Source organism: Panicum hallii, chromosome 4, assembly GCF_002211085.1.
Source record: "Panicum hallii strain FIL2 chromosome 4, PHallii_v3.1, whole genome shotgun sequence".
Lineage (NCBI taxonomy): Eukaryota > Viridiplantae > Streptophyta > Magnoliopsida > Poales > Poaceae > Panicum > Panicum hallii.
This window is the reverse complement of record NC_038045.1, coordinates 49,689,659-49,757,294: the sequence shown is the minus strand read 5'-3', so window position 1 is coordinate 49,757,294 and position 67,636 is coordinate 49,689,659. Positions and strand designations below refer to the sequence as shown.

Genomic DNA, 67,636 nt, shown 5'->3' with positions numbered 1-67,636 from the left:
CCCCACCCCAACGGTTTGCACCGCACGGCACGCAGCGGCGTGTGGCTGGCCGCCGGCGTGGGACGTGCCGAGCCCCAACAACGGCGTCGTCGTCGGCGCGTGGGTGGGGTGGGAATCGGGAGGAGAAAAGGCAACGGACAGGCCACACCGAAAGCGCAGCTGCGAGGCTGGTCTCCGCTGTTACGTCTCGGCTCGGCTCTCCCTCTCCTTTAGTCCAAGCCCCCCACCCCACCCCACCGGCCACCACCACTCCTTCCGTTCTTCCGCTTCCGAGTCGTCGAGAGCGGGGAGGGGAAGGCCGATGCACCCGAAGCTGTCGCGGGCCGCCCGCAGGCTCCTCTGCTGCGGTGGGCCTGCCTCCGGGGAGGACCTGTAAGTCACAAAGCTTCTTTCTTGGTTCCCGAGCGTTGCTCTTCCGTCCCTTCTCTGCGCTATTGAGCGTGCGTGGGTTCGCGGAATTCCGGAATCCGGCCCGCCGTGTGAGCAGCGCGGCGATTGGTGTGGTATGCGCGCGCGCGCAATAGATAGGTGTTTGGGTTTCTGGCGGCGGTGAATTCGGCGCGCCTCTTTTGCTCGGTTCGCGGTGGGTTTTTTGCTTGGTGCGGGTTTCAGCGATGCTAAATCGTTTCTGGTTCAGGTGTAAGCGAATTTTTCCGAATACTCAGGGTGGTGCAAGAGCTGACTTGTTGGCGCTCAATTTGGTGGGAAAGGAGACCGTCTTGGATTGGTTTCAGAACCGGTTCTTAGAAGCGATTTTGTTGGAGGTGGAACTAGTGGGGATTTGGGTGCTCCTGTTTTTGTTATCTGTTGGTAGAGGATGTCAGCTTTATTCTGTTCCTCCTTTTCATATCACTTTTTTTCCAGCTTTAGGAAATTATGTGGAGAATTGACATATTTGTCTGCTCACGATAGCACAAATGATGCCTGATAGATTTTCTATGCTCTGATTAGGCAAATTTGTTCATGGGGCATAAGGGATTTCTATCAGTGGAATTGGATGAGTTGATCACCTATGTTATAATTGGAAGATTAATTGATTGGTAGTAGCTTATCCTGTGTTTCATGGCTTTGGTTTGCCAGGTCTGACGAAGGGAGTGGATCCTTGAGGTGGGTGTTCTCGTTGAGGGAGCTTCGATCAGCAACAAACAGCTTCAATTACGATAACAAGATTGGAGAAGGGCCATTTGGGAGTGTGTATTGGGGACAAGTTTGGGATGGCTCTCAGGTCTCTGCTCTGTACATCTTGTTCCTTGCTGTGAATTAATTTTTTTTCTTTACTGTTTTTAAATTCTCGCTTTTTCTGTTGGCCCCGTCACAATTATTCTGCACGGTTGGGCAATTTTTATTCGTACCTCTCTCACTGAATTGCCGAGCAACCACTATCGGTAAACTTTTCTTGATTAGTTTTGGAACATTGATCTTTGATTGTGTTATTATTAGGTAGGTGGGATATGTTGTCATAGGGAAGTAAACAAATAAAAAACATGTCAGATGAACTGGCTACAGGTTTGCAAATCTCTATCTTGTAAACAAAGGAGAAAAAAAGGCTGAATTTGCCTGTCGTGGTTGCAACTATGTGACATGTCTTTTTAAAAAAAATTATGATTGAGTCCTCATGTTTTTGCAGAATAACCTTATTTTTAAGCATTATGGAGACAATTAGTATAGTATGTTCTGTTTCTACCTTTGTCCTTTTTATGTGTACTTGCGTCCATTGATGCAAATTGAGTGGCTGGGGAAAATTGCGATGGTGTGCCGCTCCATACATTAATGTTGATATCCAGTTATAATATATAAAACTACGATGAATTCAATGCAACCTACTGATTGACTTTGCCAATCTTTTATTATGCAGATTGCTGTCAAGAGGTTAAAGAATTCAAAGAATGGCACAGAAGTGGAATTTGCTTCAGAAGTTGAGATCTTGGGAAGAATAAGACATAAAAACCTCCTGAGTTTCCGTGGATACTGTGCGGATGGACCTGAACGTATTCTGGTGTATGACTATATGGCAAACTCAAGTCTCTATGCACATCTTCATGGACCACTTTCTGCGGAGTGTCTCCTTGACTGGCGAAGGAGAGCATCTATTGCCATTGGTGCTGCTCGGGCTCTCTTGTCAGTAAACTTCCTCTTTGCTCATAACAGAATAGCGCTGATAATTCATACTTTGCCGCTTTTGATACACGCTGTGTCAGACATAACTCACAAGTGCTTTCTCACAGGTATCTTCATCATCATGCAACACCTCAGATAATCCATGGGAGCATCAAGGCCACCAACGTGTTACTGGATTCGGATTTTCAGGCTCATGTTGGTGATTTTGGTCTGATAAAGCTTATTCCTGATGGAATGGACCATGAAAAGATAACCAGTGAAAATCAACGAGGCTATCTTGCTCCTGAGTACATTATGTTTGGCAAACCAACAGCAGGTTGTGATGTATACAGCTTTGGAATAATATTATTGGAGCTCGCGAGCGGCAAAAGGCCAATAGAAAAGTCGGGCTCTGTTAAGACGTATGGAATTCGCAACTGGGTGCTCCCGTTGGCGAAGGAGGGTAGATACGATGAAATCGCGGACTCAAAGCTCAGTGACAAGTTTTCAGAATCTGAGCTGAAAAGAATGGTGTTGGTCGGGCTTGCATGCACACATTCAGAACCCGAAAAGAGGCCAACAATCCTTGAAGTTGTGCCGTTGCTGAAAGGCGTATCGAAAGAGACGCTTCTGAAGCTGGAAAGAGATGAGCTGTTCAGGCCAGACTCGACCATGAGTTCCCAGGGAACATCGACTCCGGAAGGGAGCACAGACTCTGCGCCAAGGAAGGATCAAGAACTGGGTGGGGCGTGAATTGTGATAGATTGCTGCCGTAGGCGGTGTTAGAGTGCATATTTGTGGTATTGATGGTTGGTTTGTGTGGTTTGACATGGATGGAAATTGTACAGGCATTGTTACTTGTGAGGAGTTGTTTTTTCCTCTTTTTTTCCCCCTTTTCCTGCTGAGAGAGTGTAAAAGAAAGAGTGAGGGGTTTGGAGAATGGAGATAGGTTGTTATGCGAAGTGCTTTTTGCATGCACCGCATAGAAAGATGCATATGTTCCCCAAATGTTTGTATATTTCTCTGATCATGTTGTCCGCATATTAACTCTCCTTTAATCTGCATACACATCAATATACAGTGGGACGATTGAATCATCTTGGTAGGTACAGTATTTTGAGACTGACATTCCCCTTTGGTTTGGCCTTCTTTTCTTCTCCCACGGTGGCAGTTTCCCTAATCCATGCCATCCCACCCATGGACGCGTACAGACCTTGTCTGGCACACCATGGCCAGTTCACAAGAAACTATGGGTGTGACTGGTTACCTGGCCTGAAAATTCACTGACGAGGCATGGCATGCGGCTTACAATGTGAAAAATGTGCTAGCAGAACAGTAACCGGCTCAGGCAAAGCACATCAACAAACCAAAGGCGATCTTAATTTTAGTTGAGACGTGAGGCACGGCTGGTAGTTGGTAGTGCGTGCGAACTACTCAATCACACAGTAGCGCCCAAGCTTCTGACAGTTTTCTATATCGATAAGGCGCAAGACCAGAACAGTTCACAAACGAAAACGCTTTTGCCATTTTCGCAAAAAATAAAAGAAAAGAAAACGCTTTCGCCATGTCGACGTCGACACCCACCAGGACGTACGATCGCCGCCGACGTGGGCAGACCTCCAGCCGGAGCTCCTGGGCCTCGTCCACCGGCTGCTCTCCTCCCTAGCCGACCGCGTCGCCTGCGCGCGGTGTGCCGGGCGTGGCGCCGCGAGCCGCTTCCCTCCCCGTTCCCGTGGCTGGCGCTCCTCGACGGGACATTCCTCAGCATCCCGAACGGCGAGATCCACCGCTTCCCTGCTCTCCTGACGGACGGAGGCGGCGGCCGTAAGACCTGCCACGGCTCCGTGGGCAGCTGGTTCTTCCTCAGCCGCTACGAGCTTAGCAAGGGCGGGTGCTCGCTGTCGCTGGCGCACCCTTTCACCGGGGCCGTCGTGCGGCTCCCCGACGTGGCCACCATCTGCCGGGAGGCCGCCCCCGTGCGCCTTCAAGCTGGTGCAGCTCGCGCCGTCGCCCCTCGACGCGCCGCCCGCGGGCTCCTTCTTCGCGGTGCTGACGACGACGCCGGCGACCGCGTCTACAACGATCTCGTACAGGCAGCTCTACACCTTCGACGTCGACGCGATCGCCAGCTGGGGGGTGTTGGGGGGGGGGGGGGGGGGGGGCGCAAGCCCAGGGCCCCGCCCATGAAGGGCGTCGCAACTTCGTGGACAGTTGGACACTCGATGGACACCGTGCCACGCCACGGTTGGGGACGAGACGTACTCGTGTGGGCACTGGAGCTACCTCGTCGAGTCCGATCCGGCGGCAGGCTGCTGCATGTCCGGCGACTGATCGGGTACCTGCTCGCCGCGCCGCCGGGCGATACGAGATGGCGCATGCGCGGACGCTCTCGTTTGAGGTGGAGATCATCATCTTCTCGAGTACAAGGCTTCAGTCTATATATATTGGAATGCGCATTGCTTCACATAGCTTCAGTTTGGAAGAACCATGCCGGACGTACGCCCAGACTCTCACCGCCGCCACCGTCTCCGGCAACAATAGCGTACGTGATCCTCCCATCTCTCATGTCGAACACGCCGCTGTCTCCCAGTGGGTCCCAAACAGAATCTGAATCCTCCCCGCAGTACTCACGCACGAAGGAGATGCAATATCCTCCCGGGCTCACACTCCGAAGCCGTGACGGACTTTGAGTGCTTGCCAACGAAGAGCGCCTGGTGGCCGCCTCCCAGCCTCCCAGGGTAGTCATGCCTGGTGCAGGCGTGGAGTCCTGCCTCCTGGTCGATCTGTAACCAGACGTTCAGCTTTCATCCGTTTTTGCCGTGTTCTTCATCCATTCGCACGTTGCTAAAAAATGTGAAAAATACGAGCCTCTCTTTGTGGAAAAATCACATCAATAAACTGAACAGGATGATCTACTCTCATAACTCTAATTGTTCAAGTTAGGTGTGATGCGCGTTGCGCAACTCTAGTTGTTCAACTAGACAGGATGATTTAGGATCTCTTTGGATCCAAGTGTTAATAGGTGAGAGTGCTAAACTTTAGCACTAGCTAATTCAAACGGAAGTGCTATACACTTTGGCTAAGACTTAAAAACTTTAGCATGTATATGAGTGCTAATATATGCTAAAGTTTAGCACTCAACTTTAGCTTGTCCAAACAGGCCCTTAAGTGAAGCCTGAAAAATTCATGTAACCCTTGTGAGTGACCACTTTTTTTTTTTGGCGTTGGTACTTGCATGACTCAGTTTTGACAAAAGAAAAAACTCTGTTGATTATCTGAAAATACTGAAGAACATGTGATGCCTTTTTGGAACCAGAATAATAAGAGGTGTTTTCTTAATGTCTTCGTGGTATCGGCATTTTAAAAAATACTAGCATGGCAGCATCGGACTTGGATTCTGGCAGCGTGGAACGCACGCACGTCGAGTCCGATGCTACCGTGCCTCTCCAGTCCATATATATATGGCGCCTCTGCGTCGCAAACCAACGTTGCCCGTTGCATCCACTCCTCCCCCTCGCCTGCTGCAAACTCGCTTCGTCGCCGGCCGGCGCAAGATCCATGGTCAGAGCTTCGGCGCTACCACCGGCCATGGGGAAGAGGAAGTCGAGGAGCTCCAAGTCGATAGCGGCGCCCAAGAAGCCGCCGAAGCTGGACGAAGAGTTCACCTGCCCGTTCGCATCGACCTGAAGACAGGGTCGCCGAGGCGTCATGCCGCATCTGCCAGGTGAGCTACGGCACCGGCGCCAACGCCCTGACGGAGCCCGTCGACGTCTACAGCGAGTGGATCGACGCCTGCGTGGACGCCAACGAGGGCGTCGCCGGCCGCCGCTGCCGGCCGCGCCTGGGCGACGCCGGAGTCCACGAAGACGATGTGTGATCGTGCTGTAGTTACTAGTTTCAAGTGGTTTCAGGCATAGCTTGGTGGTAGTTTCTGCCGTTCTTTAATTTTGGAGCCCGGAATTGCAGTTGCAGGGCAGGAAGGAACAGAGATGTAACTGTTTTGACAGGTCATATCAAGTTGTGGGCATGATTAGATGGTTAACCTGCTTAGATTGCAGAGCAAGAGCACACGAGTGTGTCATGAACTCGTGAAAAGCTACTCCTTGTTTCATGTCTCTTTTCTTCCTCATCCAAACTCGGTTGGTATGCGCAGAGCAAATACGGTAGCCTAGCGATGAGGTCAAAACTCGGTTGGTATGCGCAGAGCAAATACGGTAGCCTAGCGATGAGGTCAAAACACATACTCGGTTGGTATGTGTGCAGGCAAAAACTTGGAAACGAAACCTGAAACTGAACGAAGCAACATGACAACTCTAATGCAGCACGAAGGCGGCAGCAACTACGATTGCTGAAAAGTTCTCCAAAAATCTACTGTACAGTTGCTGAAAATTATTGAGACATGGCAAACTGTTGAAGTTACCAGCAGAGCTTCAGCACACAAACAATGGATAACCAACAGAGATGCAGATGCAGATGGTTCTGAAACTAAATTGCTGAAAGCAAACTGCATTCTTGGTGCTGGTTCATTGAGTGTTAGCTTGGCACACCTGAAGTATCTTCACATTTGTTACTGCAGGAGCTCTGCTTGCTTCCTTATCAGTTGGCCATCTAGCGTCCCCTGAATCACTACCAATTTGTGGTACCCAGGACCTGTGATTAGTTTCTTGAAGGGCTGTGTTCCCTGCAACTTGTCGACGTGCTGCTGCCAGCGAGGCCCCTGCCGGGCACTGGCATGCAAGACCCTGTTCTCAAGTCTCCATGTCCGTCGCGCGTTCTTCCGCACCAAAGCCTCACGGCCGGCGCCCGGCGGCTCGCCGCCGGAGCTCCGCGCAGCTAGTGGTGGCGCGGTAGAGCGTCCGGAGGACTAGGGGAGCGTGGAAAGGGAGGACTCGCTGCGTTGCAACCGCGCTTGATCGTGGCCGCGAGGAAGGGAGGAAGGCGGCAGGGCCTCGTTACCTTGAAGCCCATCCTGTCCATACAGTACCGATCCAACGGACAACACAGGCCCATGGGGCGGACGGTATTTCATTCACCCCCGGACGGTAGATGAAACACATTACACCCCATGCCATGGCGCGGTCGGTCGTGGCCATCCAGGGCTGTAGCACCGTCATCTTCTCCGACAGGAACGGAAACATAAGACCCTAGATGGGGTCTACTACATCTCGAAGCTGTGCAACTCCATAATCTCAGTCGGGCAACTTGACAAGATCGGATCCAAGATTCATATCCAGGATGGTGTCTTGCGGATCTTTGATCATGAGAGCCGGCTGCTGGCAAGGGTTCCCCGCAGCGGGAACATGCTGTATGTGATGCGGCTGGAGGTCGCGAGGTCGGTTTGCCTCACCGCACGTCGTGGCGACGATGCCTGCAGTAGCATGATCGGTTCGGGCACGTCAACTTCAGCACTCTGCAACGGATGGGGCGGAAGAGCATGGTGCGCGGGCTGCCCCAGATGGCTCACGTTGAGCAGTTGTGCGACGTCTGCGTCATCACCAAGCACCGCCACGCCCCATTCCCCAAGCGGGCCAATTACAGGGTGGACAAGCCGCTCGAGCTTGTACACGGCGACTTGTGCGGCCCCATCACACCGGCGACTCCAGGAGGTCGGCTCTACATCCTGCTGCTGGTAGATGACACCACAAGGTACATGTGGGCGGCTTTCCTCGCAGAGAAGAGCGGTGCGTCGGAGTCCATGAAGATGATCCAGGCGGCTGCGGAGAACAAGTGTGGGAGGAAGCTGAGGGTGTTCCGCACTGACAACGGCGGCAAATTTACTTCGACGTCCTTCATCGAGTACTTTGTTGACCAACGTGTGGAGTGGCACCACTCTGCGCCCCACACGCCCCAGTAGAACGGCGTGGTGGAACGGTGCAACCAGACGGTGGTGGCTATGGCGCGTGCCCTGCTGAAGCAGAGGGGCATGCCGGCCATCTACTGGATGGAGGCGGTGAGCACGACGGTGTTCCTCCTCAACCGCTCATCCACTCAGGCTCTCTCCGACTAGACACCATATGAGGCGTGGCATGGAAGCAAGCCAGCAGTCCAGTTACTGTGCACCTTTGGGTACCTGGCGTACGTGAAGAAACTCGGGCACCGTGGCAAGCTTAAAGATCGGTTGACTCCAGGCGTTTTCATCTGCTACGAGGAAGGAGTCAAGGCCGACCGGGTGTTGGATCCGGCGACACAACGTGTGCGCACAGCACGCAACGTTATGTTTGATGAAGATCTTGGCTGGAGCTGATTGTAGGAGGAAGATGGCAACATCGGGTGGAACTCCGACTTCACCATCGAGTACCTGGTGGAAGCTGCGGTGGCTGCGGAGGAGTCTGCGACAAGTTTGGGGGGAGATCCGACCCCCTCGAGTACTTCTCCGACCCCCACGACCCCTCTTGGTATGTCTCCGAGTATTTCGAGCTCTATTTCGAGTATTTCTAGGGGTAAGGTGATCCCTCGACTGCTTTCCCGACTCCCTCTACTCCGGCTGGTGCGATTCCGAGTACTTTGTAGGGCGTTTCGAATATTTTTGAGGCTGCTCCGAGTGCTGATTCGCCTCCAAGCGCTGCTCCGAGTTCTTCCCCGACCTACGGCAGTGACGACCCCCACCTCGACAACGACCATGATGATGCTGAAAGAACCTCAAGATGCCTAGAGGGGGGGTGAATAGGCTAATCTGAAACTTAAAATATTTTGAACACTGTCAGTAACACAGAAATCCGGATACTACGGATATATGTCTGGATACTCCAGACACAAAGTCCGGAGTTTCCGGAGATAATGTCCGGACTATCCGGTATAAAACAATGTAAAAGAAATCAAGATACTGATGCTGTAATTTTGATCGAGTAAATTTAGAAGAGCTAGTGGTACCTTTAGAGTATTTCTTACCAGTTGTCTTGCTCTAAAGACTTGTATAATAGTAGATCGACCTCAAACCTATAATTATGAAAGTTAGTCTCACAAGCAAATAACCAATAAAACAAGTAAGGAGCACAACAAAGAGATAGAATTTATTTCCTGAAATTCACTACCAAAGAAGCTACGTCTCTGTTGAGGAAGGATTTAAGAGACGGTGCTCAAGAACCCCTATGCTCCTCTCCTAAGGGTCAGACCACGCTTAAACCCAACATCACTTACTATGTGTTCCTCCGAGAGAAATGACGATTACAAATTTTTCGTGGTGCTCACAACTTGCTTAAGCACTCACGAGCGACGCCTAGCCGTCTAGAAGGTTGAAGCTCCAAGAGTAACAAACTTGAATTCACCGCCAAGAAAAGGATGATGTGCTTAAAAGATGGAATGGAAACTCACTAGCATAAATATTTGCTTTTGCAATAATCTTACTTGAATTCCTAAAGAAAATCACTCAAGAATGAAAAAAGAGGAAGCGAGAGAGTTCTTCTTTAGCTTGTGGGCGTTTCTGGTCGAGCTGAGAAAGAGAGAGTATGAGTGAAGGGGTATGGGGGGTATTTATTCCCCCTCTCACAGAAAACTAGCCGTTGGTGAAAGGGTACCCGGATACTCTGGGTATATATCTGGATACTCCAGACATTTTTGTTCGGACATTCCAGACATAGAGCAATTATGGACGAGGAACAGTTACCCGGAGACTCCGGGTATATATCCGGATACTCCGGATATCTTTATTCGGATATTCCGGACTAGGATCCGGACACTCCAGGTTGAGTAGGAGATTTTACAAGAAGGCTGTTTATAGTGGTAGGTTTGATTCTTATAATTTTTGTAGGTTCTCTTGAGCATAACTACCACGTCAATACCTGTAGCTCAAAGTCCCTCTTGATAGTACGGCGTTCCTATACTCAATTTCAAAATAAAATCTAATCTTCAAATAAATTTGAAACACCGCTTTTCTTTTTCTTTTGAGGGGTCGTACTTCATCATAGTTTTGCTTTCTCAACTTTAGCACCTGCACACATGCTAGAAAAATACGATTAAACGTACATGTGTTTTGTCGTCTAAAGCCAAAACCCACTAAAGGGCCTAGATATCTTTCAGATGCCCCATTGCGATATCGCACTGTGGATGACTTGCTCAGTGAGTCGTACCCAGGCCTTGAGCAAGGAGAGTTCGAGGAGGCGGAGTTGATACTCACCAGCACGGGGGAGCCATGCTCCTTTGCTGAGGCAGAGCGAGAGGAAGCTTGGCAGGCGGCAATGAGCGATGAAATCAACTCGGTTGAGCGCAACAAGACTTGGGAGCTGGTCAATCTCCCAGCTGGGCACCAGGCCATTCGGCTGAAGTGGGTGTTCAAGCTGAAGCGCGACGAGGTGGGCCTCGCCATGCACCAGGGGGCCGGCGCCCATGGCCTGGCCGCCCACTCCATCCTACAGTTCCCCTCCCCCTCCTGTTCTGTCTCGAGGAAGCAGAAAGGCAGACTTGTGCATAACTCCCTCCACTTTTTCTTCTTATGCAGTCCGCAGCTCTCCACCTCCCTCTCTCAAATTTTGAATCAGAGCTCCTTCTATCTCTTTATTTCATTACAAATAGGTCCTCGTCCTTTTAAACTACTCTCTGAATGACCTTTAACTCATCAGTTCATGCGATATTTTGTTCTGAATCGATTCCAAACTCCACCATGCATCATCTCTAAATATTTTCTTCAAGTCTCAGGATCCACATCCGACAAATATAATAGTCTTCTCTATTTTTTTTAATCGAAGCTCCCTATTTCCCTCTCTTTTTTTAAGCTCGTCGGCGTACTTTGTTTTTATTGTGTGATTGTTTTTATTTTTATTATATGATTGTTTGTGTGTCGTAGCCGATGGTGTGACCGAGGAGTAGTAGTACCGCGAGCCGGAGCCCGAAGACCCGTACCTCGAGGAGGAGCTTCCGGAAGGCTTTGAGGACGGCAAGTCCAATCCCATCCTTCGATGCATATTTATCCCAGTTTTATAAACACAAACTATTGGCCTGTTTTATAAAATGCATTATTTTATTGCAAGATATGGTTGGATAACCACCCCTTGATTGCTATGACTATTCCTTGATGACCTAGGTTAATGTCTATATAGGATTTGTTCTGTTGGACGTTAACTACTGCTAGAAATGCTTAGAACCTTTTATTCCCTTTATTATATTTTAGTCATGACCACAACGCGCTTTATCGAAAATAAAGGTGTGAGTGTTTTAAAAGATATAATGAGATTTCGGGAAAATAAAAGAAAGATATAACCTGATGAGATGGGCGGTGTTTTCTGTGGAAATGCCACTGGTGAGCTTGTACCTTTGTGGTTGAGCATGGTTGGGAGATGTCCGTCTTGTCAATGTAAGGATGAATTAAGGTGTCATCTTGCCTAACCCACTTATCGTACAACCACTCGACCGTTGTGTGGGCAACGGCTTAGCATAAACCTCACTAATTGTTCTGCTAGCCAAAAGGAGAGCTGGTGAGCGACGGGAGATCATGGAGAAGGAATACGATCTGTGTGAGTTATGTCCCGGTTATGACTTTGTTGATAGGTCATTAACCCATGGTTGCTTCCGTGTTGGGTAGTTAGATTCAGCTAAGGTGGGTAATAGCTTTGTTAGCATCCGCAGCTATACTAAGGTGTTCGTAGTGCGGTACCCTACTTGTGGGTAAAGTGTACAACCTCTGCAGAGTGTAAAATCTATTCGAATAGCCGTGTCCACGGTATTAGACGAGTTACGGCATGGTCACTTCAATAGATATTTTAGGATGGTTGATTTTGTGGCGTGAGTTGTTTTCAAAGTGTCCGGCAGTTGTGTCGTGAGCTACTGTGGATGTGGAGTCCGGTAGCATTAAAATTTGGATCCTTTGTGTAGGATCGACCCCACTTATTGTTCAATTACTACAGAAATATTTTGAGAAAACTCTTTTATTAAATGAATCCTTGCATGTGTAAAACCTTATTTTATCTCAAACAAACCCTAGCCTTATCCTTGATATATCCTGTGCATGATCTTTATTATCCCCCTCCGTGGGTGTGGTTGGACTTGTTGAGTACGTATGTACTCACTCTTGCTTAGTTTTTACAGAGGAGGATCTGAACTTCGTTCCTGAAGATGTCGAGTAGGTCGCCGTACTGCACCCAACCTTGCATGTGGTTCAGGATCTCCACAGGAAGCTTACCATGGCCCAAGACTCTGATATTATCTTAGATTTTGTTGGTACTTTAGTTTAACTTTTAGTCCTTATGTTGTCCCTCTTGATAGTGGCGCTTCAGTGCCCGCTACCTCGATGGTTTGTACGGTAATGAACCATCTGATGTAATAAATATGTTATTAGGCTCTTAGGACTGATATTTGTATCATATTTAGTCACCCTTGATGAGGGGACGCTTCATAAGATAATCAAGCACAAGGCGCGACTGGTGGCACGCGGCTTTGTTCAGCAGGCCAGCGTCGATTTTGATGAGGTCTATGCGCTTGTGGCTCGTATGGAGTCGGTGCGAGTGCTTCTGACCCTTGCAGCTCAGGAGGGCCGGACTGTCCACCACATGGATGTCAAGTCGGCCTTCCTGAATGGAGATCTAAAGAAGGAGGTCTACATCAAGCTGCCCCCGGGTTCGTCGTTCTAGGGGAGGAAGGAAAGATGTTGCGGCTGCGTAAGGCCCTCTATGGCTTATGGCAGGCGCCGCGGGTCTGGAACACGAAGCTTGACTCGACGCTCAAAACACTCAACTTCAAGCAGAGCGCGCATGAGCACGCTATCTACAGGCGGGGCGGTGGCAAGCACGGGGAGTCACTGCTGGTCGGTGTCTACGTCGATGATCTGTTGATCACCGAGTCATCTAAATAGGCCATCGATATGTTTAAGGAGAAGATGAAGGGCGAATTCCAGATGAGTGATCTTGGGCTTCTCTCCTTCTACTTTGACATTGAGGTGCATCAGGAGGGCGGGCACATCACCGTGAGCCAAGCACAGTACGCCGCCCAAGTTGTGAAGATTGGTAGGGTGGAGGGTTGCCACCCTTTCCAAACGTTCGTGGAGGAAAGGCTGCACCTGAGCCGTGACAGCACCGCTCCAGAAGTCGATTCCATCGAGTACCGGCGACTAGTCGGAAATCTCCGGTATCTCCTACATATGCGACCAGATCTAACCTTTACGATTGGGTTTGTGAGTCGGTTCATGGAGTCACCGACTAAAAAGCACATGAAGACGGTGAAGCGCATCCTTCGACTACGGTCTACGCTATGAGAAGTCGACCGAAATAACTCGGTTGGCTGGCTATAGCGACAGCAACCACAGCGGCGACATCGACAACCACAAAAGCACCAGCGGCAACCTCTTCTACCTTGAGAAGTGCCCGATGAGTTGGCAATCGCTTAAGCAACGTGTGGTGGCTCTGCCATCATATGAAGCAGAGTAGGTTGCAGCTACCACGGCAGCAACTCAAGCGGTTTGGCTCGCGAGACTACTCGGTGAGCTCATGGGGAAGAATGCTGAATGCGTGGAGCTCATGATGGACAGCAAGTTGGCACTGCGCTCAGCAAGAATCCCATCTTTCACGAGTGAAGCAAGCATATCGAGTTGAGATACCACTTCATTCGAGTCTGCATTGAGAATTCATTCGAGTCTGCATTGAGAAGGGATTCATTGACGCCGACTACATCAAACCAAGAATCAGCTCGCTGACATTCTGACGAAGTCACTCGGGCGAGTGAAGTTTCAGGAGCTGCGATCTAGGATCGGGATGATCCAAGTTCCTTCAAGCAAGGCACATAAGGCTTACGAGAAGAATTGTTGGGGCATTAACTCTTATATGTAGGCAGCATCTAGGCTGAGTCACACCTGTTGTAGATTTTGACCACATTATTATTTTTGCCTGCGCGCAGCCCGTGGATCAAGATCCACTCTCCTTGTAACTTGCGTCTGGTCTTGTGCCCGGCGCCACTTCATTATACCCTATCATCTTAGCACATCTATTTAAATCAAAACTTACAGCAACAACAGACATCCAGTTAGAGCCCTAGTGAAAATAAACTCAAAGGTGTACGTAGGTTCATCCCCTCCCAATTCAGAGATTGTGCCTGAGAAATAACTCGGCGGAGGATGGATTTCCAACAACTTCAGCTAGTGAGGCCTGCCCGGTGCCGGCCACTAGCGTGGAAGACCATGTTCTCCAGTCTCTGTGTCCCGTCGCTTATCATACCCAGACGGTGTTCATCCGCACAAACGCCTCACGCCCGGCGCCCGGCAGTCGCCTGAGCTCCGCGGCGCCGTAGAGCGTCCAGAGGAGTGTGGAAAGGGACTCGCTGCGTTGCAACCGCGCTTGATCATGGCCGTGAAGGACTGAAGGTCGACGATCCCCTGAGCTCCGGCTGCCCCGCGGCATCGATGGCAACCACGCCGTCAGAACCTCAGCGTACAGCGAGCGAGCTCAAGATGGAGGTCCATGGGGCGGGACACATAGCACTGGGCGTGGAGCGGCGCGGCTCACCGTCCGCGTCGTGCTCATGCATGGTGCGGTTCAGCGCCTCGGCGGCGTCCGTTGGTCCGGCGAGCGTCCACAGCCGGAGAACCGCCCGTGTGCCTGGTGTGCGGCGCCGGGAAGGTTGGCAGTGGCGGAGCCACCAGTATGGCGAGCCATGGCGGCCGCCATACCTGCCGCCGATAACCTGTTCGTCTGGTCTAGAGGAAGAAGAACATCAGGTTTAGACTTTTGGGCTTCTGGAGAATTGGGCCGTCAGGTACTCAGGTAGTCAGGTATCAGCCCATCACAGACCGCACAAGCCCATCACGAATCGTCAAAACCAACTACCTTCTGCCTCCGCGGTTTCGTCGTGTCCGTTCGTCGCCTCGTCGGCTTGTCACCAGACGTGCGATGGCAGCGGACGGGGAGCAGGGCTAGCGCAGCCTTGGCCTCGATGGCGTGGAAACGGAGCCGGCTAATCCTCCTCAAGGTCCTGATGTTTCTATTAGTTTATCGTCTAATTGAGCTAGCACTGCTCCTTCCTGTCGCTAGAGTCTTTTCGGTTATGAAAATTATAAAAACTGACCGACGTAATAAGATGGACGATGACTGGCTTAATGATTTAATGATATGCTACAATAAGAAGGAGATATTTAAAGGAATTGATAATGAAGCAATCATGAAGCGCTTTCAAGCCTTGAAATATTGGAGGATGAATCTTCCTCGGCCAGCTCGCCACACTTAGTGCTTGTACAGTATGTTTATCTAATCGTCTACTTATCAATGCCTACTATTTTTATACAATTAACACTGATGAGCTGATATATAGTAAATTTATGCATATTTAATGGTTATTTTTTTTATACAAATAACTAGTGGTAGGTTGGCCATAGGTAGATTTTAATTCTGGCTCCGCCACTAAAGGTTGGTCGGCGCCGGAGTGCCCGAGGAGCCGAGCGCGTGAGCCAGCGGGAGGGCCTCGCTACCTTGAAGTCGATCTCGTGACCGTACAAGACTGACCCGACGGTTTCGACAGGCTCAGGGTGGACGGTATTTCATTTACCGTCCACCCCATGCCCCGCGCCACCGATGGCGACCACGCCGTGCTCACCTCCGCCGCGGGCGTTCACGGCTTCCACGCAGGAGACAGGGGTCCGAGGGCCCGTAAAGCGCAGCTTGCCGGTCGTTGCGCACCAACGCCGGTGTCCGGTGAGGCGGAATGCGCGTCCTCGTGCTCCTGTGTTGTACGGGCATGCCCGGCCGGCGGCTCCTCATCACACACCGGCGGCATATCATTAAAGTTTCTTCAATTCGACAGCACATAGTAAACCCATGACCGATGTCTTGACGTACAATTCTCATGCTCTAGCTTTAGAGATCAAGTACATACAAGCCGGCGCGCGCGCACAGCGTGAAGTGGCAGACGTTCAGGTTGTTCTCCCGGAACGCCGCCGGGGTGGAAACGGAATCGGCGGCACTCACATTCTGGCAGCGTGGAACGCACGCACGTCGAGTCCGGTTGCAAAGGGCGGGCATTAATTAGCACCTGCCGCGCCGCTCCATATAGCCACCACCGCGCCCAGGCTTCTCTGCCAGCACAAACCAACGTTGCTCGCCCGCCGCATCCGCTCCTCCCCTCCCATCCCCCGCCTGCCGAGTTCCGGCGAGTCTCTCTCTCGCGGCTGCAAACTCGCTTCGTCGTCGGCGCAAGACCCGTCGTCAGCTTCAGCGCTACCACCGGCCATGGGGAAGAGGAAGTCGAGGACCTCCAAGTCGATGGCGGCGCCAAAGCTGGGCACGGAGTTCACCTGCCCGTTCTGCGGCCACCCCGACGCCGTCGAGTGCCGCATCCACCGCAAGGACAGGTTCGCCGAGGCGCGCGTGCTGCCGCATCTGCCAGGACAGCTACGGCACCAGCGCCAACGCCCTGACGGAGCCCGTCGACGTCTACAGCGAGTGGATCGACGCCTGCGTGGACGCCAACGAGGGCGTCGCCGGCCGCCGCTGCCGGCCGCGCCTGCGCGACGCCGGAGTCCACGAAGGCGACGTGTGATCGTGCTCTAGTTGGTTTCAGATGGTTTCATGCATCGTTAGACATTGGAGCAGTAGGAAGGGGCATGTAATGCTTTCTGTCATAACATGTGAAGTTGTGTGGAGATGATATGGATCGTACTTCTTGTCCCATGATCTCAGGAGAGTTGACGTCTTTCAGAATTTACTTCACTCACTCATTGATAATAAATAATCCGTCCATCAGTGAAGACGAAGCCAACAACTAATTCAGGTAGCCCTAAAAAAAAGCTAACGCAGATGTCCTCTTTTTGGTAAAGAGAACGAAGTTATAAAAAAAAGTGAAGGCAGGAGGTTGTAACTCTGATAGAAAAATCCGAGAACAGAACACGTGTTTAGGAGTAGAGCGCTTTGTCTGTACCATGGTGTCACACCTCTTAAAATCTTGATCATGTTGGGTACCTGATCACCTGATGACCCAGCTGAACAGAGGTCTGGCAAACACTGAATGGGATGAAAAGCACATTGTGTGACGCACAGCAAACGCAGCATGGCAGCAGAGCAGCAAGGATCGTTCTGGTCTGAAATGGAGCAACCTTTTCAACACGAAGTTCGACTCACTTTGCTGAAAATATCAAGAAACAAAGGAAGTTCTGTGCATAGCTTCAGCACGCAAATGCGTAACCATGATTTTCTTTTGGAATGAACATTCGTTCGAACGAACCATGATTCTCAGTTCGCGCCCGAGATAAATTCAACACAAACGGAAGAAATTATCAGTATGCGTGTTAAGTTCTGAACTATCAGCATAGCTACGAACCAAAATCTTTACTGTTACCATGGCGTGCACTAGCACTTGTACAATTCTACCCCATCTCTCAAGGGCTGTCTTACAACAAAAAGGTATAATACAGGCTATAGCAACAGGTAAATAACAGATAATACCCGTCGCGTCAAGTTACAGCCTTACAGGTTCACACATCGCTCTTCAAAACAAAGCTAAGTGCGTTTCAGATACAGAGCTAAACATTGGGGGGTGGGGGGGATCGGCCTGGCGACTAGGAGAAGGTGTCCTCCCTATCCCCTTCCGCGACCTCACCCTCCTCGATGTTGCTGAACTCCAGGAAGTGTGTTGGCCGGTGATCCTCATGGTAGAAGTCCCGGGGCATTCCCAGCTTCATATTGTACTTCATCTGCGGGTCATGCTTCACACCCATGAAGTTGAAGTTCCAAGGGGCATTATCTGGAACCTGATTGGAACAAAAACATCAGAGTAAGTGTCGGAGCAATGTCACTAAAGACGCAAAATAGAGGTTTTGGAGAGTGTTAAAACCAATACATACCATATAGAAGCCAAGGAAGCGGTCACTCAGAAGCATCTGGACCTTCTCGTAATGGGTTGGGAGGTATCCATGTGGGTTGCTCCCATTGTCCTTGTTGCTGCGTCCCCACTCGTAACCGCTTGGTGTCAGCTTGTATGCAGTCAACGAGCAAGATCCTGGCGTGAAGCTGCATGTCAGAATGATGCACTTCTCACCATCCCACTGTTTGTTGCCCTCCAGAATCTTTGCGTGTGATGTCAGATCCTGCAAGTACAATGCAGTTAGTCCCATGAATTAGGTCAGAAAATGTAAAAAGGTTAAGTATCATAAGCTTCTGACAACAGCTAAAAAATGCTAGATAGAGTCAAACCTGTGGTGATAGCTGTGGAGCTTCATTTGGCTGTGTATGCATCCATCCCAAGGGTTCCAAGTCATTAAGGAACTCATGCTCAGGAAGATTTGCTGGCAGAGTCACCATCTGGTGAGTTCCATGCTGTGGAGGAATGGCTATACACCTGATCTCTTTAACTTGAGGATTGTCCTGTGGACTCAGCCCATACAAGAATCCAGCGATCTGTGTCCGCAGATCTGCTATGCATATGAACTTCTTCAATATGTTCTTCGGCATAATGTAAGTGTAGCCAGTCTCCTGCAATCAGAATGAATGCATTCAGTAACCATTCAACAATTCTTTTTGTAACGAGATGCAATTACTGTACTCACCTTTATATCATCAGAATTGACATAAATGTGATTGACACGAAGATACAAGTTTGTGGCAGAGATTGCTCTGACACGCCAATCAGTCTTTGATGCAAATGCTTGTTGCTCGTATGGACTTGTTGTCGTGATAATGAGCTCATCTCCATGTACATTCGTCGTCCTTGTGGTAACAGCGGTTAACTGAGTCGTCTCTCTAGACTGCAAAAACCAGGTAAAACCAAGAGTAAGCAAACTGACAAGATTATCTCCGGAAAAAAAAGAAGACAAGTGCAACTATTTATGTTTTACCTGTTTCTCAATCTCAGCAATCTGTTGCCTCTGCTGTGATGGTGGAGCAATTTCCGCACCAAGTATGATATCTCGGATTTCAGATTGTGTCAGTGCAGAAGTGTTAACATTGTTTTTCTTGGCATAATCAGAAAGAATGAGGTCCCTTAGTGCACATTCAACCTTCAACCACTGTTCATCATTCAAAGTTGGCCATATATGATGTGGTTCGGTAACAATTGTTTTGTCAGGTTTGAGCAACATCTTTGCCTTCTCGTTATTCACATGTAGAGCCCGTAAAATAAGTACGATACGAGAGAATGCTGTGTATGAAGAGATACTTTTCAACCAATCATCATATATATTATAAAGGACCATCTGTGGTTCAGTTGCCTTCAGAATAAGGTCACCAAACTTCTCAATCTTTAAGCAAGCCTGGAAAGGAAGCTGCAGTTCGCTGCCCTTGATAACAATGTTAGGGAAGTCAAGTAAATGGACCTCCAAGGGATCCAACATACCCTTCCTTGTCACAATAATTTGCTTTGGCTGCTCTTCTACAGGAAGAGATCGAACTAATGCAGCAACTTCCTCAGCTGTTTTCCACTTGGCCAGCTGTCCAAGACGCTTTTGCCCCGCCCATACACTTGTGTGGATAACCTGCACGTTATGATCCATACTCAGTTCAAATCATCCATGTTTAAGCCTTTTAAGGCAGTACACCAATACCAAAACTACATGAAAACTAGAATAGAAATTGGAAAATAACAAACCTTAAGAAAGAGTTGACCAGTTCTTGGATTGAAAATGAAAATAGCACCGTTGATTGGTTTTGTGGTCAGGTTACCCTCAAATGTTTTGTGAATGGTGACTCGATACACATTTGTATCATCCACAAACCATATGATTTGATTGCTGAAGATCTCTCCGTAGTTCTGTGAAGACAGATACGGTTCAGTGGGTTCAGATGAGTACAACTGCAGACCCTTCCTTATTCTCTCCCTCAGCACATACAGAGCAGGATTTGACTGAAAAGAAAAGTCAAGAAGGTTACTCAAATTGGACATTTATTACAGTTGGGTGATCATCAATCAAATCAAATGGACCTAAATGTTAATATGGTTATACCTTCATGATCTTGTTCATTGCTTGCTGAAGTAGGGGCTTTGACCCAGGGAACCAGTTGCCAAAAGCAGAGTGCAGATTATACGCTAGATCAATTCCAATCATCACCCCTGCAACAGATGTCAATGAACATTAGCTATATTCAATTCAAGCAAGTGGAGAAGATAGGAAATTTGCATATACTCAGAAGCATACCAGTTGGTGACGGGTAGATGGACATATTGTCTGTTGTGTAATCCATGAACTTGGCTCTTGTATAACGTTCTATGTCATGCGAATCATAATCTCCCCAACGCAGTTGCACATCAATCCAATACTTGTTACTTGCTTTCTGATCAAAGAGATCCTTCGACTCAGAAACTAAGCTAGGTTTTGACATTTGCCATCTGTGTGCAGCAAAAAGGAGGATATCTGCACAGGAACTGTTCATCTTGTAACTCTTCCTGGGATGTATCGTCTCTTTCTGTACAGTCTCTATCTCCAGGGCATCCAACTCTTGATCCAAAACTTGGCAAAGATCCATAACAACACTTTCATGGATCTTCTGCCACAGATGTGCACGGAAGATCTGGATCAGAGAAATCTTTAATGTTGGGATTTTCCCATGCATGAATATCCCTGTAAGATCTAGCTGCACCTGGAAACCAACATACACGTTTGCACGATTGATGGTTGGTGACCACCACAGGGTAAATCTTCTATTGGGGATTTGGTTGAGCCCAGAACGCTGTGCATTTGTAAGTTTCTTGTATTTCATAGACTCTTCGAAACCTGATGCCTTCTCCCAAAAGAGACCCTCCCAAGTAGGGAAATAAGTTCCTTTAAATAATGTATGTTCCAGAATACCTTCTACACCACCAAGTGCTTGAATGACATCAGTTCTGTAGTTATTTAGGTTCCAAAGCTTCCCATCATGCCGCTGATGTGTCCACCAGAATGGATTCTGTTTTAGCACTTGATATTGCTTAAAATCTGTTCTCACTCTCCATCCTTTGTCATACGCTAGTGTATGGCGGTCCTTTTGGAAAAGAGTGTTGATACGAGGTATACCTCTATCCCACGAGTCTTCAAGATCCTCGAGAGTTAACCGTCTATTCTGTGACTGTGCTTCCTGCCTCTTCAAAGCATATTCAGCCCAAACACGCTGTGAATCAATAAACTCACTCTCCCATGGCTGGATGTAGCGATACAAGTTAGGAATAAGCTGGTCTTCTTCATGGCTCATACCACTTCGGAAATGTGTTACACCAACATCTGTCTGCTTACTGTACCTAAGATCGCTTTGTGGTATAAGAATATGACCCATCGACAACATACCAAGACCTCCAATTTCTTTAGGTGTATAGAAGATAACAGGAGGAAACCTACTAGGCATCTTTGAATTCAGACCAATCTTGATACGAGTCTGGATCTTGTTTTCACATTTGACAAGTAAATCTAAAAGCTCTTGCGTATGGACTGTTGCTTCACGAAAATATGTCATAAGGCCAATGAGAGCAGTATTCCACTTGTTGACTATCTTGGTGAATGTTGTTGACCCTGATGACATTAGAATCTGCCGGACACGGTTCTCGAACACTTTCATATGCTCATCATCGACTCTCAGGAAGGCAATTGCTGTCCTTTCTTTTGTCTGTTCATTCTGCAAATTCCACACTCCATCCTTTGTGTTGCTGAATGCCTCCTGAGTCATCCGTATCTTTGGCAGTATACGGACTTCAAACCCACACATACTAAAAAGTAGGTTTGGATTGTCCTTGCTGTAAACAGAGACAAAGCTATTCTCCCATTCTAAGGTTGTAATGCTCCTTGGAAGGCGGTTCTTCATGTCCCAGAACACACTTCTTCCAAGATTTACATCATGTTTCATCAGCCTCATCCTTGCATCTCTAGGCCAACATTTCTTGTTATTGTAACCAACCATGTTCTCATTGTTAGGATCAGGATGTTCTGTCAAGTAACGCTGAATTAAATCCCGTGCTTCCTCGTGGGTGAAGCGGAACAATATGTGCACCTTGTCAATATATCGAGAATACAATCTGATGGGGTGCCTTGTCTCAATTTTTGTGTCGGCATATGTAAGGAACTCATTTGGCATTTGAGGTGGCCCAGCAATCTCACTTGCACGTGTCAGACCGAGAATCAAGAGATCCAGCACAAGGCCATAATACTGAACAACAAAAGATGCAAACTGAAGCCCTCGAATGAGACCATAAGAATTTGTGTGGCTCATGTCCTTGTAAGACAACACAACATTGTTCTTTGCAGTAACATAGTCAGCTATATTATGATCTAAGACCAACCGAAGAAGCCTGTTCAACAGAGTCAGATCAATTTTTTCAAAGAACTTCTCAAATTTTGTCTGGAGCATCACAACACACTGTCCATCACTTGTGTCCCATATATCCTGTAAATTATTTATGCCCTGGCACCATTTATAAACAAGCAGAGGTGGTGGTTCTGAATCAGCAGGCTTGACCCAATTTGGGAAGAGATGGCGTTTGTCCCCCTCGTACCACAAGTACTGGTCAAGGTATGCATCAGTGATTTTTTCCAGAGGTTCGATTTCATATACTGGAATCAAGTAGCTGTACAGGTCCATGAATTCTATGCCAACTTCTTTGAAAGCACGCTGAGTAAGAAGATGCCTTTTTATCCTTGACAGTGCTTCATGTGGATTATCATACGCTTGTTCAATCAACCCAAGCTCCTCTCGTTGCAGTTGGTTCAACCTAACTGCTACACTGTATGACTCCTTCAGCCTTTCCAGTGCAAGTATAAGAAGTTTGGTGTCATGCTTGTATGATAGTGGCGGAAAAGGAATTGGCGAGAACTTTCTCGATTCCAGCCAGTGAACTGTTGTTGTATAAATAGCAACAGCTTCCTCAGGAGTTACATATGGCCCATCTTTCAAGTAATTGTGTTGTCTCTCTTGTTCTGCCTTCAGCCACAGACGAGTTAACCTTCCAAGATTTTTCCGGCAAACAGTCTTGTCAACTGTAGCACCACGCCTGATACGCTCACGGTTGTAGTGAGCAACATTTGTCCACCAATCTGCCTTTGACTTCACGTAGCGAAGAATCATGTTCTCAATAGGCACAGGCAGGCCAGGGACTTTCCATGGAATATTTGCCTTCCAACATCGCCATGCCTCACTAAGATGCTGTAGTATAGTTCGGGCCTTGTTTTGCTTGATGCCCTCTGGCATAGCATCTAGAACATCGTGCATAACTGCAGCACGAAGCTCTAAATCAAAATGAGACTCAACACGTTGCTTTGTTACTGTTTTGGCTACTCCCTTCGAATGTCTACCCTCAAACTGCCTTGCCAACAGATTACCTAACCAGCGCTCCAATAATGGGACAATACCCCGAAGGAAGAAGAGCCACACTCTCCACATTGGAGCCCAAAACCCACAGCCAGGTCCTTTTCCAACAGGGCCAGTGTTGAAACGGTAATATATCAAGTGCTTCAGATCTTTGCACATCCTAATCTGCCTCATCAATCGATACTTGTACCTATACATACCAGTTAACTGGCCAACATGAGAGAATATGTATTGCAGACCATCTGCCAACTGGAAAGCATCAACATTTCCCAGACGGAACTGGATGTTAGCATCAACAACCAACTTAGTAAGTCGTAAAATCTCACGACACAGATGGAATGCATTTCCAAAACGAGATTTCTTCCTTTCCTTTGTTGTAAGAGTCTTGACGGGTTTCAAATTGAAATTGTAGTCTAAATGAAGATAGTTAAGATTCTTCCTGTGAATCAACAAGTTCAGCATGTTGTACCCCTGCTTGCAAACTTGCAAGCCTGCCTCTGCCCAGTCAAGCTCAGTAGTTTGGAAAAACTTTGTGGCTTGGAGTGAACGGAACAGGTGCTTCTTTTTCTGAGCCTTGGGAGGCCTATGATGTAGCTCATTGAGTACATAGCACTTCAACAGCTTCTGGTAACTCACACGAACTTTCACAGGATAAGCTGGTGGGCTGAAAACAAGTATTGAGAAAAATGCAGTCAGTTGAGCAGTAATTGAGTATAAATACATAATAAAAACAAAACAAGGAATGTACTAGCAAGGTATCAAGCTAGCACTCACCAATGCTCCTTGTACCACTCCGATACAAGAGGAATGTCCTCGGCACGACGTGTTCTGCCAGATCTCATGTTAAAAGGCTTTGGAGCAAAAAGTAATGATATACCAGCGGCTGTTGTATCAGTGTAGAGTTCAGTGCTTTTCAAGAGAGGCTCCACATCTTCTGGGAGACAAAAATCTTCATCATCGTCCTCTTCAGTTGCTTTCCTCTCCCGACGATCAACCTTGTTAGTTGAAGTGATGGGATTTATGAGAGGATCGTAGTAGAACGCTGGCAAATCTGGATCCTCTGTCTTGATATACATTATCATGGGGGTATGATAGACCCCAAGTTTCACTTTCCTTGGCCTGTTATTGTACAGATGAGGGAAAGCAATCCTGTACTCAGTCCGAAGTGGCTGACGTATGATGAGTTTATTTATGTCATTAAACTCATTCCAGTCCTCATCACCCTTCTCCATATCACGATACAGCGGCTCGAACTTCGGACCCCCTGACAGAATATAGATCTGTTAGTGCTTGATAGGAAAAAAATAGCACAGAAGGAACAAAAATAACAGTAGGCAGAGTGTCCCTCTTTTAGCGAAGTATATGACAATATATGAAAGAGAACGAGATGCTATTACACGTATTATCCAAAGACCACCTTGCCAATAGGAACACAGATACGCAACACTACACTTGGTGGGCTGAATTTTGGTGTACCCATTAACACGAAAGCTGCAAGCCCACAAAAGCCTACCCTGTGCTATGCCTACTAAAGGAAAGGTGGCAGAAAATCATGACACTGACCATAACTTACGAAACTTAAAGCAGTCATACATACCTGGAATGCACATATTAAGTGCCTTGGCAGTAAAGAAAGACTCCATGTCAAACAAGTAGAAATAATTCCTATCAATCAGGTCTGACAACAGCTGGCCAGCAAGGCGATATAATGTTGCCATTATGGGAAGAGATAGATGCCATTTCCTGTAGCTGGGGCCATTTATAAGCTTGGTCTTCATAAGAGGCTTGTGATCATAGAACCATTCATAGACAGCTGCATCTTCTTCTCTGTCCAACTCCAATTGTATGGCCTCGAGGGGTTCAACATCCAACAGATTATCAGCATAGTCCAGTGGAGGTTCCTCATCATCAAATGGAGGAAAGCGCATTCGTTTAAAATGTCGCCTATCCCTCTTCTCTCTCCGCATCATGATCCACATTGTACCCCACTGAGAAAGCACATTAAAAGGAGAGGTTTAAGCATACAAGAAGAAAGTACATGTAACGACTTGGTTACAGCTCACTATGTAGCAATAAAAGGGTGCGAGAAGTCTATGGATTGTTACCTGTGCAAGGTATATGGGTTCCACAACCCATGGGATTTCATTTACAAAAGTGATAGCCCCAGTAATGTGATACAAGACTTTCACATGCCGAACCTGAAAATAAGTATATATTAATCAAATGACATGCCACGAGACCACAGGTAATCACACAGAAATACAATTAGTATTTAACTATACATCTAAAAGGACATGACAAAATACCTGCTCCCAAGGCATCGGCATGTTCTCCAGTAGTTTGTAGACAGCATGGGGCACAAATTTGAGTGCTCCAAGATAAACACGTTTGTCATGCCTGTACTTCTTGGAGGACATGTCTCCGTGGTCTCTGTTAAACGAAATAAGGAAGCATAAATAGAGTGCATCTTAAACAGGATATACACGCTACAAAGAAAGGTTATCATCAGAACCTTGAAGTCCACTGGATGGATAACAAATGTATTTACAGATGGAAGGTATGACCAGCTTGCACCTGAAAGCTAAAAGTTCCCAAGCAAGACAAGCTAGGGATGCCACCTTTACAGTAGGAACCAGAAACTCAAATCCAAGAACAGTGTGAAAACAGCCATGAGCACCCTAAGCACGCAGACAATAAGCAAGGAGACCCAAAGAATCCCACACAAGACAAGAGCTTAACTTTTCAACTGCCTACATAGAATCTTCATTCTTAAATCCATAGAACTCGCACTTAAGAGTTTGTCCTCGGATCAATTGGGTCAAAATTGAAAAATCAAAATTACTAGAGATCATTTAGCTCCCAGAAGATTGACCACAACATGTAACAGAATATAAATGGCTAAAAAGAATACTTTAGAATTTTCATGATAGAAGATACAAATAAACAAGAAACAGAAACTGATACAACAAAAGAAGCAGTAAATTGGCTAGCACAACTAGAAGCAATTGTGCATCTACAATGTTGACTAAAGGGAAACAATGATCCTCGTATGACTTGACTTGTGTTGACTAAAAGGCACACCAGATTCTCTACTCGCACAACATGTAGCACTAAATGAGAGGCCCACCACAACCCAATCAGTTCAGAGCTACACACAACTGAAATAACCCAACCACGAACCAAAAAGCACTAAAACCCAGCCATTTAGCACAAAGTAAAGCCTTAAAATCCCTAAAGAGAGGCGGATCTGGATGTTTACCTGATGATTTTGCGGACGTGCTCAGGAGGCATGTCCTCCTTCTGCGCCTCGACGAACCCAAACTTGCGCTTGTCTCCATAGCGCTTGGAGTTGAGCTGGTGCCACTTGCGGGCCTTCTCCACCAGCTGCGCCTCCAGCTCCGCCGGCGTCAGCGGCTTGGCGCCCTGCGGCGCCCCGGCCGGCGGCGGCGGGGGCGGGGGCTGGCCCGCCCCGGCCCCCGTCGTGCCCGGGGGAGGCGGGGCCGCCGCCATGTGCGGCGGCGGCGGAGGCGGCGCGCCGCTCCACATCGGCGACGGGTAGGGCGCGGCGGCCTCCCGCAGCTGCCTAGGGTTTTAGCGTCGTCGAGCCGGGTGGGGTGTGTGTTCGAGAGGGGTCGAGGGAAAGGAGAAGAGGGGAAAAAATGAAGGGGGAGAGAAACCGATGGGATCGGGCCCGGCTTGGGGATATTTGTATCAGGGGGGCCTTGCGGCCATGGCGGTGCAGTGCAGTCGAGCCGACTTCCGGTGGTTTGGGCCGTGCTGTGAGCGGCTTGATGGGCCTTGGTTTCTGAGTCGGTTTTGTGGGATAGCGGCGATGGCTCTTGCAACTTCTCCAATTTTCCAGTTTTTTTGAGTGACGTGGACACGTGGTGCAATAAGATTGGGCAAACTGGATACGCAGCATCAAATGGTTAACAAAACTTTTATAAATTTTGTTAGAAAAATATTAATTTTAAAATAAGCTTCAGTATTTTTATAGCTGTAGCATGCACAATTTGAATTGTAATAATGACGTTGAGAAGTTGAGCTTACTTTTCACTCTTGCTTTGTGCAACTCGTGGATTTGGAAATCAGAATTCTGAATGATTCGGATGTAATTAGTGAATCAGTGAGCACATAAGTATGGTAGTAAGATTAAGTTTCCCTTCCACGAGTATAATAATTCATCAAAGGGATCCCTTCATCAAAATAAAAACCAACTTCATTACTAGGGCTGGAAAAATTGCTCGTGGCTCGTTAGCTCACTCGACTTGTAGCAGGCTTGGCTCGGCTCGGTCTAATTCCTAACGAGCCGAGCACAACTTTGCGCTCGTTAATATAACGAGTGAGTACGCATACAATATGATTTTTCACCTACGTTATAGGCCATCTAGAAGGCAAGACTCAGTATTTTCTTTGTACTTTTGTGCTTATCCAATATCCATTGAATGAACCATCAATATATGTATCTGAGAGACCAAGACTTAGTGTTTTGTAACCTCTTTGATTATGATAGGCTAGCTTATGGGCATATATTATTGATGAACATGTATCGTTGATGAATCATATACGTATCGCCAATGGAATTATATATGATCTTGAAAGTATGGAAATAGATTCATATTCTATTCTAATATTTTTTTATCTATATAGATATATATCACATGAGAGAGTACGCCAGCGAGCTCGCGAGCTGGACCGAGCCGACATGGCTCGTTATCCGCGCTATTCATTACTCCAACAGAATCTGCCCAAAATCCATTGAAAAGTTTTAAAATAGTAAATTCAGAGCAGTTTGATTAGGCTCACATCTTCGCTTCATCATCCACCTAATAGAAAAGACATGCTATCAACAGTGTGTGTTTAGACTCGGAGCATGATCCCTCGACGACTCACGCTTTTCGACCTGTCGTGCTCGTGCCCCTGCTTTGCTCTGCACCCGCGCTCATTCCCCAGGTGGCTCCCATGTCCTAACACGTGAATGAACTTTGAGTATCGTTTGGCACTAACACGCGGATGAATTTTGAGCATTGTCCACGTAAAATCCTACAGAGTTTACAGCGTTCTGGACTCGATCAGCTAGACCGACACCTGACTCAAACTCTGAACTTCGATTCCGATTCGTGTACCGAAGCTCGGCACGTCGGTTCCCGGCGTAACCTATGTAAGAGCCTTGGCCATGCCAGTTTTTTTTTCCTCACCGCCTCAATCGAAGCCATCAGTCGATCGAGCCCAGCCAGGCCACGGCGTGCTCCATCTGCAGTTCCAGGACACCGGACATGGACACGACTCCGTCGAGCCACGGCGGCGTCCGCGCGCCCTACCTCGCCTTGAAGCACGCGGCGGGTTCAGATGACCCCGTCTTCTTCAACGTCTCGGCAAAGAAGGCCATCATCACCGACATCACCGGCGAGCCGGAGAACAGCAACTACTGTGCAACCCCGCAGGGCTGGGTTCTGGTCCGCGACACCGCCGCCCCGTCCACCTACCTGCTCGACCTTCACGACCATCGCAGGAGGATCCACCTGCCGCACCTATCGGAGGATGACCTCCCTCCCGTCTGCACCTGCCTGCTCTCCGACCACCCCGATCTCCGCCGATCCAAGGAAAGGAAATTACCGTGTCCTCCTGATCAAGCCTGACAACCCAGTCATCCATTACTGCCACATCGGCAGCGGCGCTGGCGGCGGCGAGTGGGTGAAACACGAGTACGACATCGAGACTCTAGATTTACCTGACTTGGGCGAAGGTTGCAAGGAGAAACTAGTCATCTGCTCAATCACAGTGTGCGATGGCAGGTTTTACTTCAACGGCAGCTTCGACGAGCTCAGCCCCATAACGTTGTTAAGCTTCGTCGCCATCCATGACGCCATCAGTGGCGAATCCAGCGGTAAAGAGGGGCTCATGTCCCTTCTTTTTTTCTTCTTCTTCACCTCTTCTTTTTCATTCTTTGTTCCAAAAATAAAAAAAAACTTAAAAAGATATCCATTAATTTTGGGAGGTTGGGGGGCTCGATCCCCTTAGGCCCCCTTAATATCCGCCCCTGGACGCCATCGAGCAGCCTTTCGGGTGCCAGAAGGAGTTCCTGGTCGAGTCCGGGCGGGAGCTCTTCATGGTCTCCCTGCTATCGCCTAGCGACCCAGCGTGGTCCTCCGGGTCCACGTACACCGGATGAACTTCGCGAGGCAGGAGTGGCGCGAGGTTGAGGACATCGGCGGTAGGGCGTTCCTGCTGTCACCGTGGTACTTCGGCGCCTCGCGCCCGGCGACGAAGTGCGGGCTGGAGGCGGACTGCGTCTACGTGCCGTACGCGGGGACGAAGCGCCTGATGGTGTTCAACAGCGCCTGATGGTGTTCAACGTGAAGGACAGGACAATGACGATGCAGGACCTCGATGAAGCTCCGGTATCCAAGCAAGCCTTGTGGATGCTGCCGACCTACCCGTAGTCCCTAGAAAACTAAAAATCGCATAAGCTTTGACTTGTGCTTCACCTTGATCATCAATTTTGGAGCACAATATTTTGTCTATCTATTACATAGCCAGTTTTACGAAGAAGAGCCCTAACAGCAACTCCAACAATATTTCCTAAATCAGGCCCTTCAAATACTAAATGGGGTCTGGCTCTATTTTGTAGGTATTTCTAAATTTGTTTCAACTCCAATAAAAACCCTCAATTCTAACTTATAAAAGAGAGCTCTCCTTAGAAACCCCTAAGAATAGAGAGTGGACGAGAGGATTTGAAGGTCTCCTCAAAATAGAGGGCCTACCAGAGGGTCTGCTAGAGTGTATTTTTTTATTTCACCCTTTAAGTTATAGGGGTCTATTTAAAGGATCTTCTGGAATTACTCTAATAATTATAATTATAATCATGTAACCACAACTGTTGTTCTGCAGCAATTAAATTGTTTCGTTGCAAGCAAATACTTGTCAATGATTCTTGAAGCTCCTCTTCCATCTGGTTCCTGAAATTCAAACCATGGCAGTTACAGATCTAAAGACCAAGCAAGCTTAATTCTGGTTACATTATGCGTGATTTGTTAGCGACTTGTTTCTTTGATTACCTGTGAGTTTTGTGCTTTCAAGTTGGTTTAGACTTCAGATATTCAGGAATACCAACATGCTGGGCTCAAGATGAAGGCTGGCTGTTTCACTCAAGGTGAGATCGTAAAAAGCTTACTGTAAAAGTTCCCGGTTACCTTTTTTAAAACTTCGTGGAGCCGGCATGCTCAATTTTAATGATAAATATACTCATATGATGAATGCATTTAACATTTATAGTGTAATAATATCATGTGAAATTTTATGCTCCCAAATCCACATTCCAGAGCCCAAACTGAATAAAAAAAAAGAGAGAGAAAGCCCTTGCCCCATCTTGTGCATTCGCCGAACCGGCACCAGTAAGGTCAGCATTCAGCACGGCCAGATCAGATCCCAAATGACCCCACTGATCCCCATGGACTCAACTAAACAAAACCGAAACGCAAAGCAGGGGCCTCTTCGCAATTCCCACCACCACCACCAGCGCCCGCCCCCAGATCCGCCCGGCCGTCGCCGCCCCCCTCCGCCGCCCCCGCGGCGGTGAGATCCCCCCGCCGCCCCCCCCTGGATTCCGTCGATAAGATCGTCGAGGACTTCGCCATGGACCTCGCCATCAACCCCTTCTCCTCCGGCACCCGCCTCCGGTGAGTCATCGTCCTTTCCCACACCTCGCCCTCCCTCCTCCGTCGGATCTGCTCGTGGCGTGACCGGGCCGGCGTGGGCGTCGCTTCCGCAGGGACATGATACGCGCGATACGCGCGTGCAAGACGGCCGCGGAGGAGCGCGCGGTGGTGCGGCGGGAGTGCGCCGCGATACGGGCCGCCATCAGCGAGGGCGACCAGGACTACCGGCACCGGAACATGGCCAAGCTCATGTTCATCCACATGCTCGGCTACCCCACCCACTTCGGCCAGATGGAGTGCCTCAAGCTCATCGCCGCCGCGGGCTTCCCCGAGAAGCGCATCGGCTACCTCGGCCTCATGCTGCTGCTCGACGAGCGGCAGGAGGTCCTTATGCTCGTCACCAACTCCCTCAAGCAGTATCCGCCAAGCCTGCGCCTACCATTTTTGTGTTTGCTGATGCTGTTTTGCGTCATTTCTGATTTATATGCTGATACTAGAGTATTTGGTACTACTTAACGTGGGCAGAGATCTTAACCACTCGAACCAGTTCATCGTGGGGCTTGCACTCTGCGCCCTTGGCAACATATGTTCTGCTGAAATGGCGCGTGATCTGGCACCCGAAGTGGAGAGGCTGTTGCAAAATAGGGACCCTAATACGAAGAAGAAGGTACTCAATTTTTACATGATAGTTTAACCCCTAGTGCAGTCTGTTTGAGCACTTTAACAATATTCCCAATCCAAGTGTATTTCTTCTTATAATTCTACACATGAAAGAGTTAGCTATTAAGATACTTCAAGGACCAGAATAATTGTTTGCCATTTCACTATTTAGCTGATAACACTACTGAAACTGTGCTTTAGAGGTAAGCGATGAAGTGATAGTGTGCAAATCATACTCATTTAGATAATAGATATTGGCACCAATAAATTTGTCATTGAACAGCCCTTATTTTCTTTTAGGGTATTCTTGTGCTGTCATCTCATAGCTTACTCCTGAGCATTTTCCCAACTTGGCATTTCATCCTTCACCACTATTTATCCTTTTTGGTTAGCTTGTGAAATGTATACTGTAGAGAAATCTTGTTGATTGTCTAGCTCTTGCTATTTTGTAGGCCGCCTTATGCTCTATAAGGATTGTACGAAAAGTTCCAGACTTGGCAGAAAATTTTATGAGTGCTGCTGCATCATTACTAAAGGAAAAACATCACGGAGTTCTGATATCTGCTGTTCAGCTTTGCACTGAACTCTGTAAAGCCAGCACTGAAGCATTGGAGTACTTGAGGAAGGTACAATGCATTCCCCTGGAGAGTTATCTACACACATAATGCTTGTAGTCTTGAAGTTAGATAGCAAGAGCTATTCATTTTCTGTTACTCATTCGCATATACTGTTTATCATTGCATGTTTTCCATATTAAGAGGCCTGAGAAACTCAACCATTCTTGTTTTCACTCACACCAGTGAAAGGGACAGTGTTCAAAGAATTTCAAGTTGTATCCTTAGTCTAAAATCTAAATTGACCCATCATTTTACTTTTAGAAACCTGGCATGATCTTTTATGCTATGAGACGTGTCACATGTACGCTACCTTTACACACACTTAAACTGTAAATAAGCTCGACGTTTTATGTATTTCTCCTTTTACCATCTATGAAATGTAAGATGTTGTTGATTAGCCATTCCTCCTATTTACTTGCCTCAATAGATTACATATTCTGATCCCTGACACTGATTTCTAGGCAAACACTGTAGCATTTTGATCAATGTTGTCTGTTAGTTTCCCGTTATCTATCTCAAAAGGCCTGTGAGCAATAACATCATTAGTAATATTAGTTAGAGAAAGATGCAGTGCAATCGTAGTAGTTCTTTGTTATGCAATGGCACGCCTGAGCTATGTTTGATGTGGGCTTTGCCCAGTAAGGTGACTTGTGTATGTTTGTGTTGATAGCGTGTGTACAGATGTAATAGACCGGCCTTCTAGTTGGTAACTGTTCGCAAAGAAACATTGTCGCTGTAGAGAGTAGTAATGTAGCATAGAATTTCCAAATTCATCAGATGACTTGATTCTTGATAGATTGGGTGCTGTGGGTATAGACATGCATCACCCAGGTGTGATTCCTCTTCGACTCGGAATCTAGGTGCTTATTTCTTCTTATTTACAATGGGATCTAGTTCCTCCTAGGTTGGTCACTCTTTTAATCGGATGACTTGATAGTCAACACTAATAACCTATCGTTCTCACATATGTATGTTCCACATCGGGATGCATAGATCTCAGACCTGGTCCTTGCTGATTTGGATCATTCATGTCCTGATACCTTAACACAGATTCCACCATGAACATTGCTATAATAATGTGACCAATTTTTTTTATGCAACCATTCCCTATGCTGGATCTGCACCAAAAGTGATTTTTTCCTTCTTTTTTTGCCTCATAGATGATTTTTGACATTGTTGTTGGATGATACCATGAAGATCATTGTGAACTTGCATGTTCATTTGTGGCTATAAATGTACTGACAGAGCCTTCTTGTTGCAGAACTGCCTTGAAGGTTTGGTGCGGATATTGAGAGACGTCTCCAACAGTTCATATGCTCCTGAATACGATGTTGCAGGCATTACAGATCCGTTCTTACATATCCGAGTGCTTAAACTCATGCGAACACTGGGTCAAGGAGATGCAGATTGCAGTGAGTATATTAATGATATACTTGCTCAGGTGATTTGTCCATCTTCCATTTTATATTTACACAAGTAGCAGAGCCATTTTCTTTGAATAATCACTACAACTAATGTATTACAATATTATACAACTATAACAATATGAACTCCTAGTAGCACTATCCTGAGTAATTTGTTAATTTCGAAGTGGTGCTGTTTCATCTAGAGCTTGCTCAGTGAGTTGCTGCTGCTGCGTGTTAGATTCTAAAAACTGTGTCATGCGAATGTTGAGTTCTTACTATATTTTTGTACACTTTCTTGGTTATATTTTCACTTGGCATTCTAAATACTTGGATTTCTTTTCCAGGTTTCAACGAAAACTGAGTCAAATAAGAATGCTGGAAATGCTATTTTATATGAATGTGTTGAGACCATAATGGGCATCGAAGCTACTAGTGGTTTACGTGTGTTGGCAATCAATATTTTGGGTAGATTTTTGTCCAACCGTGATAATAACATAAGGTAAATTTACTCTTGCTTTCAGCCATCTAATATGGTGAACTATTTTTTAAAAAAAAACATATGCCAAAAGCGTGAAAGTGGTTATTTATTTACTTACTGTGGTTTACTGGGTAAGTTATTTGGTCTTGTATAATATGAGCATTATTGTAAGGCTTGGCTATTACAGTGCTATTCTTTAGACAACAAGAATGGACGGAACACATAACGGTGTTTTAATAGTAAAGTGTTTTCTCATCTCTCATCACTAAAAATTCTTACTATATATACTGCCTTTTCAGATATGTTGCCCTGAACATGCTTATGAAGGCCATTGCCGTAGACACACAAGCAGTGCAGAGGCACAGGGCAACCATTTTAGAGTGTGTCAAGGTAAACCATGTACAATTTGGCAGACTATGATGTGTCTGTACCTTTTGGCCCTTTCTTCTACATATACAAAGTAAAAGACTATCATCATGCACAATCTTGGAACAATATTCACTTATGATGGTTTTGTTCATTTCTTCATATATTTAGAAGGAAGTTCTGTCCTGCTTTTTATGTCTGTCCTCAAGTTATATGCATAATGAGAGGAAAAACACTAGCTATTTGATCCATGTATAGGTCATTATTATATTTTCATCCATAAAAGCCATCCTCAACACACTTACGATTTATCTGTCTTGTTTTGGATTTGTGCTATTGACCTGTTACTTCCTACCGGACTCCTAGTCTGCTTTTGTACTTAAATATTTTCAATCGTATACACACTGTCAGGATGCAGATGTCTCCATTCGCAAAAGGGCCCTGGAACTTGTTTACCTACTTGTCAATGATACAAATGTAAAGCCTTTGACTAAGGAGCTTGTTGATTACCTTGAAGTTAGTGATCAAGATTTCAAGGAAGACCTCACTGCCAAGATATGCTCAATAGTTGAAAAGTAAGTTGTTAATTCTGGATCCATCATTTCTCCTTGTTGTAAAATGTTTATGGTTTGTGCAGTTGTTTTCCCTAGATGCAATTGGAAGAGGAAAAAAAACTGCTGTGCATGTTCCTTATTGGTCCAATGTTACCATGTATCCACTGATGTTATTATGTTAGATGTATATTCAAATACAATTGATAATTGACAGACAATAAGGATATTTGGTTGTGCAATGCATGTTGCATTTTGCTCCGGTACAGTGTCTTTGTTGTCTCATAGACGGAGGGAAGTGAATGGAATAAGGGAATATCATTCATTAATGCATGAGGAATTGATCTGTTCTCATTTGAATAGTAGTCTTTCTTCCCATGTGCCTCTTTCAGCATAATATCGTTATATCATTCTATTTTTCTGGATGTTGTCACCTGTCGAAATATACGGAGCATACATTATTTTCAGTACACTTTCTCTCACAGTATGCTAGATGGAAGGCTATAGTATCAATGTTTTAGATCCTTGCCACATAACTTGCAGCACTTCGTTGTCTTTTGCTGCACACTCTTATTCCTTTTATTTACATGGAGCTGCTATTCCTTTGCTACCCCCCTTCTTCTTGTTCTGGTTAACTACAGCTCATTTTGGTTATCTAGTTCTTTTTGATCCATGCCTGTCCTTGATGAGTTGTTTAAAGTTTTGTGCTCATATTGGATAAGTTTTTATGGAATATCTTGTTTACTTCCTGTTGATTTATGGGAAATTAATAGTGTTACTTTTTTGTTAGGTTTCCCCAGGATAAGCTATGGTACTTAGACCAGATGTTCAGAGTTTTATCGCTGGTGCGTGGAGCAGTACAGTTATTAACGCTTTCTGGATCTCTCCTTATTTTATTTGCTAGATACTATTTCAACATCTATACAATTTCCTTTTCGTGATTACTGGTGTGTTCAGTAAAATACTCTTGATGTTTTCTGTGGAAGTTCTCGATCCACAGTGTTAGGTAGTAGTTACCAAATCCCCACGTTTCCCACAGCTTTCAGATGCGATAACTCCACCTGTGAAAAGATTCAAGATCAACCAAACCAGAATGCCGGTAGCCGAATAATTTATCATATTTATGCACCATCATTACTATATGATTTCCCTTCACCCAATCAAATCTCAAGTCTGTAAATTTATGAGCATGAATTTCTGTTGCACTGGTAAATTAGAAATCCATATTGATGTTTAACTCTTTTATCCACAGGCTGGAAATTACGTGAAGGATGATGTATGGCATGCTCTTATAGTTCTAATGAGTAATGCATCTGAACTTCAAGGATATTCAGTCAGGTTATTATATAAAGCATTGCTAGCATGTGGTGAGCAGGTATGGAGAAATAATTAGTGTTCTTTGTAATGTATCCTATTGGATTATGTATCTAATGCGCATAGACCTCTTCTATGTTGGTATGTTTAGGAAAGTTTAGTTAGGGTGGCTGTTTGGTGCATCGGTGAATATGGAGAAATGCTGGTGAACAACATTAGTATGTTGGGCATGGAGGAACCGATCACGGTGAGTTGAAAGTTCTTGGTAATCATCTCTTTTTAGTGATACACTTTCTATTGAGAAGACAGGCACTGCAATGATAATTCCATTTTGTATCATCATTACATATTCTAGCTACTTTCTGTATGCAAAATGATTTTTTAGTTATGTTCAAAATGTTCCAAATTCAGTGTATATATGAAGTTGATAACTCCAGGATGAACGAAAATCTTCTCACAGTATCCTCCCTTGTGATCTTGCAATTACTTGTGTTAACTGTAATGGCTGTTATCAGGAGAAGTTACACATGATCATTTGTTTTCTCGCGTGGCTGCATATATGGTTGATTGCAGAATTTTGCCTTTATAGAGTATATAGCTTTAGCCTCTTCCATTTGTTGCCCTTTCTCTTTATGTATTTCATTTAGGAGCATTGCTCCACAAATCTGGTGTCAAACTGTGTGGCCAATTTCTGATCTTGTTCAGGTAACAGAATCAGATGCTGTTGATGCTGTAGAGGTTGCTCTTAAACGCTACTCTGCAGATGTTACTACTAGGGCTATGTGTCTTGTCTCTCTTTTGAAGCTTTCCTCCCGGTTTCCACCAACCTCAGAGTAAGTTATTGTTGAGCTGGTCCTTGTGTCATAGTCATCGTAAAATACTCTCTACCATAGTGGGACAACCTACCGATTGACTCAACTACACAGTTCCTTTTTGTATGAAGTAGCAGAGCTTGCCTGTCTTGATTCACATGGAGTTTGTTATAAAATCTGCTATGATTTAAGATTTTCATATTTCTAATTTTTTCCCTGTATTTGTGAATGAACACATGAGCGTAAATCATTAAACAAGAAAGCAGTAAGTTCTCAAATTTCACTATGTCAGATCAATAAATAGTCCACAACTTTGTTTAGTAATTGGGGTCTGTAGATCACATAATTTCTTGTGAACTGGTTTCATTATTTTGTCAGTAAGAACTATATTGAAAAGTTGATATTGCAACAATCTTTATTTTTCTTTGCATATTTAGCTTTGGTTACATGCAATATCAGTTTCATTTCAAGTCTTATGTTTGTTCCCTTGTTTTGCATGCCTTGAATCAAGTTCATTTTTGCTCAGTAATACATTGTAAAGTGATTGTATGATTTCATCATTTTTTTGGTGGTTATGTTGCCAGGAGGATAAAAGAAATAGTTGCTCAGAATAAAGGGAATACTGTGCTTGAATTGCAGCAAAGATCTATTGAATTCAGTTCCATTATACAAAGACATCAGTCTATAAAGTGAGTGGCAGATTCAGCCATTATTGAGGATACTTTTGTGTTTGCATATTTTTTTATTAAAAAGATGGTAATATGGACAATGCTGGTGTATGTGCAGATCATCTTTGCTTGAACGCATGCCTGTATTGGATGAAGCTAATTATTTGGTGAAAAGAGCTGCTTCTACACAGGCCACAGTTTCATCAGTAAAATCCGCTCCAGCAGTCACTCCTGGAGGCCAACCTAAGCTTCCAAATGGTGTAGCAAAGCCACCACCAGCTCCTTTAGCTGATTTGCTTGATTTGAGTTCTGATGATACCCCAGTGACTGCTTCGGCCCCTACTACAGCGCCTAATGATTTTCTACAGGACCTTTTGGGCATTGGCTTGACTGATTCATCCCCTGCAGGTCTTACTCTTGGCTATTTACCTTTCATAAGGATCTGCTTCTGTTTCATCTGGTTAGCGCCAAGCAAACCAAGTTATGATTTATTGCATATTTATTATCTTTGGACACACAGTCCACACTTGGTTAGTAGTGCATGTTTTGCTGTCTTATAAATGGGTTTAAACCTTGTCGAGTGCATCTTGTTTCGGACTGTTTAAGATCATGGCAACTCCAAGCAGCTTAAGCTCTCCTGAAGGGGCTCTTATATATTGGTCCATTGTGCTGTTTGTGGCATTGTTAGTTGAAGTGTTGCTTTCTGGTGTATGTCTAGGTGGAGCTCCATCTACAAGCACAGACATTCTAATGGATCTTCTATCTATTGGTTCAACTCCTGTACAAAATGGCCCGCCAACATCAAACTTCGTCCCTCCTAGCATAGGTAAAACAATGTGATGATAACATTGAAAATTTGGTTTTGAGTTTTTGTCATTCGTGGTTATTTATCTATCACCATGCAGCAGAAACCAAACCTGTTGCTGTTACACCTCAAGTTGTGGATCTTCTCGATGGTTTGTCCTCGAGCACATCTCTTCCTGGTTAGCTCCTGTTACTTTATCCAATACAATAGAAAGTTGCTAGTACCCCCTAAAAGTCACTGAGTTTGATTTCCCTTACATATGAAATTCAAGGTGATTCAAAGGGTGGCTTTTGCATTTTTCTACTGATTATGTAACATTCTTGATAATGACAAAAATTCCTTTTACTCAATTTGCCTGCCTGCCTGCCAGATGAGACTGCAGCTTACCCAACAGTCACAGCATTCCAGAGTGCAACCTTGAGGATCACATTCAGCTTCAAAAAGCAGGCTGGGAAACCTCAGGAGACCACAATTAATGCTACCTTCACAAATTTGGCAACTACCACATTCACAGATTTCGTCTTCCAGGCAGCTGTGCCAAAGGTAGTATTCATCTCTGACACTTGCTCACACTCCAGACAACAGATATTTTAATAAATAAAATCAACTTGCTTAGTTTATGCTATAAATCTTGTAAACATTCAATTGATTGTTGTTGGAGCGAAAACCATCCTGGTAAGCTATAGACCTTTTTGAAGGCAAGCACTGCTATCATGGTTAATTTGGATTCAGTTAGAAATTGTTGACAGATAAATCTTGTTCATGACTAACATTAAAAAGGTTGTAGTTTCCTAACTTTAGGTATGCAGCTCACTTTTCTTGTACAAATCTGTGTTCCAGTTCATCCAGTTGCGTTTGGACCCAGCTAGCAGCAGCACTCTTCCTGCCAGTGGAAACGGGTCAGTTACGCAAAGCCTCAGTGTCACTAACAACCAGCATGGACAGGTATGTCAAAAGATCCCCCCTTAATGACTCTGACCCTTTTTTCCTGTTTTTCTTTGACTTCTGAACTAATTTGATACTTAAAAGAGCCTATGTAACTGGTAACTCAGTGTTCACATGCCCGTGTGAAAATTATAAATTAGGAAATCAAGTTTAGCTGATGCGCTTCTTTTTTATTTGATAATAATAAGCAAGTTGAATTCCTGCCTTCAAAGTAGAACAAGAATGTTTGTCTTTCCACTCTGGTAATCTGATTCTGGATTATTTGCTTCATAGAAACCACTTGCGATGCGTATCCGGGTGTCTTACAAAGTGAATGGCGAGGACAGGCTAGAACAAGGGCAAATCAGCAACTTTCCTGCTGGGTTGTAGTGCGCCACCTGTCTATAATGTTGCGGTTGCTCTTTCAGCGTGCTCCAGGCAAGGTGTTTCCTTTCTTGTTCTTAACCATTTCTCTCACTTTTGCTTGCCTGTTAGTGAGTTGTGTACACTGCTAGTTGGTTTTGTCCATTCATTCTTGCTTTATATAGTGTACAGTAGATGGCAGCGATTAATGATGTATCCTCAGTTTTGCCGAAATGTATTCATATGTTGATGTATATCATACAGAGGGTAACCAAAAGCTTCACCCTATCCCTCATATCAAGCAGCAAAGGAATATGTTGTATCATGCATGGTTCCCCACAATGTAATTATTTATTTGTCTAATCGAGCTCATACAGGATTATAATTCAGAGTAATTGTTTTATTTTACAAGCTCAAAACTTAGCACCTCTTTCCGAGCTATTGAAGGGCGATTCACGTAATTTTTCACCGTGACACAAATCTGACTCTCAGAATCTGAACACTCGAAATTTTCACATTGGAAATGCAGATATGTTTGGTCTGATTCGATGGTCCTCAACTTTATCTGGCTGTACGGAGAGCATGATCTGCGCGCTCGAGTTTTTCTCGGTGCATTGTCAGACAATCCCTTCATAGTCAACATCAGAGTGATTGCACAAGTGCTGTGTGACATCATCAGCACAGTTCCGTAGCAGAACTTGTTTCCCCTGGTGGCCTGCCCTAGACCTCTGGTAGTAACTGCACTCAGAAACCTTTGGCCTCCTCCAACGGCTGGCGACTCCGACGTCGGATTATCGCTGACGTGGAAGTGAGAGAAGGAAGAGAGAGAAGAGAGCCAGCAACTGTTCCGACGCTAGCGTAGGACACGCCTTTTCATGCTTGTGGGCCATTACCTCCTCTCTCTCAACTACAACAAATGACCAGCAAGCAGAGGAGGCGAGGCCGTGTAGTACAGGGCGCCAAGCGGCCGGCGGCACGGCTGGCGGGAGCGGCTCGCCCACGGCTTCTCTGTGGTGGTGGGCCCGCGGCGCTGCGGGAGACCGACGGTCGCAGCTTGACCCCGGCGGCGCGCAGGCGGCCGTGGTTCATCGGCTCACGGCTGGTCGGCGGCGGCGGCACGACGTTCGCAGCTCCCCCGTCCCTAGCCCATCGCAGCTCACCTGCTCGATGGCCGCGGGGCTGCAGCGCCGCGGTGGCCAGCAGATGCAGCTCGTCGCCGGCGTCGCGCAGGCGGACGCAGGTCGCCAGCCCACAGATGTGGGAGCGGTGCCCCACCGCAGGCGCCGGCGCAAAGCTTGAACGGTTACGAGCAGATAAAGATAGTTGAGAGAGAGAGGTCTGCTTCGGGAGCCGAGAGCGGTAGATAAAATAATTGTTACTGTGGATCCCACCCATGAAGGCTAAAAAATCTTCTCGGTGACGTGGACTGGCTTATAGCTACCAGCTGACTTAACTGTTGGAGAGGGCCTTACTGTCATTTTGTCACCTTGTCTATGTTTTTTTCAAGCATGTTCGCACGCCAGAGCTAGGTTGGTCCATTTACAGTTACACCACCACCATATACACCCTCTTTAACCACCTAAGATTTTTGTTAAGTTACTGACTAATCTTTCCTCTCTCCACTCTTCTACATCTATCAAATGTCGTCTGCTACTGGCAATCAGCATGACAAACCTAGCCACAGCTCACATGCCCAACATGTCAAACCCGAAGCCCCCCAACTCCTCTCATCTCACGACACGATCACACGCACGCGATTAGTCGAGCTGCATCAGCCTAGTCGAGCAGTGCTAAATGCTAATCACACAGCCGTGCAGCGAGCACATTGAATGCGCCCTGCGATGGCGAGGCATCTTCGCCATCACCATTGAAGGGTTAGCAGTACTTGCTGCCCGTTTAATAGCAGATACGGACACTTAACCGCTCACGCTTAGGACCAGCGCCTCACATGCAGCTGCAGTCAAGAGGGAGAGGGGGCTAGTAGACGATAAACACGACCAGTACAGACCGACCCCGTCTCTCTCTTTCACGGCGATTCAGATTTCAGAACGCTCCAGTCCAAGCAGGCCAGCACTAACCAGCATGGACGTGTCTGGTTAAGTATGATTATCTTTTTAAGAAAAAAAAGGGTTCTTGCAGCCGGGTTTTTTCTTTCTAATCGAGCTGTTGCAGCTTTATTGGGCTTGCAGTGTACTGTAGTGTTTGTGTTGTGTGCTGCTGGTGTAGATCGCCTGCAGAATCTGGTCGCAGTTTGGCAGATGCATCCGCATCCGCCGCACCTGTCCCGGAAGCCAAAAGCCGGCCACGAAACCTCTGCTGTAACATCACATTACTCGCAGGGTCGCAGCGCCAGTTAAGAAATGGTCGACATGATTCCGTGAGGTTTCAGTCCTAACAGAGCTGCTTTGATCCGGCCTAGGCCCCGTTTAGATCGCAAATGTTTATAACTTTTGGCACTTTTTGCTACTGTAGCGTTTTCGTTTGTATTTGATAAATTTTATCTAATTATGGGCTAACTAGGTTTAAAAGATTCGTCTCGTGATGTACAATTAAACTGTGCAATTAGTTATTTTTTACATATATTTACTATATTTACTGCTCCATGCATGTGTTCCAAAATTAATATGATGGAGAGAGAATGTAAAAGGTTGGAAGTTGGAAAGGATCTAAACAAGTCCCTATTAGCTTTCACGGCTCTGAAAAATTGGAGTGGTTGTTGCGCTGCAGTGGAATGAGTCGTGTACTGTGATTTCCTCTCCCTTTTTTCTTCCACACGCTATTTTCAAAGAAGGGTCCTGAACAGTGTTGATTCTCTATGCGTGCAAGTGTACGGTCACTTGTGCTTTACAGGTCCTGGTGATGGCTTCAAGATTGAGCAAGGGTACTATACTGTACAAGCACTTGCTTGCTAAGACAAGAATCTGCCATTAAAACTAATACTGACTGCTTCCCCAGCAGTGTCCTCGCCATAAATAAATAAATAAGTGTCAAGTGTCACTGAAACGTGAGCAGAGTAGCTGGGCGAATGGCAAATGAACAAAGTATAATCCGCGCATAGACACACACAAAGATCATCGTGCACCTAGAAAGCTAAGATCACCGGCACCACACGCAAATGCGATTTTGTAAGAGGAACGAATGGCTATGAACAGATTCACCGGTTAAAAGGGCGAGCCAAATCGGCTCAAGCAAGTCCGGAGCACGCACCACCACACACGTTTTCTCTGTGTCACGAATCCCCGGGGCTCCGCCTCTGCCACGGCAACCGGCCGTTCATCGCCGGCGAGTCGTCGGACGCGAGCACGGGCAGCTTCCCCTTGCCGTTCCGCGGCCACTGCCAAATCTTGGACACCGAGAAGCTGTCGCCCTTGCTGCCGGCGCCGATCCTCTTCCCCTCGGTGCCCGCGGCGGCGGGGTTGGCGCCGGCGCCTCTGAGCCTGGCCCCCGCCCTGGCATGGCCGTCGCCGTGCCTCCTGTGGACGGACACCTGCAGGCTCGCCTCGGCGAGGACGTACTGGTAGGAGCCCATGGAGTAGCACCGCCTGGCGTCGAGGCTGCTGCTGCTCGTCTCGCCGGCCTCCCTGGTCACAATGCCGGCGCCGTCGTGGACGGGGACGGGCGCCGCCCTGGACAGGTTCTTGAACTTGCCGAGTCGCACCGGGAGCACGGCGTCCTCCTGCTTCCACCCGCCGCCGTCGCCGAACGCGCTGAGCAGCGCGGCGGCGTCGGCGCCGAGCGCGCACCGGCAGAGCGGGCACGTGGAGTTGGAGAGCAGCCAGGTGTCGATGCAGTCGATGTGGAACGCGTGCCCGCACAGCGGCAGCAGCCGGAGCCGGTCCTCGCCGGCGAACTCGCACAGGCAGACCGCGCAGTCGAACGGCTCTTTGGCGCCGGCGCCCACCACCTCCCGGTACAGGAACACCGGGAGCGCGTCGATGACGTCCTGGTCCAGCCCGGCGTCGTGCAGGTGGAACAGCTGCTGCAGCTGCCTCTGCAGCGCCGACTCCTCCCCGCCGCCGCCCACCCCGTCAGCGCCACCCTCCGCCCCCTCGCGCGCGCGGCCGCGCCGGCGCAAGCACCTGACCAACAGATGCAGCAGCCCGGACACGAGCAGCACGACGGCCACTATCACCAAGACGAACACCACCGCGGGGCCAATCCTCGAGCCATGGCCGCCGGAGGACGCCCCGCCGTCGTCCTGCTTCTTGACCTCCCCGGCGACGGCGAGGCCCGCGGCCAATCCTAACAGCAGCATCTCCTGCTCCTGCTGCTCGTTGCCCAGTCTGCCCCGGGCAACGCGCTGCTCATCTCGTGCACTAAACCCCGACGCCTTTTGAGCTGAGCTGAGCTGAGCCGGAGCAGCTAGTAGTGGTAGCTTCTCGGATGCTGGCTCAACTTGTAGCTGGTGCAAGGGTCCAAGCAATTAGCTGATGAGGGAAAGGCCAAGGCCAAGGCTTGTGAAGTGTGACGAGCCCATGCTTATATGCAAATGGGGGGAACACGAACACACGGTCACGCAAGCAACCAAACCAACCCAACAAAAGTGGCAGAGCGTACGTGTCTTTCTTCTGCGAGCTGCAAAGGTAAAGGACTGAGCTACAAGTCCACTAATCCGGTTCTTTTCTATTGACATTTTTTTTTTGCATTACACCAAACCACAACTTTGAGGACCACTTTTTGCACTATTTTTTTTACTATTTTTCAAGCGATGAAACCAACTTGTTTCAACCACCACCTTAACCAACAGGCCATATTTATACCTACCAAATAAACTTATATCCTGGTCAAATAATGATTTAATGACAAATATTGAAACATAGCAGGTGGTAGCCATTTTAAAAAAAAATCTTTAGGTTCTTGGTTAGTTGGTTATCCAACATAAAGCGGTAAAGAACGAAGGAACAAAGATTTTTTTTTTGAAAGAAGAAGGAACAAAGATTTGATCTCTGAACCTTTCTGCAAGGTTGGTACTGTGTTCTTTTCTTCACATCTTTGGGTTTCCAGCTTTGGAATATTACACGGGGGCTGCCCGGGCCATGAGGCTGCGGTTAGAAGGCCATTTTCTCGAGCAAAAGGCGCAAGGAACCCGGGCCGGCCGATCGGGATGGCTTGCGGTCTTGTCCTTTCCTCGGGCGCGTGTGATGCACAGAAAAAGCCAGGAAAGCAAGACATGCCCGGGGGCGGAGAGGGAACAAGCGAAAAGTGGAAAAATGGTGGCGATCTCCGGTGGAGAGGGTTGGATGGCAGCGGCTGCGGCGCTCGTTGTCACTGGAAATTGGGGGAGATTTTCCTCCCGGCGTCGGATGAAAATTTCAGACGTTTTGGGCGACGGGGAAGTGGTTGCGTTGCGTGCGTGGAGGCCCGACCTCTCGCCTGTCTCCTACTGGGATGTGCGTCGCCATGCCGCACGTGTGGGGGCGTGTGGCTGAGGTCCAGATCAATTCAGATCCCCTCGGCTGCGGTTCTTGTTTGGCGATCAGCGTCTGAATTTGGGACCAAACAGGAAAGGCTCCGACTGGACAGACCCTGCCAGCTGCCACCTGAAGACCTCTGAACTTTTCCCTCTCTTGTAGTATCACACGAATGTAAAACCTGCAGTGACATGGATTAGATGTTATTAACACTCATGAGAAGATCGTGCACATTGTGTACATCATACAGTATGATCCAGCACCTTGAAGCCGTATTTGCACAATTTATGCAGTCACCGTCAGGTACAATTGAAGCTCACGGTCGAAGAGACAAGTAGGAGCGCCCAACAACTCTTACAAAGGCACCAATACACAGATTCCTACCTCAGCACGCCTACAGCAGCTCAGCGCCCATCTGAAAACCCAAGAGTTCGACGGCAACCAGCGCAAGATGCTGCGGCGCCGTGGCCACCAGGGGACCGGTCCCGTGGCGTCGCGCCGCCCCCACATTGTTGACGACTGTGGCGGCATTACCCCACAGCGATCCGCTCGGTTGGGTTGGGCCCTCCCGCACCCCCGTGTCGGCGTGCCGTCCCGTCCATGCGTCCAAGGCCCCAGTACCCGCTACCAGTTCGTTCCCTGCCGGGCTGTCGCCTCAATGCCTTTGTCCGTGCCCGGCGCCCGTGCGGGTGTGCCACTGAAAGCGAGGCGCGCGGCGGCACCCGGCGCGGGGGGAAGGAGGCCGGAGGCGAGGGTTCCCCCGACGGCCGGCCGGCTGTCGGCCTGTCACGGCCTCGTTTCGTTCACGCACTCGCATGCAGGTCGCAGCTAGCCTGCACCCAACGCCGCACGCCGCGCGATTGAAAGTGAGAGAACTGCTACTAGTACTCCAGAAAGATACGGACACTAGGTGGTGTGGTGGAACAATGGCGACGAGCTCAAGACCTCAAGTTATTGAAGCTTCACACAATCACACTGAACGTCGCAATCCAGACTCTGGTGGCCGCACGTAGTTACTACTACTAGCAGCTGGTGATTGTGATCACTAACCGGGCCATGAAGCAGCCGGACGGGCGTGTGAGAGAGCAGCCGAGCACTGCACAGTGCGCAGTAGGCGGCGTGCTCCGCGGGCGGGGTGTCGCCGTCCCTGGGCAAGCCCGGCGGCAAGGACAGTACGTCAGGACAGCTCATATTGTGAGGTGCCTGTGCCTCGGTGCCTGACCGCCTGTTTGGGGGTTAGGTCGCCCGTCCGGAAGCACAGGGTCTGATGAAAATCGCTGGTGCTGTGGAGAAGATTAGCGCCAGTACTCCGCTATTTTGGGCAGCGGGTGCCGTGGTACTGCCTGCCCCCGGTGCTCGGAGTCCAATGGCACGCCGGCGTCGGAGAAGATTCAGCGCCGGTACGGTGGTACCGGTACAGTACCCCCGTCCGGTCATCGTCCTGGCGGGTGGGCGGCCGTGGTACGGTACGACCCTAGCGCTCGCACAACTTCACGGCGAGAAGGCGACGTGTCCTGTGCTTACTTAAGCCCCTTTAGAGACGATCGTCGTCGTCGTCATCGTCGCTGCATTTATGGGTTGGTGGTTTGGTACGCCGCGTACGCGCGCCTCGCGTGGATCCTCCTCGTCTCGGAAGTCGGGGGGTCCCGGTTCTCGGCGTCTGGAACGGAGCTGCGTCTTGCTTGCACCCACCGCCCGCTAGCTTACACGCTATCCGTTTTCTTCGGTCTTCGGAGGATTAAATGATAAACACACACTAATTCTAACAATCTAACTTCTGCTCGGCCTCGAAAAATATTTAAAAAATCGTTCATTAAAAAGAAAAGCTTCTGCTCGGTCTCCGAAAAGAAAATATTTTGGGCCATCCGTGGGGCCGAAATCGATGTACCACGTCCATGGGCCGTTGCAGCCAGCTGGGGTGAACGAGGGAGGGGGAGGGGGGCCTAGATTTACTCGGCTGGCCGGCTGGGCGGGCGCGTTACGTACAGTTGTGTGGGCTCACGTCACGAGGGAGAGCGAGACGAACGGCCCACCTGCGGATGTAGGGATGGCAATTGTATCCGGGGATGGGTGCTCGCGGGTTTCGTATCCGATGGGTGTGCGAGTATGGTATGAAACTGTATCATTGGATACTGGGTACGGATATAAAATTCCACCTGTAGGTATAACATGGACATATAAATTATCCACAGGTACCCATCAAATATCTGAAAATATAAATGCTACAGCCAACTTCGTGTAACCTACAGTTTAATATACAAACCCACTCGGTTCGTCAAAATAACTCTTATCTATCACGATAAAGCGGTCAGCTAGTCACTCCGTCTTCGCCTCCTTGCGACTCCCTCCCCCTCCCGCTCGAATGCTCGCGATACCACCGACGGGCGATGGCCGGTCGCTGCGCGCACCCGTGCCGCTGCGGGCCTACAGCGCACCCAACGGTGGTCAGGTATATGCGCTCGGGGCGCGCCTCCTGCTGAGGCCATACGAGGCGGGGCTAGGGGCAACGATCCCGGCCTCCGCTGTTCCACGCACCAAGGCACAGCGGTGCGATAGCTGGCAGATAGGGTAATATTTAACTATTTGCCATCTATAAGGATGGCACCTGCTCATTTGTCATCTTTATTTTGGTTTCTATATTTTTACAATCCCTCTGCACGCGAAGCTAATAATTTGCCAATTCTGCTGACGTGGAAGCCCCCTTCTCGTGCCAGCATGGATCAACTATATAAAATGATCAAAGTGCTTCTGCAATTTTACTCACAACGATGGTACCCTGCTCTCTCCCTCCTCCTACCTCTATGATAGGTGGAGCCCACCTATCTTCTTCCACCTCCAGCCTCCCTTGGTGGCTCGTCTTCGATGCCGGCACCCTGCGCCTCCTCTTCCTCCTCGCCTTCCTCTTCCTCTCCCCGTGCCCGCAGCGTGCGCTTCTCGCCGCCCTCGACCTTCTCTTCCTCCTCGCCGCGCACACTCGCCCTCCACGCGACGTTCGTGCCGCGCCGGAGCTCCTCGTGCGCCGTGGGAGGAGCTTCCGCCACGGGCTCGCGCTCGTGGCCTCCGCTGTCCAGGCGGCCGCCGCCATCAGGCTGGATAGGGGGAGGCGCGAGGGGATGGCCTCGCCGCCAGCGGCCGGGCGGAGCTCGAGCGCGAGGCGTGGGGAGGGGCCGCTCCCCAGCCGTGCTGCTAAGTCCGTGGAGCTCGAGCCGAGGCGCGGGGGAGGGGTCGCGCAGTCGTTGCGGCAAAGACGCGCACGTAGAAGAGGCGGACCTCGAGGTAGCTGCCGGGGCTTGGTCGCGGCAGCGCGTAGTCCATCCGCGCGGTGAGGAGATCGAAGCGGGAGAGCTCGAGCTCGCATGTGCCGTTGGCAGCTAGGCGTACCATGCGGTGGAGCTGGTGCCGGAGCGGCGGGTGAGAGAAAGGAGACGGGGGAGCGGCAGGAGCGGGGGTTGGGCAGGTGAGAGGAGAAGACGGAGGTAGAAGAAATAATTAGGTCCCACCAGTTATAGAAATAGGAGGAGAAGGAGCAACATATATCTTGATAAGGCGGGGGGTAAAGAGATCTTTTCGTGTGCCCTTCCATGCTGGTCTGGTCGTTTGGCACGCCACATCGTTAAAATTGGTAAATTATTAGCTTCGCATGTAGAGAGGTGGTGAAAATAACTATAGTTCTATATGTAATGATCTGTTTGGTTAGTGGAACCAGCGGAGATGGAACCAAACGGTTCCATTTTTACTATTATTTAATTAAAAAAGGTAGAAAGAAGCGGCTCCAGAACGAACGGGAATATAGCTTCGAGACGCGGAATCATGCGGCTCGGAGCGGACGCGAGCGCTCGACTCCTAACCGCGCGCTAGCACTGGTGCCCGTCACCCCCTTCAAAGCCCGCCTGCAGGTGAGCCACCGCCCCTCTCCCCTCTGCCGCGCCCCCACCCCCCCCGCGCTGGCCGGCGAGCGCGCCAGCCCCCCCTCCCCCCGCCGGCGAGCGCGCGCGCGAGCCCCCCCCCCCCCCACCCCCGGGCGCTTGCCAGCGAGCGCGCCACCAGCCCGCCGGAGCGGTGGCCGGTGGGCATGCACCTCAGCACCTGCACTGCACGTCTGCACCTGTGCCGCTGTGCGCATTGCGCTCCGTCCATCCCTTGGGCTTGGCGTCTTGGCGAATCGCCCCTGCGATTTCCACTTCGTTCCGTTCTCAACCCACTCCTCTTGTTGCCCGGGGTGGCTGCAACTCGGGCGAGAGCTCTCTCTCGATCACTGCTGCGCCATCAGAAAATATGTTTGCAGTGGCCCCCGGATGCATTTTAACTGATACGTGGTTCTATTCTAGCGCAACCAAATAGAAAATGGAGCGGCTCCGTTTTTCTTGGAGCGGCTCTGTTTTTCTTACCAAATAAATGTAGAAAATGGTTAAATATCGGCATGGGGAGAGTCACTCGGTCCTGAACTCCTCCCGCGAGCTGGCCGTGACCCAACGTCTCAGAGGATGGATTTCCTCCCAACCCTTTTCTCGACCTTGTCTTCTTCTGGATTGATTTCTTGCTTCTTCTTCCGATCCACTCATCCAGGCTCTTGTTATTCAGATTGTTCACTTGTTGCTTGATTTTTTAAGATGTATTTAGATGAGCTAAAGTTAAATGCTAAACTTGAGTATATATTAGTGTTTATATTTTTTAGTTTTAGCTATAAAGTTTCTCTCATTCCATTAATATTTCTATTTGGACGTGCTAATGCTAAGTTTAGTATTTTTGGGCGTCGAAAAGGTACGCGGCGTACCTGCTCCCTTGTCCACCTCGGCGTCCGCGATCCAGTAGGCGTTTCCGGCCATTTCGGCCTCGCGTCACGGGGGCGTCGTGGCGGTCGTGAACCCGCGAGGAAATATTCCCCCGCTGGCTCGTCGTGCCACGCCACCTTCCACCAGCCCCCGCGCCCCCGCCTCCGCTCCGCGCGTTCCAGAGGCGGAGGGAGAGGCGACGGGGACGGGTACAAATTTCGTTCCAGAATCTCGCTTCCCCCACCACTCGCAGTCTCGCATCCCCTCCGCCAGTCCGCCTCATCTCTCTCTGGCCGCCCCGCCGACGGCCTCCCGCTCCCGTGCCGAGCCCCCAACTCGCAGGTCAGGTGAGTCCCTCTTGCAGTCGTTCTCTGCTCCTGCTCGCCATGTGCTCGATGAATTAGCTGTATGGCGGGTATACCTCTGTTGGGTCTTGTTTGAGCCGATTGGTCCATTGGAGTGTAGCGGCGAGGTGGTCCTAATCCAGCAGCTGGTTACCGGTATGATGGTTTCTGTTTAGAAGCTGTCAAGCTCGTAGCTAAGAATTTGAGCTGCCGCTTTCTGGCCTTCTCGGTACCATTTATGCGAGCTTATCCTAGAAAAGCACTAGGAGTTTGGTCAATTGGGCACAAGAGGGAAGTATCTGTGTGGCTGGCACACCTACGTATAGTAAGCTTGTTTCGAGAAACTAAAATGGAAAGTTGGTGTTCCTGAGGTGTTTTGCACCATCAAGTGGAAACACTGGGCTTTAGTAAAAATTCCAACCTTTTTTCACATCTTTCGACATCGTGCGCATCAGCAAGTGGAAATTGACACTTACGTGCAAATGCTCAAATTGAAGTTTTTGATAGATAGTCCAGCTGCTGGTTGATTTTGATCTCCAGTGGGTCTCATCATTTGCACTATGGGAAACTCTGCACTCCATCAACTAGTTAATCAGTGGGTCTCTCTCATCATTCATAGCCCAAGATGACTCTTTTCTTTTCAAAAAGGAAAAAGGTGTAATTCATAGCTGGGTAGTACAACTGTGCAGCCTGCTTGTAAAAACCTTGCAGCATGTTTTTTTTAATGCCAAATGTTGCTTGGTGTAGTTCTTTACTTCTTTTTTTAATACTCTATTCTGATGGCGTTTTCCCCCTTTACACAAGTTCTAATCCTCACGTGTCTCTTCCTGTTTGCAGCTTCGGTAATTGGCCACACCCCTCGTCATCACAATGGCAGAGTCACTTATTGCTTGCTCTCCTAAAGTGGTGAGTTTTATATTTGCAGCAACACATGAAATTAGTTTCTTAATAAAGCAAGCAATCAGATATCATTTATCAGGCTTGTAAAGATCCTCAAAGAGCTATAACCTTTTTATTGTGTTGACGTCCACAAATATTCTTACAATATGGAAGGTTCTGTTCATTTTTATTTGCTTGGTCTAGGATCCGAAGATAGAGAAACCTGATGAGATGGTTACAGCTGGTGTTCTTGCAAGTCTCCAGAATTTCCTACGCAAGTGCCTCATAGCTGTCATCTCATATGGCCCAATGCCCAAGCACATAGCGTTTATTATGGACGGTAACCGCAGATATGCTAAATTTAGAAGCATCCAACAAGGAGCTGGTCACAGGGTGGGTTTCTCTGCTCTTATTGCAAATCTGCTGTACTGCTATGAAATGGGTGTGAAGTACATCACGGTTTATGCATTTAGCATTGACAATTTTAAAAGGGACCCAAGTGAGGTGCAGTCCTTGATGCAGTTAATGGAGGAAAAGATCAATGAGTTATTAGACAGCCGAAGCGTGATCAACAGGATTAACTGTAAGATCAACTTCTGGGGAAACTTGGACCTGTTAGCTGAGCCAGTGAGGTTAGCAGCTCAGAAGCTGATGGCAAGCACGGCTGGAAGCACAGGGTTAGTTCTCTCTGTCTGCATGCCATATAACTCGACTTCTGAGATTGTCAATGCTGTTAACGAGGTCTGCGCAGAAAGGAGGGAGATGCTGCAGAGAGAACATGCCAGCTACTCTAATGGTCAGGCTGCAAATAACAGTGTGCATTCGGAGATTTCAGTGGCCGATTTGGATCGCCACATGTATAGCGCTGGTTGCCCGGATCCTGATATTGTGATCCGGACTTCAGGTGAGACTCGGCTGAGCAATTTCCTCCTGTGGCAGACGACGTTCAGTCATCTGCAGAACCCAGGCCCCCTCTGGCCTGAATTCTCGTTCAAGCATCTTGTTTGGGCTATATTAAAGTACCAGAGAGCCTACCCTTATCTGGAGCAGAACAGAAATGTGGCAAAGAAGCAACTCTGATCTGGTGTTGTTTGCAGGGGGATACATCATACTAGGGTGATTATAGCTATAGCACATCTAGCTTATATGCCAAAACGAACCCAGCTTATGGACATGTTTCAGGTCACAATGTATCTGCCATTCTACTAATTGTGTGACTGATTTGAGCTTGTACACATATTGTGATTCCTGGATTTATACTGTATGAATACCAAATTTTACTAAGCAAAGTGCCTTGTCTCTCTGAAACGAGTGTTTTTGATGGTAGGGTGAATTGCCATGTGCGTGAGGACAGTGAGTACACAATCGCATTTCTTTTGTTTCGCACCCATGATCAACAGTACTGGAACGGCATGTGCAGCTGTAGGCTCCCCTGTTGGCACGGAGCATGGTCTGTGAAGGTCATGCCACATCCTGAAGTATAGCAATTCTGAAGAACCATTGGTACCTAGTAATTGTCAACCTAGCACGGCAGAAGTCCGAGTCCCTGAGAGTTGACACCGTTCCTTTGCACGAAAATTTCATATTTAAACGTGTTGACAAATTTCGTCCGTTTTTATCACCGTTGCTTTGCACGGAGATTCGAATTCAAGGCCCCTACGAATTTGTTTCGTCCACGCGAAAGCGACCAGTATCTTCCTCCTTCCCTCCCCTGCTCCGCCTGCTGCTCCTCGCATCGGCCAAAACTCGAAACCGGCGCCGCAACCCGCCGCATCCGCGGCCGCCGACCGGATCCCCCCGCCGCACGCTCCCCGACACGGCCGCGTCAACTCCACCTGCGCCCCCGCGACCTCGTCCCTGCGAGCGCACATGATCACGCGGTCAAACCCCAGAGGCAGAGACCCAGCCCGCCCGCTCCGCTAGGAAATAACAGCTGCAGGCAGCAGCAACCCAATGCTGTGCTCCTCCCACCACCCCTCTACCACCTCCTGCGCGCGCAAGTCAACTCCCACCCGCGGCCGCCGCGCCCCACGCCGGCCCCCATGGCTCGCTCCGCGCCCGCTAGTCTCGTCGCCGTCTTCCTCCTGGTCCTGGCGCTCCTCCTCGCCATCGCCGCCGCACAGGGCCCGCCGCTGCTACCCACCAACCCCTCCGACGGTATCGATTTCTGATTTCTCGCTCATTCTGGGGCCCTGTGTTGTACAACCGCTGTGGGAAGGTTGGCGGCTCGTGACTCGTGGATCTCGTGTTTTCCTGCAGCGGCCGCCCTGCACGCCGTGTTCCGGCAGTGGCGCCTGGAGGGCGACGCTGCGGCAGAGGACCCGTGCGAGAAGGGCGCCTGGTCCTGGTCGTTCGCGGTAAACGCGTCTGTCGACTGCGACTGCTCCAGCGGCGTCGAGTGCCGCATCACGCAGCTGTACGCCGTTTTTGTTCTTCCTCCCGTTTGCTGCTGACGCTTCTGAGAGCATGTGACTGACGTGTGGATCTCGAATGTCTGGGTAATGCAGGAATGTGACTGGTTACAGGAACATCACGGAGATCCCGCCGGCGCTCTTTAATCTGACGGAGCTTGTCTCTCTGTGAGTTTTCCATTCTGGAATTGACGGTTAATGTTGCAGAATTGGTTACTCTTGTATGGAAAATAATCGCCCTGTTTTCATACTAGTAGGAGATGTGATATTTGGCCAGGATGACTTCTGTAAGTAGTTAGTTGATGGATCTAGTTTGTCCGCAACTTGTCATTGAGCCATGATGAACTGTGTCATAATGTAGCATTGTTTACTGAAAGTATTATGCCATTTTTCACCATAAATATGGACTTGTATAACTTCTGCTAAAATATGGTGTCCTACTGTTCCTAGATGAATCTAATGGACAACATTACTTATTCTTCTTCGTTCTTACTCAATGTACTTATGCTTCATTGACAGTTTGCACAAATTTTGATATCTTAGTTATCCATGCACATAGCATTTAAATTGAACCATTACTTCTGTAAGTTCGCATGACAGAAAAATTATCTATCGTTACTTCCTCCTACCCTATTTTGTTGTCATTTAGCTCTATTTACATGAAACATGAAATTATCTATGTTTTGTACCATATACCCTTTAACAGTCTATCACCACTATCATTCTATTGAGAAGCAATTAATAGTGGCGTGTATTGGAAATTGACCATGTTTCCTTCCTAGAATGGTATATACTTGGACTGATGGTTACAATTTTTAAGTTTGCTCTACCTGCGTTAGCATAGCTCTGGTCTTCCTTTTTTTTTTGAAAAATGCCTCTGATTATCAATATGATATATACATTCTCTTGTGAGAATAGAAATTTCAATACGATTGTAAGTCACCTCCTATTTGTTTCTGTAGGGATTTGAGTAATAACAACTTGAGTGGTTCAGTTCCCCGAGAGGTTGGCAATCTTTCCAAGCTGGAAACATGGTGATAACCGAACTTGTTCCCCTGAAGTGTTTGTAAATTTGATTTGTTCTTCATTGAGCCATTGTTCTTGTAACTGTCACCTAAGAACATGTATATTGATGGTCCATCTTGTTGAACTCCATTGAACTCTAATTAATCTACTGGTAACAGAATCTTTAATTTTCCAACTTAGTTGGAGAGCGGTACTGTGACCCTGACATGCATCCATAGCAACTACAGACATGATATAGCTGAATACGACGAGCGATTCCTTATCTAAGAAATACTTGCTTATTTCTGTATTTTCTATCTCAAGTCTGGACTGAAACTCCTAACTATTCCAAATTTTGGATATTAGTTTAGCAATTTCAGATAACATAATGTTCTACATCGTTGACTTTTGTTTCTGCCATCCCATGATCAGTTTCTAGCTGTAGTAGTTTGGCTGATGTTATTCAAGTAACTAGTCTGTGATGTATCCAGTGCATGCTTATAAATAGTACATCTTATGACAAGAATTAATCCTTCTCCAGATTTTTGTTGGTACTCTGATTGTCTTAGTTGTGAAATTATTTGTGAGCCAAAACATTTGATCTTCTCATAGCTGATTGAATGCTCTCCATATAGCTAGGCACTTCAATAATAACAATCTCAGTGGATATTTTCCTCATGAGTCATCACTTTTAAGGAATCTCAAGTCCCTGTAAGTGTGTCATATCTCTCTTTGTTTTTACATACTAAGTAACCATCTACATCAGGCAGAGTCAATTTGAAGAACCATAACTAATATTGTGGTTGATTATGCAGGTGGATGTTTGATAATTACATCGAAGGGCCTATTCCAGAATTTATTCAGAACTTAACCAACCTGACAGACTTGTATGCATAACCACCTGGCTTGCTGTTAGGTACAGCTCCTCCTTCCTTCCCAATCTTCATGAGCTAATGGTGTGATCTTGCTAGGCGATTATATGGGATGAAACTTCAAGGACCTATTCCACAAAATTTCTCCAAATTGATCAATCTAGAAAACCTGTAAGTCACTCTAATGGTCACTTCTATTAAAGAAATATCCTCCTCATTTATTTTGAATATCTGTTATGCGATAAATATTGAAGTAAAAAATTATTAAACCTTAGCCACCTAAGGTTCTAGTCTGAAGAAATTTCTTATCAATCGTTGTTTCAGATAACATTGTTATCATTTGTTAGAACTTAGAAGGCACTGATACGATTTGATATTAATATGCAGCATTTGCTTTTCCTTACAGGATGCTTGGTGACCTTGAGGGCAACTATACTTCTTTTGTGTTCGTAGAAAACTGGGCAAACCTTTCAACATTGTATGTCAAGTTTCTCCATACTCTTAATGAATAGTCTAGTTTAGTGATTAATGCAACTACTTCATGCTTTCTTTTTATTATGCAGATCTCTAAGGAAATGTGGGCTCACAGGCCAGCTTCTTAGTCCTCCCCGAAACTTGCCCAAGCTGAAATACCTGTGAGTTGTTAAAGATTCAGCTTGAACAGAATGCCTTTTCTGCTAAATAGTAATGTAACTGTGAATTATCGTATATTCTTTAAAATTTCTTGTAATAGGTTGGTGATCTTCTTAATGTTATCGCAGTTGTCAGTACTTTTTTGTAGTTTGCGTTTATATTATTTCTATCTTCAGTTGTCAAGCGTCAGTTTCAAAAGAGAAACAGTCGAAACCGAATTTTCCCCTTTTTAATAGTTTCTACTGCTAATGGCTAGGTTAGCTAGAAAATAACCTGGATGTTCTTGATTGTTACTTCAAATTAATTTTTTCAACCTTTTCAAAATAAATGAAGACCTGGTGGCTGTAAGATATTCCATGAACCATGTATGCACTGACAGTTGATTGTGTTCTTAGCTTGCTATAATGTTAAGTGGAGGAAGTGATGCAATAATTTAATTTCCTTACTAATGTGGAAACTGTGCAGTCCATAATGTTATAGTAAACTTGCATTCTTTTGATATTAATTATATCATGAATTTGAAAGATGCTTTTGTATCATCTGCAGGGATTTGACATCGAACAATTTATCAGGCTCAATAAAACTATTGCTTCAATACAAGGACTCATTAAACTTCATGTACGATCGAGTTTGAATTCTTGAGTAATATAAATGTGATATGCTGCTATTGTGCTTTCAGTGAGAAAAGGAATTAGGTGTGAAACTTTTGCTTGACATGAACTTGGTAACGCTTGCTGTAAAATTTGAGAACCTTAAGGGAATAATCATTTAGCCCAGCAGCGGTGACTTTCGAGTTCTAATGCATATTTCTGTTCATCTCTATAGCTTGATGTTCGGAATTCAGGTATCATGGCTAGGCATTCAAACTATCATACCATTTCCTATTTTTGCATGTTCCCCCAAGATAGATGACAGGATAAATCTTGTGCATTTGCCATCTCGTTTTCCTCCAATACTAGATATATTGCTGGCTTGGATTTGTTAGAGGGTTTGCATGTCCCCTTGTGGTTATTGAAATGGATGTGTAGCGTGAACCATTGCCATTCTGTGTTTTGGACTTTTACACATTGAAATCATGTTAGTCATCTTCACTTTTAGAAAATCCATTAACCTTGTACTTTAAAAAACTCAACCAACCTAGGTGGCATTTTAAATAATAGATATATGCACCTGAACTCGAGTTTAAGAGTGCTCGAACCTTGTTGGTGGAGTACACCAACACCTTCCACTCATGCATGTAATCTGAAAATGTGCACCCTCCCCAACCCATCACCACCACAAAAAATGCTCAAAATTAGAGAAAATAAACTGTGTGCTTCACGGTTTATCTCGAAATTTAGCAGGACATTTTGAGGTATTCGTGCAAATTTGTATAGGCAGCTTGTGCAATATTTTCTAGTATTGAACCTAGAATCAAGAATGTAAGTCTATGCCATCTGCAGATGATCTGTTAACACTTCATATGTAATCTTACCATTCTTGTGCATATAACTTCAAGTTCCATGAGATTCGTGTTTCTCACTTTGCTAATGAACTTTTATTCATTTAGATATGTAGGTAATAACAGCTTCAGTGAACGTCTGCCTCCTGAAATTATTCAACCATCCGTTCCTTTGTAAGTAATTGTTGCTCTTTTTTGTCTTCTATGTTTACACTGTCTGATGGATGGCAATAAATATTAATTCACCTGACAAAACCACCTTCGACATTGTTTGATGGGGTTACTTGGATGGTATGTGAAGTTCAGAGGGAAGGGTTTCGTTTAGAGTTTATATGGTTTTGAACTTCGTGAGGTGAAGTACACAGGCTCCCTAAGTTCAAGGGGTAACAGCGGTTGCTACCTTCAACATACTTTTCTAATGATTCCCATCTGAACACATTGGATTTTGTACAAACTTCCCCGAATAATTTTTTGTTACCATGTAAATCCACTTTTTTGCAACATAGGACTTCCCATTTATGCACAAAGCAAACTAATTTATCTGCAAACCTTTTGCATCATCTCAACTCATAATCACCTATAGCCATGTTGGTATATCATATCACATGTAGCATGTGGGCCCTAGGTAGTGCAGAGTTGTATGTCCTAAATATTTACTTTAACCAGATCAAAACTTGAAGTTTGAACTGTGTAGTTAGAATAACTTTGATAAAACTGTTGAGATCTAGGCATATAACAAAGATAAGAACTTGCATACATCGAATCTGAAGTGGGACTGGTGTTACAATCAAATTTTTGGTTTTCCCTCTGGTTTCATATCCTATTTTTTAATTCTTCAGAACCTACCTAGAATTCTATGCCTTTCTATGTAAAACTTGTATTCCCACATTTTCTGTTTCTGAATGATCCTCCAGCTCAGACTGATCTTATGCATGTCTAACTCTTTTCAATTTTGGTATAACTCTCCAGGGATGTTTCATATAATCCTTTCATTAACGGATCCCTTCGTAGCATCCCTGCTGGTCAGAAGTGGCCCATGTATAAACTTCTTTCTTTTTTATAAGTATATCAAAGTTACTATTTTAATTATTAGATTAATTATAGCAACCTTACCTATTCTTCTGCAAACATATTATGTATAGAAATTATATCGGAACTTCAGTTGATGCAAATGGAACAATCAACAGGTAATGATCATTTTAAATAAGCAGCATGCATGTTATTGTTTTGCAAAGTAGGTATATGAATTTTTGAAATTTGGATAACATTCACTATAGGATCCTTGCTTCCTGTTTTTTCTAGGGCGACAAGGTTAGTATATCTGCTTTATAGAGAACTTTTCTTACACTTTTGCAAAAGTATTCCCTTTTTAAATATCTGACCTGCTGTTCACTGTAGCCCTTCTTTCTTGAGTAAGAAAACTTAATAGAAGTACCTAGATATTTGGGACAATTGAAGTACCATGAAATAGATTAACACTGATACAGTGATATTACAATTTTTTTCTTGAAAGCTCACTGATCAACGCCTAGAGTGCATCAGGAAAGTTGTCAGAGATGAGAATCTCCCCTGACATGCCCCCACCCCCCCCCCCCCTCCTCCCCCGCCGGGCAACACACACTCAGTCTGTTTATTTTTTCCTTTTTGTATTTCGTAGAACAATTTTTTGCTATGTAGAATTTTTGGAGTGCGTAGGAAATTCTCAACAAGGACAATATGGTAAATGGATTTCTAACGTTATGGTGGCTTTGCTACCTCTAGAAATAGTACAAGTCATGAAATTTCCCTAGTGATGGTGAAGCAATTTTTAATCACTGCATTATTTTAAAATTTGAAGTTTTTTCTGCATGTATCTCACTTTGCTGTATTGACATGCAGTGGAAGTCTCACAATCCTCAACTGCCTTCGCATGCAAGAATGCAACAGAAACGATTTAACTAGTAAGTTTTACAAAAAAAAATGTTTTTTGATCATTGAGCATGCCAATGTTTACCATTGGACTGCTAGTGCTCATATTCATAGCATCACAGTCAATATTATGGTGTAAATTCTATGAATAGAAAACCTTCCAGTTTCTACATATCATCCGCAATCCCCCATCAAGTTAAAAAATGCTATTGCAATTTGCAAATGACATCCTCAAAATGCTATAAAACAGCATGAGACATTATGAAATGTCATCACCATCTGTTCTCCAGTTAATGGCATCCAAAGACTATCTATCTATCCTTCCCCTCTCTGTTCTGCAACGTACCTTTTGCCCTGTTCCTCTGCTATAATGCCTGGTGAACAGAGTACCAGCTTATAATGTGGATGCAAGGATGTCAACTAGTCACTGATTCAGTTGCTAGTACTGATATGGAAACTGTGGCCTGATGATTCACTAAACCATATGTTATTTTCAAGTTTTTTTGTTGATGTTGTGTTGATGCCAAAAGTGTTCTGTTATTTGTCTCTATCAGTTACTTAAGTCTTTTATTTTGTAATGCTCCATTGCCTTGTTTGAACATTCTAACTGTTGATCTTACTTCTGCACTGATTTGAGTTTCTTTTAGAGGATCGATGAACCCTACCCTTATTCGCTCTCAACCTTTGACATTGTTGTTTTATTATCTTTGTAAAGATTCCAATATCTATGGTAGCCAGTCTTTCTTTCAAATTTTTTAGTGGCCTTCATACAAGGTATGCTTGATTTTTTTGAATAATGGAAGTAAAAGAAAGCAGGTGACATGTTTAGTTTCATTTTAAAACTTTTGATAAAATAATCCAAATTACAAACCAAAACTCAATGTGGTTCTTACTCGTTCATAGGTAAAGATTAAAGCTACCATAGTGCAAATTTGCAGCCAGAAATTGCATGAAGAGTGCAAATTTGCAGCCAGAAATTGCATGAAGAGGCTGAGGGCCTTTTGGATCATGCCTAGTGTTACCACAACTAACCTTAAGGCAAGTGTTGAATGCCACACTTTTTGTGGCAAAGAAGTTGATCGCCACAATTGAGGCAAACTTAGGCAATAAAGAAAGTGGAGTCTGACATCTGGGAACATGCAGCTTAAGAAGTGTAAATTTGTCCATTGCAGTGCTGATCGACAGGGTTATGACTTATGAGAGACTTACTGATGCATCTAAGTTGTACTCAGATTTTGTCAGTTCATTTTAGTATCTATAGTATTTTATGCAAACCTTAGTCTTTACATCATCAATTGATCATACATGCAGATCATGCAACTTCCTTCGCTATAAACTGTGGTGGCAAGCAAACTAGTTATTCAGATCGAATGCCAACTGTTTTCTCTGAAGACTCCACTGATCTTGGAGGAGCAGGCTTTCATGTTAATACTACCAGTCATTGGGTAGTTAGTCATGTGGGTTCTGATCCATTTAGCAAATCCCCTGGCATTGTACGCGATATTCTGGAAACAGACATGCTAGAGCTCTACAAAACAGCAAGGACATCAACAGGTGCATTGAGGTACTATGTGGTAGGTTTGGCAAACGGGAAATACACAGTCCAACTCTTCTTCGCAGAGATAGTCATAGTTGATGGACCAGGACGGCGTGTATTTGACATTGATATTCAGGTTTGAACCTTCCTCCTTAATGATATTTTTTTAACATATACAGTACACAAGCTATAACTTTATTTGGTAAACTATTTGCAGGATAGGAATATCAGGAAGGATTTTGACATTGCTAAGGAAGCAGGAGGTTCCAGAAAACCCACTAACATAACCCATGAAGTGATTGTTGACAACTCCATACTGGTAATGCATCTATATTGGAGCGGACGAGGCACCTGCTGCATTCCATATGAAGGAGCTTATGGGCCACTTGTGTCAGCAATAAAAGGTAGCTACAGAACATATGCTGCCGTCTGTTGATCTCTCGTCTTGTTTGTGGATGCTTGCCAAATACCATGAACTGACAAATATGTTTAATTTTCTCAGTTACCCGTTTCCAAGACCCCAAGATCAGTCCCCCACAAGTACCACATTCTGGTTCTTCACGACAGGATGAAAAGCGAAGAGGAATTATTGCAGGCATTGCAGCTCTTTGTATAGCTGCTGCAGTAATATCTTCATCCGTGGTTTACCTTTGGTGGAAATGGGTTTCGCTTGTGAAACGTGCAATGGCATGAGGAATTCAGGAATTTTGGTGTATATATCTGATTTTCATCCTGTTTATTTTCCATGCGTCGAGCCTTGTGTATTTGTGTTGTATGTGTGCTGAGTTTTGGTTGCGAGCATAACTAGAAGGATACAAATTGTTGTACAGTTCACTTTGTGATGAAAGCTTAGTCTGTAGTTTTGCTTCACTATTGTAACCCAGGACAATGTCTCATGAATTTCTACTACTGATTTACACAAAATTTATTTTGATGTCTGATCAAAATCATTGTTCTTATTTTTGAATTCTTGTAGAATGAATGTAACTGCTCCATGCCCAAAGCTTAGTGTTCGTCTGTATGCTGATAAAACTTCATTACGATGCCAGCTGAGTGCTGATCAAGCTTATTGTGTAATTTCTTTCCAGACAGGGTACGTTTGCGATTACTGGACTCATTCTATATTGCGCTCCACCTTCCAGAAATTTTGATAAGCAGACCTAACCTCACAATTCCAAATCTGAGGCAGGATCCTAAAATATGATCCAGAATCTAGACCCTATCAACACAAACATGATTCCACTGGAGTGTTTTTCTGATTTATTCAATTCAATTCTTAGGAAGACATGCACTCTGGATCTTGGATTCTTGGCTCACAAACCATATTAGTACACAAAAAGATTAACACAATAAGCATATGCCAAATTTATAGGCAGAGTGAACATTGTTTCAAGTCAGCACATAGATATTAAGAAAACACACTGGATGAAAACCCAATCAAATACTAAATCATCTCATCGTTCCGCAGCATCAAGCCAAAATCTTCTTGAACTTGCATTCTCAAGTTCACACCCAGCCAAGGAACCGAGGCAAGGAGAAAACTGTTAGTCACCAGTAAGAGACCATAACACATTACAGTCGCAACACAAAACCAATTTCAGGGTTAAACAGAAAAGTTAGGTCGCAAAGGTTATAAGATGGAAGCTAAGTACAAATAATACTTCTGAAATAACATAGTATGATTCAATCCCTCCTGTCATCAAAGAGTTTTGAGACTACTTTGGTACTTCCAGACTGTAACAACTCGGTTCCTTAGCACAAAACTAGTTCATTAGAAGAATGCTTAAGCCAAAAATAGCAATATCAATAAACAATTGCAGCAAGTGACAAGTCATAAGCAAGAAGTATGCTATGCAACCCAAAAGAAAAAAAAAAGAGAGGATGAAATCTACAATGGCGGTATAATATGCAGGCATGGTATTTGGTACTCAAATCACAGTACTGAGTTGTCCAAGGTTTAAAGTAGTCAGAGACATACAGAATGATCATTACGTACAGGAATACAGGTGCTATATTGCTTCAGCAGGCATATAACCAAATACTACTTAATTTGATTTATGTGCTGAGAAATTTATCGAATCTTAGAAAAGATGCTGGGTGTAAAACCATCTATGTAATCTGAATTAGACAGAAACACCATAAAAATTTTGCCTATTTTCTACGCACAGCTGACAAAAAACACTAATATTATCCTGATGGGTCAAATTTTCATGGTCTGCTCACATAAATAGTACTTGGCTTTCTAAGTTCCCTTAACTCCCACTAGTCTCAATTGCAACACAACCAAGCACAGCAGAAGCACATAGATAATCTTAAACAAATAGGACCCTAAAACTAAAACTTTTCCTGATGCGCAGATGGGTAGAAGTAGTATCATCCAGATGGCTTATATTTGTCATAGTCTAGTCATACGAATAGATCTGATCCTAGATTTCCCTGATCCTTTGTCTCCCATACTCCCTAATCGTGGCAACAATCAAGCTAAGAAGATAGAAACCAACAATTTGAAACAAGTTCAAGGCAATCCACTGTTACAGATGAAGCATTAATGGATCAAGCATGCTGAACATAAAATTAAAACACATAATTCTCGGATATCTTAGTTTGGACAACAGAAGCATAACTGCTTAAACCATATCTAAGAGCAGTAGTAGGCATCACAAGCCACAGCAAACCAGCACATTACGCCTCAGGCGCTGGCTGCGTGAGGCCGGACTTGGCAAGCAGCTTCCCCAGCGCGTCAGGGGAGCACACCTGGTACTGCACCTCCCCAGTGCCGGGCTGCAGGAACACCTCGGCCAGCTCCAGCTTCTCGGCGGTCAAGCTGGTGGAGTCCATGGTCTTGCTGAGGACCTTGAGCGCGAGGGCGACGGCCTCCTCGCGGGTCAAGCCGTCCTTGTAGTCCTGCTTGAGCATGGACTGCGCGGCCTGGCTGTTAGCCCCAACAGCGGCGGCCTTCCACCCGCCGTAGTTGCCAGATGGGTCGCTCATGTAGAGCTGGAAGCCGTGGTGCTTGTCCCACCCGGCGAAGAGGAAGGAGACCCCGAAGGGGCGGAGGCCTCCGAACTGTGTGTATCCCTGCTTGGTGTCGCAGAGGGACTGGACGAGCTGCTCGACGGGGATGGGCTCCTGGTAGGCGAGCGCGTAGCGCTGGGCGTGGAGGCGGGCGGTGTTGATGAGGATGTTGGCGTCGGACATGATCCCCGCGACGGCGCAGGCGAGGTGGGAGTCGATCTTGTACATCTTCTCGGCGGATCGGGAGGTCTGGAGGAGCTTGGAGGTCACCTTCTTCTCGCCGACGAGGACCACGCCGTCGGCCGCCAGGATCCCGAGGGCCGACCCGGCGTTGCCGATCGCCTCCATCGCGTACTCCACCTGGTAGAGACGCCCCTCCGGCGAGAAGATCGTCGTGCGGCTGTCATAGCGGCGAGACATCGCGGCGGCGGCGGCGGTGGCGGCGGTGGCGAGATTGGGGTTTGCGAGATTGGGGGATTCGGGGGAGGCGACTCGGGAGAAGTTAAACGCGAGATCTACTTGTGAGGCAAGAAAGGGGAACGGAGCCGCCTGTTTAAGTGCATCCTGGCCGTCGGGTCTCTCCGCCCTTGCTTCCTAGCCGTTGGATCCGTGTCGAGTCGTGACGAGGCTCGCAGCAAAGGGCGAAGAAGGCGATCGTGGGCTCGCTCGTGGCTACCTTGGAGGCTTGGAGGAAGGAGATCCGCCGGTGGACATCACTTCATAGGCATGAAACCACATCCATTCCGAATTCACAGCAGAAGGAGGCATTTGACTAGTTTTTTACTCAGACACTTACTTCTATGAACACGCTCCATCAGCCACACGAAGAGTACAGTTAATTTATAAAATAGATTTTGGAATGTTTTTTACCTGGACACTCACTTCTTTTTTTACTCGGACTTATTTTTATCCAGACACTCACGATCCTATCTTTATCTTAAGTCACTACCGCAATGCAAAATGGAGATTTATGAGGGGCCTGCCACTTTTATGAGAGAACTAACAACTCTTATAAAAATGTTTATTTTCATGAAGATGATCACCAAACTCCCCTGAAAAGCTATTTTCGTGATTAGTTTTAACGAGGTGTTGGAAAACCTCCCGTGAAATCTGTTTAGATTTCATAAAGATGTTCCTAAACTCTCACAAAATTGCCGCCATGAAAAGGACCTTGCATTGACGGTTGACCTTTGTGGAAACGGTATCTTTGCAGACCGTACCGCAATTGGTGAGATTATCTTCATGACGGTTGGACATGGTAGATAAAATTTGCTGTTGGCAATGGCTATTTTAGTAATTGTTTAAGGCTCTCACGAAATTTCGAGTTTTTGTGTGACAACTTACTAGCAAGCCTGTATGGCTGTGTGTTTGGTTGAAGTCCTCAGAAAAATTCAGAAACTAAGCAAACTTGATGATTGGTTTGTACATACATGAATTCACGACAGAAAGAGACTGATAAAAAGTGCAACGAAGTCTACTAGTGCGTTGGGGTCACCTGGCTAAAGGGCTAACTGCAGATCTGCAGTGACTGCACACCCCAGCGCTACCACTAGTTGTTAGCGTCGTCTGTCGCTTCTTCCTTCCCTTGTCTCTGAATAAAATTGACTCGAGCAGGGCGCTCTGAATAACATCCCTTGCTTCCTACAAACGGATCACCCACCATCGCCGCCACAGCCGGGGGCCTCGCAAGCACAACAGAAAGATCGACCGGTGATGCATCTCTGTCCTGTCCGGAATTGGCGTCAGTTTCAGGCGACGCTCATCAGATCGCGCCAGCGTCGCCGTCGTCCAGATCCGAAGGCCCTTGGGGTGAAGGAAGCCACGGTGGAAATCCGTGTACAATGTCTCGGGCTGCCGCCGGAGCAGTGCAACTGGTAGAGGCGTCGCGATCGTGGAAGACTTTAGCATCCCGACTCTACCATGGATGCTTGTTGAATTTGAATATTTACCGGAGTGGTTGGAATAATGGATTCACGAAGCAGAATAATCGAGTTGATTAGGGCAGCCTCGCACTCGCGCAGCATAAGTTGTAGTACGGATCAATGCCGATGCTGCACCCATCTCATTCTCACCACCTGCCCCAGGCTCGGTCAGTCGGAGTCGGAGGCGCCACCACCATGTCCGTCGCCGAAGCCACCGTCGCCGCCGTGGGCTCGGGCGGTTGCTACGACCGCCGGCGCGAGCTGCAGGCGTTCGACGACACCAGGGCCGGCGTCAAGGGCCTCCTCGACGCCGGCGCCACGTCCATCCCGGCCATCTTCCACCACCCGCCGGACTCCCTGCCCCAGCAAGAGGCGGACGCGCCGTCCATCACTGCCGACGACGCGCACACGGCGGTCCCGGTCATCGACCTCATGGCGGCCCCGCGGGAGGAGGTGGTCGCGCTGGTGAGGGCGGCGGCCGAGACGGCCGGGTTCTTCCAGGTGGTCAACCACGGCGTGCCGGGCGAGGCCATGGCCGCCGTGCTCGCGGCCGTGAGGGGGTTCAACGAGGAGCCCGCGGAGGCGAAGAGGCCCTACTACACGAGGGACACGGCCGCCCGCAAGGTGAGGTTCTACTCTAACCTCGACCTCTTCCAGTCGCAGGCGGCCTGCTGGCGCGACACCATCTTCTGCGACATGGCGCCGGAGCCGCCGGCGCCGGAGGAGATGCCGGAGCCACTCAGGTGCGTACTTGCCGGAGCTGATCAACATGCACGATTCTTCTCTGATTCTTATGTGCATAACAATTATGGATTATACAAAACAAAATTAAACGAGACAAAAATGGACAGCAGCGTGATGTTCGAGTACACGGACGCGGTCCGGAAGCTCGCGGTGTGGGTGTTCGAGCTGCTGTCGGAGTCGCTCGGCCTGGCCGGCGACCACCTCAGCAGGATGGGCTGCGGGGAGAGCCTCAAGGTGGCGGGCAACTACTACCCGCCGTGCCCGGAGCCGCACCGCACCCTCGGCAACACCAGGCACACGGACCCGACGTTCCTCACCGTCCTCCTGCAGGACGGCGTGGGCGGCCTGCAGGTGCTCCTCGACCGCGGCGGCGGCGGCGGCGGCTGGGTGGACGTCCCTCCCGTGCCCGGCGCCCTGATCATCAACGTCGGCGACCTTCTCCAGGCAAGGCATCCACCACAACTCGCCGACCGCTACAGCTAGCTTCATCGACATGACCGCGAATCACACGCGCGTATTAAATTGTACTCCGGAGCTGATCGTTGTTTGCCGTTGCCCTTCGTTCTCGTGCGTGCAGCTCGTGAGCAACGGCCGGTTCAGGAGCGTGGAGCACCGCGTCCTGGCGAACAAGGGCACGGGCGCGGCGAGGGTCTCCGTGGCGGCGTTCGTCGACGTGGGGAGGTCCATGAGGCGGTACGGCCCCATCCAGGAGCTCGTCACGCCGCCGGGCGGTGGCAACCCGCCGATCTACAGGAGCGTCACGGTGGAAGAGTTCGTCGCGCACTTCTACAGAAAAGGCAGCGAGAGGCGTCCCAGGCTTGACTACTTCAAGCTGGAGCAGTAGCACACTCTTTTT

General features: G+C 47.2%; 9 protein-coding genes across 15 annotated transcripts in view; 6 read left to right on the top strand and 3 right to left on the bottom strand.

Moving 5' to 3' along the window:
* Nucleotides 1–215: 215 nt before the first annotated feature.
* Nucleotides 216–3,194, top strand: LOC112889521 (PTI1-like tyrosine-protein kinase At3g15890). Its single transcript, XM_025956209.1, has 4 exons — nt 216–372; nt 1,081–1,225; nt 1,856–2,118; nt 2,226–3,194. The coding sequence occupies exons 1-4, from the start codon at nt 302–304 to the stop codon at nt 2,848–2,850; spliced, it is 1,104 nt and encodes a 367-aa protein (XP_025811994.1). The 5' UTR covers nt 216–301; the 3' UTR covers nt 2,851–3,194.
* A 13,041-nt stretch (nt 3,195–16,235) lies between these two features.
* Nucleotides 16,236–16,545, top strand: LOC112890618 (transcription elongation factor 1 homolog). Its single transcript, XM_025957477.1, has 2 exons — nt 16,236–16,357; nt 16,410–16,545. Exons 1-2 carry the CDS (start codon nt 16,236–16,238, stop codon nt 16,543–16,545), a joined length of 258 nt encoding a protein of 85 aa, XP_025813262.1.
* Nucleotides 16,546–17,267: 722 nt separating this feature from the next.
* On the bottom strand, nt 17,268–26,910 carry LOC112889236 (pre-mRNA-processing-splicing factor 8A). The gene is made up of 13 exons (XM_025955758.1): nt 26,524–26,910; nt 25,571–25,694; nt 25,370–25,462; nt 24,862–25,252; nt 24,039–24,528; nt 20,132–23,928; nt 19,940–20,046; nt 19,585–19,839; nt 18,836–19,471; nt 18,548–18,745; nt 18,195–18,473; nt 17,846–18,088; nt 17,268–17,752 (listed from the first exon to the last, which is right to left on the bottom strand). The coding sequence occupies exons 1-13, from the start codon at nt 26,808–26,810 to the stop codon at nt 17,561–17,563; spliced, it is 7,092 nt and encodes a 2,363-aa protein (XP_025811543.1). The 5' UTR covers nt 26,811–26,910; the 3' UTR covers nt 17,268–17,560.
* A 3,845-nt stretch (nt 26,911–30,755) lies between these two features.
* Nucleotides 30,756–40,275, top strand: LOC112889189 (AP-1 complex subunit gamma-2-like). 4 transcript variants are annotated; one of them, XR_003228034.1, is made up of 19 exons: nt 30,756–30,943; nt 31,036–31,338; nt 31,448–31,589; nt 32,035–32,208; nt 33,461–33,640; nt 33,950–34,104; nt 34,383–34,473; nt 34,861–35,024; nt 35,791–35,845; nt 36,253–36,375; nt 36,466–36,561; nt 37,020–37,147; nt 37,711–37,815; nt 37,913–38,254; nt 38,513–38,620; nt 38,703–38,777; nt 38,970–39,142; nt 39,440–39,544; nt 39,818–39,876. XR_003228034.1 is itself a non-coding variant. In XM_025955691.1 (19 exons), exons 1-19 carry the CDS (start codon nt 30,900–30,902, stop codon nt 39,911–39,913), a joined length of 2,610 nt encoding a protein of 869 aa, XP_025811476.1. In that variant the 5' UTR covers nt 30,759–30,899; the 3' UTR covers nt 39,914–40,275. The 4 variants fall into 4 exon arrangements, 2 of the variants coding, with proteins under 2 accessions (XP_025811476.1, XP_025811477.1); XM_025955691.1 differs by having other exon boundaries at nt 30,759–30,943; nt 37,913–38,202; nt 38,700–38,777; nt 39,818–40,275; XM_025955692.1 differs by having other exon boundaries at nt 30,760–30,943; nt 37,913–38,202; nt 39,818–40,275.
* Nucleotides 40,276–42,813: 2,538 nt separating this feature from the next.
* LOC112889269 (RING-H2 finger protein ATL46-like) lies at nt 42,814–45,003 on the bottom strand. Its single transcript, XM_025955818.1, has one exon. The coding sequence runs from the start codon at nt 44,139–44,141 to the stop codon at nt 43,116–43,118; it is 1,026 nt and encodes a 341-aa protein (XP_025811603.1). The 5' UTR covers nt 44,142–45,003; the 3' UTR covers nt 42,814–43,115.
* Nucleotides 45,004–50,149: 5,146 nt separating this feature from the next.
* On the top strand, nt 50,150–52,581 carry LOC112889270 (dehydrodolichyl diphosphate synthase 6-like). Of its 3 annotated transcripts, none has more exons than XM_025955821.1 (3): nt 50,150–50,411; nt 51,251–51,319; nt 51,497–52,581. In XM_025955821.1, the coding sequence occupies exons 2-3, from the start codon at nt 51,284–51,286 to the stop codon at nt 52,370–52,372; spliced, it is 912 nt and encodes a 303-aa protein (XP_025811606.1). In that variant the 5' UTR covers nt 50,150–50,411; nt 51,251–51,283; the 3' UTR covers nt 52,373–52,581. The 3 variants fall into 3 exon arrangements, with proteins under 3 accessions (XP_025811606.1, XP_025811604.1, XP_025811605.1); XM_025955819.1 differs by having other exon boundaries at nt 50,150–50,416; XM_025955820.1 differs by lacking the exon at nt 50,150–50,411 and having other exon boundaries at nt 51,115–51,319.
* Nucleotides 52,582–52,991: 410 nt separating this feature from the next.
* Nucleotides 52,992–62,062, top strand: LOC112889099 (probable LRR receptor-like serine/threonine-protein kinase At1g56130). The gene is made up of 17 exons (XM_025955587.1): nt 52,992–53,449; nt 53,552–53,708; nt 53,800–53,871; nt 54,666–54,737; nt 55,348–55,419; nt 55,524–55,595; nt 55,680–55,751; nt 55,987–56,058; nt 56,144–56,215; nt 56,760–56,831; nt 57,763–57,828; nt 58,624–58,692; nt 58,797–58,841; nt 59,533–59,594; nt 60,874–61,235; nt 61,317–61,503; nt 61,602–62,062. The coding sequence occupies exons 1-17, from the start codon at nt 53,335–53,337 to the stop codon at nt 61,790–61,792; spliced, it is 1,830 nt and encodes a 609-aa protein (XP_025811372.1). The 5' UTR covers nt 52,992–53,334; the 3' UTR covers nt 61,793–62,062.
* A 1,524-nt stretch (nt 62,063–63,586) lies between these two features.
* On the bottom strand, nt 63,587–64,634 carry LOC112889100 (proteasome subunit alpha type-4-2). The gene has a single exon (XM_025955588.1). It carries the CDS (start codon nt 64,532–64,534, stop codon nt 63,782–63,784), a length of 753 nt encoding a protein of 250 aa, XP_025811373.1. The 5' UTR covers nt 64,535–64,634; the 3' UTR covers nt 63,587–63,781.
* Nucleotides 64,635–66,215: 1,581 nt separating this feature from the next.
* The window catches only part of LOC112890079 (DIBOA-glucoside dioxygenase BX6-like), a 1,530-nt gene continuing 109 nt past the window's right edge, over nt 66,216–67,636 (top strand). Inside the window, exons 1-3 of one of the 2 annotated variants that reach the window (XM_025956926.1) lie at nt 66,216–66,779; nt 66,891–67,224; nt 67,358–67,636. The exon at nt 67,358–67,636 is cut by the window's right edge and continues 109 nt beyond it. In XM_025956926.1, the coding sequence (XP_025812711.1) occupies nt 66,232–66,779; nt 66,891–67,224; nt 67,358–67,624 (1,149 nt within the window). In that variant the 5' untranslated portion in view covers nt 66,216–66,231 and the 3' untranslated portion in view covers nt 67,625–67,636. Of the gene's footprint in view, nt 66,780–66,887; nt 67,225–67,357 lie in introns of both variants that reach the window. The other variant, XM_025956925.1, reaches the window with a different exon arrangement.

Bases quoted from the DNA above. Each gene is read 5' to 3' on its own strand.
- LOC112889521 (XM_025956209.1), top strand. From the start codon at position 302: ATGCACCCGAAGCTGTCGCGGGCCGCCCGCAGGCTCCTCTGCTGCGGT. The intron at 1,226-1,855 runs GTCTCTGCTCTG...TTTATTATGCAG, and splicing joins AAGTTTGGGATGGCTCTCAG to ATTGCTGTCAAGAGGTTAAA. The intron at 2,119-2,225 runs GTCAGTAAACTT...GCTTTCTCACAG, and splicing joins GGTGCTGCTCGGGCTCTCTT to GTATCTTCATCATCATGCAA.
- LOC112890618 (XM_025957477.1), top strand. From the start codon at position 16,236: ATGGGGAAGAGGAAGTCGAGGACCTCCAAGTCGATGGCGGCGCCAAAG. The intron at 16,358-16,409 runs GTTCGCCGAGGC...CTACGGCACCAG, and splicing joins CGCATCCACCGCAAGGACAG to CGCCAACGCCCTGACGGAGC.
- LOC112889236 (XM_025955758.1), bottom strand. From the start codon at position 26,810: ATGTGGAGCGGCGCGCCGCCTCCGCCGCCGCCGCACATGGCGGCGGCC. The intron at 25,463-25,570 runs GTATTTTGTCAT...ACTTATTTTCAG, and splicing joins TGCCGATGCCTTGGGAGCAG to GTTCGGCATGTGAAAGTCTT. The intron at 25,253-25,369 runs GTAACAATCCAT...GTGCTTTCTCAG, and splicing joins AACCCATATACCTTGCACAG to TGGGGTACAATGTGGATCAT.
- LOC112889189 (XM_025955691.1), top strand. From the start codon at position 30,900: ATGGACCTCGCCATCAACCCCTTCTCCTCCGGCACCCGCCTCCG. The intron at 31,339-31,447 runs GTATCCGCCAAG...TAACGTGGGCAG, and splicing joins GTCACCAACTCCCTCAAGCA to AGATCTTAACCACTCGAACC. The intron at 36,376-36,465 runs GTATGGAGAAAT...TGGTATGTTTAG, and splicing joins TGCTAGCATGTGGTGAGCAG to GAAAGTTTAGTTAGGGTGGC.
- LOC112889269 (XM_025955818.1), bottom strand. From the start codon at position 44,141: ATGCTGCTGTTAGGATTGGCCGCGGGCCTCGCCGTCGCCGGGGAGGTC.
- LOC112889270 (XM_025955821.1), top strand. From the start codon at position 51,284: ATGGCAGAGTCACTTATTGCTTGCTCTCCTAAAGTG. The intron at 51,320-51,496 runs GTGAGTTTTATA...TGCTTGGTCTAG, and splicing joins TTGCTTGCTCTCCTAAAGTG to GATCCGAAGATAGAGAAACC.
- LOC112889099 (XM_025955587.1), top strand. From the start codon at position 53,335: ATGGCTCGCTCCGCGCCCGCTAGTCTCGTCGCCGTCTTCCTCCTGGTC. The intron at 53,450-53,551 runs GTATCGATTTCT...GTTTTCCTGCAG, and splicing joins ACCCACCAACCCCTCCGACG to CGGCCGCCCTGCACGCCGTG. The intron at 55,752-55,986 runs GTAAGTCACTCT...TTTTCCTTACAG, and splicing joins TTGATCAATCTAGAAAACCT to GATGCTTGGTGACCTTGAGG.
- LOC112889100 (XM_025955588.1), bottom strand. From the start codon at position 64,534: ATGTCTCGCCGCTATGACAGCCGCACGACGATCTTCTCGCCGGAGGGG.